Source organism: Barbatula barbatula, assembly GCF_947034865.1.
Source record: "Barbatula barbatula genome assembly, chromosome: 13".
Classification (NCBI taxonomy): Eukaryota; Metazoa; Chordata; class Actinopteri; order Cypriniformes; family Nemacheilidae; genus Barbatula; species Barbatula barbatula.
Window position 1 is genome coordinate 8403628 of NC_136776.1, and position 72089 is coordinate 8475716.

General features: G+C 40.0%; 1 protein-coding gene across 1 annotated transcript; it reads right to left on the reverse strand.

Annotated features, from left to right (window-relative positions):
* Window positions 1-16924: 16924 nt before the first annotated feature.
* Window positions 16925-60532, reverse strand: LOC306902955 (polyunsaturated fatty acid 5-lipoxygenase-like; the record flags this gene model as incomplete). Its single annotated transcript, XM_079471875.1, has 12 exons — window positions 16925-17140; window positions 38405-38575; window positions 38694-38794; window positions 38936-39057; window positions 39166-39335; window positions 43151-43237; window positions 45462-45665; window positions 45783-45929; window positions 46064-46236; window positions 50117-50300; window positions 58970-59106; window positions 60493-60532. The coding sequence occupies 12 exons, from the start codon at window positions 60530-60532 to the stop codon at window positions 16925-16927; spliced, it is 1752 nt and encodes a 583-aa protein (XP_079328001.1).
* Between the last annotated feature and the right edge of the window lie 11557 nt (window positions 60533-72089).

Below are 72089 nucleotides of genomic sequence, written 5' to 3' on the forward strand. Positions count from 1 at the left end.
CTACAGTTTAACATATGTAGAGAAATATATAAAAAAAAACGCTGTGCCAACCAAGATAAAAGTTTAAACCACACAGTCAAATATAAGTATTAGTACAGAAGCACAAACACATTAGAAGAAAGTACAATTAACTATCTTCCCGTATGCAAGGAGTGTATGTTTCCATATATGCAAGGAGAGAACCCCACCTTTTGTAAAAGTTCTTGAGAGAGCCCTTCAGTGAGTATCTGATTTTCTCCAGTTTAATACATTGAAAGATGTCTTTGATCCACAAAGAGTGAGTAGGCGGGACAGATGATTTCCAATGCAGTAAAATCTGACGTCTGGCCAGGAGGGTCACAAAGGCCACAAAATCTGCTTTGTACCGTGGACAGTGAACTGGCAAAGAAAGTGTACCAAACAGTGCTGTTATAGCCACAGGTTCAATTATTGTCTCAACTACCTCCGAAATTGTCTTGAATATATCAGTCCAATATCCATGTAGAGTTGGGCAGAACCAAAAAATATGTGCCAGGGTTGCAGGAGCCTGACGACAACGGTCACATATAGGGTCAATGTCAGAATAAATTTTAGAGAGTTTAACTTACTCCAGTGAGTGCGATGGAGTATTTTGCATTGGATCCATCCGTATTTGACACACACAGAAGAGGAATGCACCCTGTATAAAATACTCTCCCATAGTTCGTCTGAAATTTCCTCTAATAAGTCTCCCTCCCACTGAGTTTTTAAAGATAGCAGTGAGCTTCTATGAGGGGAACATATTTTGTCATAAAAAAAAAGAAATCATCTTCTTCCCAATAGGCAGTGGCTCAAGGAATAAATCTATGGGAGTGGATGTGGGGAGCCTAGGAAATTGAGGGTACATACTACAGATAAAACTGCGAGCCTGCAAGTATCGGAAAATTTTTTTTCTGGGCAGTGAAAACTTATTCACGAGTTGTTGAAAGGATGCAAAAACATCATCTATATATAAATCTTTAAACATTGAAAGGCCGTATGTTGCCCACTGGGAAAAAGTATTGTCCATCATTGATGGTGAAAAAGCAAGGTTCGACGCTATAGGGGCAGACATAGAAAATGTTTGCAATCCATAATACCGCCTAAACTGTCTCCAGATTCGCATTGAAGTTTTTACCATATAATTTTTTGTGTAAGGAGACAATGAACTGTTGATAGGGGAATATAACAGGGCAGATAATGTAGTAGGAACACATGAAGTTACTTCCATGGCAAGCCACATGGGTGAGCACTGTGATTGGACCTGGTTTAACCAGCACTGAAAGATCCTGAAATTAGCTGCCCAGTTATAGTGTCTAAAGTTGGGTAAGCCCATACCCCCAAGAGACGTAGGTCGTTGGAGAAGTGCTTTGCTAATTCTAGCAGTCTTTTTATTCCAAATAAACTCCGAAATTAATCGGTCTACTCTCTGAAAAATGATTGAGGGAGAAAAATGGGAATACACTGAAACAAATACATAAACTTTGGGAGGGTATTCATTTTTACAGAATTCATTCTACCAGCTAAGGATATAGGAAGTACCGACCAACGTTCAAAGTCTTTCTGAACCTGAAGCAGTAGATTATCAAAATTAAATTTAAAAAGATCTTGATATCTGTTGGTTATACAGACCCCGAGATATTTAAAATTGTACTGTGCAATTTTAAATGGTAAAGTATGCAAAGGTATTTATTGGCCACTGCATTCAATGGGAGAAATTCACTTTTGTCTAAATTTAGCTTGTAACCAGAAATAAAACCAAATAATTTAAAATTGTTAAGAACCGCAGGTACTGAAATAGAAAAATCAGAGATATAAAGAAGAAGATCATCTGCATACAATGAGACCTTCTGTTCAATACCTAATCTTGTTATTCCTTTTATTAATGGGTCGGACTTTAAAGCAACGGAAAGAGGCTCAATGGCAATAGCAAAAAGAAGGGGGCTTAAAGGGCATCCTTGGCGGGTGGAACGGTAAAGATTAAAGTATTCTGAACGAATATTATTAGTCCTAACTGAGGCCTGAGGAGCAGGATACAGCAGCTTCACCCATGAAATAAAATTTTCACCGAAACCAAATTTTTTTAATGTATAGAAAAGATACTCCCATTCTACCCGGTCAAATGCTTTCTCAGCATCCAATGACAGGGCAGCTTCTGGGATAGAAGGGGGTGAGGAATTATAAACAACATTACATAATTGCCTAATATTAAAAAAGGAGTGTCTACCCTTAATAAAACAAATCTGGTCTGATGATAAGATTGAAGGCAAAAAAGATTCTAAACGGACCGCCAATAATTTTGATAAAAGTTTAAAATCAACATTAAGCAAACTAATAGGACGATATGAAGAGCAATCCAAAGGATCTTTATCTCTTTTTAGGATCACGGAGATTGAGGCCTGATTAAGTGTTTAAGGGGGTTGAATGATTCATTGTACATATCCAATAATATGGGGGCCAATTTGTTCAGAAATGTCTTATAAAATTCTACTGGATACCCATCCGGTCCAGGGCACTTGCCACTTTGCATAGAGGAAGCAGCTTTAGCAAGTTCATCTATAGTAATAGGTATTTCTAGCTGATCAACAAAATTAGAATCCACTGTAGGGATGCTGAAGGTACTAAAAAAATTATCAAAGTCAGAGAGGTTGGCAGTTTGCGTAGATGTATAAAGGGAAGTATAGTAATCTTTAAACTGATTGTTAATTAATATGGGATCTGTTGTTGTCCCTGAAGGTGTTTTAATTTGGTGAATAATGTGGGAAGTTGCTTCCTGCCGCAGTTGGAGAGCTAGCCGCCGACCTGCTTTGTCTCCCTCTTCATAATACCTAGACCTAGTTTTAAGCAGTAAATTCTCTACATGACTTGTTGAGAGCATATCGAACTCTGCTTGTAATACCTGGTGTTAGCGTATATTACCTTATAAATGTCTGGAGATGGGGTGACAGCATACATATTATCTAATTTAGTTATTTTCTGCGTTATCTCAGAACGCCTCTTTTTGTTCAACCTTATTTCCCCTCTAAGAAATGCCTTCAGGGTTTCCCAAAAAAGAGATGCAGATATCTCCGGACTGCTATTTGTGGATATGAAAAAATCTATTGGCTGAGAGACAAATTCCACAAAACTGTTTTCTGTTAGCATGCGGGTGTTGAGACGCCACAGTGGGCGAGTACCATTGAGCCCCTCAACGTAAATATTCATGATAACTGGTGCATGGTCCGATATTACAATTGCATTGTAATCGCACGATAACACTGATTGGATAAGTCTATTATCTATTAAAAAATAATCAATACGTGTAAATGTTTGATGAACATGGGAAAAGAAAGAGAATGCTTTACCACATGGATTAAAGAAACGCCATGGGTCGCAAATGGCAAATGGGTAGCCAATAAACTTGGCCTACCCATCTTCTTTTTAGTAGCTGATGGTCTTTTGTTTTGAGATGAGTCTCTTGGAGATAAACAATATGCGCCCCCAGATGATGTAGTACCTTACTCCGTTTCACGGGTTCGTTTACCCCTTTGCAGTTCCAACTAACAAACTTTAAGTTGTTGCCTCCTGCTTGGTACCCTGTCTTAGACTGTGACATGTTTAGAGTAAAAGTATTGAATCAAGTGTACAAGTAATAATGAAAAAATCATAATAATAATAATCTGGCAAAACACTGTAGGTGGCACAACAACGAAAAATAAAAATAATAATAAAAAATAAAAATAAAAAAAAAGCATCTCCTGTCATGACTCCGCTATCATGTCATGTTTATTCTTGGTCTTGCAGCGGAGTCATGGCATAGCCTTAGGTTTTGTGTGAGAAAGGCATGGCCTTGTTATGAAATTTAGACTTGCCATGTTCTTTCTCGTGTCTCGTCAGTGTTTCCCGCCCTTTTGTCTCGTTAGCCTTCCCATTAGTGTTTCAGTACCCACACCTGACCCTTGTTAATTATCCTTTGTCTGTCTCCCTATAAAACATCCTCGTGTTCATTGGCCTGTGCTCGTTCGTTGTACATGTTACCTTGTCAATGAGCCTAGTCGTGAGAAATACTTTCAAGTATATTCTAGTCTGTGTTAGTTTCAGTGTTAGTGTTTTATAGTTGAGTTCTTGTTCAGTGTTTAGTTGTCAGTTATTGTGTGCCCTGCTTTTTCCCCTCGGGGGTTTTTGGTTTGTTTCCTGTTTTATTATTTATTAAAGCCTTGTTAACCCCTTCATCATCCGTTTTGCTGCCTGCACTTGGGTTCTCTGTCACAATTCATAACAATCTCCCCAAACAAGATACAGATGTAACCCTCCTTAACATTAACACTCTGCAACAACACTAGCGCTAACTAACACAACTCACGTGATGTTGCGTCGAAAAAGGTGACAGTATTTTAAGTATGAAAATATCACTGAACAGAACAGCAGTCATTAGAGTTCTAACCAGTCCCCTATATCAGCAAAAAAAATAAAAAACAAAGATAGTAGAGGGAACATGATGATTACAATCATGAGCTTTCAATAAATCCTTAACGTCCCACGTGATTTATTCGTTTTCTCACGCCTAGAGGGACGACGACCGCGGTCAATAAAAAACTTAACCCGCCCCACAACACCATCACTGACTTGTTTGGACCGAAGTTCCTCAAGAGTGAAAACAGGAATTGGGTTCTGCCTCACCGCGACAAGAGATTCTAAGTACTGCACATGTGAAATAGCTCTTATAATACTTGCATCTTCCCAATGCTTATGTGTGCGCAGAACAGCAGAAACCTCATTGCTGCACACATGTACACTCCCTGCAGTACACACAGTTTTCACAGTAGCGTCTCCAGTGTCAATCTGCGCATTCACACCTCTCATCTCAGGAAGCTCCGCTGAGAGCCGAAACATATTCTGCACCTCATGTGTTCTGAAATTGTCCGCCTGCTTAAGAAGGGTGGAATACGGAGCTCTAGTTAATCTGTGCAAGATTTTCGACTGCACAAAAGGCTGTCTGCTGAGTGCATCAGCCACCACATTTTTAGGACCTGTAATATACTGGATGTCGAAGTCAAATGGTGCCAACTGTGCCACCCAGCGCTGCTCGCAGGCATCCAACCTGGGCTTGGTCAGTATATACTTTAAGGGATTGTTGTCGGTCCACACAGTGAACCTGTGACCACGTAACCAATGGCTAAATTTATGACAAATTGCCCATTTCATTGCGAAAAATTCAAGGCGATGCGCCGGATATTTCGCCTGAGCATGATTTAGAGACTTACTGGCAAAAGCTATTGGTTGTGCTCTATCACTGTTGTGATGAATTTGCGACAATACTGCACCAAGTCCAGATGTAGATGCATCAACGGACAAAATGAACGGCTAACTAAAGTCAGGATGAGCCAAAAGTACTTCCTCAACGAGTACTGCCTTAAGATTCAGAAATGCCTCTTTGCACTCCTGAGTCCAATCATCTGGGACAGGTTTGCGGGGCAGCAACGGCCTTTTTCTACTTTTTGAATGCCGAGGCCTTTTCTGGCCACCAGTCAGAGCAAATAAAGGTTTGGCCAGTCCCGAACAGTTTTCAATAAAATGCTGGTAGTAGACAACCATCCCTAAAAAGGAACGTATTTTGGAAGGCGATGGAGTGACACCATCTGACTCCATCAAATCCGCCTCTTCCACTTTGACTATTGCCGATACTTTATCCGGCTCTCTCGAAATTCCATGTTGGGAAATTACATGACCTAGGAATTTAACTGAGCGCCTCAAAAACTGACATTTTGAAGTTGAAAGTTTCAAATTATGCTCCTTCAGATGTTGGAAAACCATTTCTAGACGGGCTAAGCTCTCGTCCTCAGATTTTGCAAACACCAACAAATCATCAAGGTAACACAGAAGACTTAAAAAGTTCTGGTCACCAAATATGGTAAGCATCATCCGCATAAATGTGGCTGGGCTATTACACAGCCCTTGTGGGAGACGATTGTATTCGTGCAATCCCAACGGTGAAGAAAATGCTGTATACTTCCTGTCAAGCTCATGGAGGGGTATGTTGTAAAAGCCAGCTGTTAAGTCCATGGTACTAAAGAACATGTTTCCCCCCAATGCAGCCAGGACATCACTCAGATGTGGAAGCGGATGGGCATCTTTGACAGTTCTGGCATTAAGCCATCTGAAATCTGTGCAGATTCGTAGATCGCCGTTCTTTTTCCACACGAGGACCAAGGGAGAGGCAAATTCACTACAGGACTTACGAATTATGTCTTTCTCCTCCATCTCATTCAACGTCTCTCTCAATTTGTGATACTGAGCAGGCGATATCCTTCGATATGGTAACCTGAATGGTCGGTCATCTGTCAGTCTAATGCGATGGCAAAAATCCTGAGCCTCACCACAATCTAGATGACTTCTCGAGAAAACAGATTCATAGGTCCCAATCAAATCAACAAGTCTCTCTTTACACTGTGCAGAAGCTTCACAGCCGCCAATTGGAATGGAGCTAAGCCGTAGCTTTTCCAGCTTATCATTCACATCACCAATGTTACTACACACGCTTCTTGCAGTGAGACTACCACAAGAACTATCACTTCGCACTTCCGCAACATTTTGGTGAACAGGCAATGTGTCAGACAACTGATCAAAATCCTCTAACGCAACACAGGGGAAGACATCAGCAATTTTAGAGTTCCTGCGTTGCGTTATTTCTGCATTAGTGGGGTTGATAATCTTCATAGGTATCCACCCATCTTCCCACATTGGAGAAACTATTCGTCCAATCATTATCCGTTTATTCATACATGGTGATGTACATGGCTCCACGAGTACTGTACTACCAGCTGATAACACGGTACCTGTGGGTAAACGACCCCACACCAAGTGTTCAGTCAAGGGCTGAAGAGTCACAGCACCTTTCAACTTCAGAGTTCCGACCTTATCTGGAATGGACTCCCCTCGCCACCTCTCTAGATTAGACAGTGACCAGTTTCTTCGTCTTCTGTCACTCTGACCCGGTACATCAGGTTTTCTCATAACATGCCAAAATCCATCATCTGACTTAACATGTCGTATAAGCACTTTAGTACCCAAAACAATGGGATCCACCTGTCCTTCTACAAACAGGACTGGGACTAAAAACTTGTACCCATAAACCTCAAGTTTCAAATAGCAAAGTCCTAACGGGCTGGTTTGCTTACCTCCACAACCCACTAAAACAACATCCGCAGGAGCCAGCAAGTCTTCTGTCATCACACCTGCTCGTTTTAACATGGGTATTATCTCAGCACTGATGGTAGTCGCCATTGACCCAGTATCCAGCATTCCTTTCAGCTCAACCTTATCCTGCACTAAAATATTAGTATAAAACAAGCTTTCATTTTGAGTTGTTCTCATGGTGTTTTGCACGATTACTTTGCTAGCCTCCGGTACCTTTTCACGAAAGAAAGCATATACAGACTCAATGTCATCACTTTCAAAGGAGCTTGCACTCAAAAGCCTACTATCGTCGTCCTCCCGATGCAGGCTTAGCAGTTTCCCTGAGGAGGCCTTTGACTGTGCCCATCGACAGCAGCAATCGAGCTGCTTGGTCTATCCTGTGAAGTAGACATCTCACACATGTCACGTGTATGTCCAGGAAGGTAGCAAGTGAAGCATAATTTGTGCAATCTACAGTGAGCAACCGTACTGTGATCAAGACTCTGGCAGACCCTACACACCTGTGGTCTCCTAACATTCTGTTTGCGATGTACGACTGCTTTGGCGGACTGTGCGTTACATGTCAATGCTTTCTCCAGCATATTTAGTATCCTACTCATTGCGACACTTTCACATGTTTCATTATCAGGCTCACTTGCAGCCCCTAAAGTCCCAACCACTTGGGTTCTACCAGGTGGAGTACCACCCATATCAGAAACGACAGGACTAGCTGTTTGTTGAGAGAGCTGACATTCGTAAACTCTGCGATCTCTTACAAATTCATCCAAACGATCCTGTACCTCTGCAGCAGTCCACTCACGCTGTGGCTTGCTTAAGAACATCATGGAAAGACTTTTATCGGGACAATTACGTATGAACATAACTGCAAGCTCCATGTCCCGATTTTGCAATGTTCTGCCCTCACTTTTAAGATGCTGTTCAGCTAGGTCAGCAGCTTTGTTTAATCTGATCCAATAATCAAAAGGGCCTTCATTATGATATGGCTCTGTAGCATAGAAGTCAGCCATAGGAAGACCTGTGGATATCACTCCCCCAAAATGTTGTTTGAGGATGCGGAACACTACCTCCACATCACCTGACCTAGAGACTGAAGCGTTATTCCGCAGCCATATCTGAATGACATCCCTTGCGAGGCCCATTAATCTGTTTAAAATTTCATGAATGCACTCTAGATCAGCATACTTCCCTTTTTCATGGTGAGTTCTCATTAATTCTTCCCATTCAGAGACTAAACAGTTATCTGAACTGTCACCATGGAATTATAGTGGCTCTCTACCACTTTTCAGTACGAGATTAATCTTTGAAACATCAATGACGGTAGTACCACACTGATTGACTTGTGAGCACCTCTGACAGTCACCCAATGTAGTTGATGTATGTAACTGACTGTTAGGAAACAAGCTGGCTTTAATTGACTGACTAATATCAGAGCTTAGTCCTAAAACATGCTTTCAAGTATTTGGTAAAATCCACCTTTGCCATATTTTATTAAAAAGATGTAACAATATGTATAGTGATTTATCTGAAAGGTCCTTAACCATTTCATAACAAACTTCATCCTTCCCTGGAGAAGTTTGTTTAACTCCAGAAATAGCCCTTTTTAGCTCATATAAAGAAAACTCATTATCTAATGTAGTTTCTGACGACCCCCTATGAGAAAGTAACTCTCTTAAACAACTCTCTCTACACCTTCTCATAATTCCTGAGATATTATCATTGCTATGTACTTTAGCTAACACTTCAGCTTTTTCAATGTCCAAAACAGCTGGTTTATTTTCATTTATGATAACTGGAATGCTATTATTTCTTTGTATCCCATTCATCTTCTTGATCATTACCCACAACTAATTTCGATCTCTTCCATTAAAATCATTTTTTCCACTCCCCCATTGCTGCTATGCCCATTACAATCTCCACACCAAACCAGACTATGATCCCCAAATATCCTCCAGGATGACTCACTTAACTTTTCACATGGGTTATATTCATTAATAATTCTTAAATTCTGTTCCCCAACCCACACCTATACTTCTACTACTTTGTACTTTAAAATCCAAATAAGGCTTAAGCCAAGTTTCCTGCATACAAATTACATGTGTATTGTAATTTTGTTCATCAATAAACTTTTTTCATTATTACCGTTCGCAATTGAGCTTCTTGCATTCCACTGCAAAATCAATATCACCATAAGGATCCACCACATGGTTCCTGCGAACTTGCCATTTGCATCTTTAATTTATCATTTATCTGTTCTACTGTTCCCCCCTCAACATCTAGATACTTTTCTGCTGCACTAATAATAATTTTAATTCTTTATGTTCTACTCACTGTCTCAGCCAAAAACTGAAAGAAATGCAATCTTGTCGACTGCCATTAGTTTTTCATTCACATTTACTCTTCTATGCAACTCTGCCTCGTTAACTGGAAGACTCATTTCAATTCTATTATCTCTCTTAGGTTTTGACATCTGAACCTTTTTGAGAAGCCTCAACATAAGTCAGACCTTCTGTCGTTCTCACATTCTAAACTTTCACAGCTTCTTACCTGTACTGGCAGCCCCCATAACCTGCACTGTGCTCCCCCCCCCACAATTACAACACTTTGGCTTCACATCTTGTTAAAACCCCGTACCCGCTGTCTGCAACTGGGTCCTCTGTCCATGTCTCACCACTCGCGATCATGACAGAATCAGCTTCCTGAAAAATATGAGAAAAATCAGAGCAGTATTAAATAAGGATGATGAAAATGATGAAGGGAAATTTGAGAAAATAATCCTGCCACCTCCCCAGAAAATAATCCTGCCACCTCCCCAGATGCTCACACATCTGGACAATATGGACACTTATGCACGTATGCTGTTTGTAGACTTCAGCTCTGCTTTCAATACCGTCATCCCTTCCAAGCTAATCGTCAAACTTGGAAACCTAGGCATCAACAACCCTACCTGCAATTGGATTATGGACTTCCTGACAAACAGGCCTCAGCTTGTTAGGTTAGGCCCCATCTGCTCCACCACCCTCAACACTGGTGTACCACAGGGCTGCGTACTGAGCCACTTTCTCTACTCCCTTTTCACACTCGACTGCAGGCCTGTGAACGGATCTAACTCCTTCATCAAGTTTGCAGACGATACAACAGTGATTGGTCTCATCAGCAACAACGATGAGACTGCATACAGGGAGGAGGTCCGGCACCTGGCCATATGGTGCTCAGACAACAACCTGCTCCTTAACACCTCCAAGACAAAGGAGATCATCGTGGACTTCAGGAAGGCGAAAGGAGACACACACGACCCCATCCACATTAATGGAATGGCTGTTGAACGTGTTTCCAGTTTTAAGTTCCTGGGGACTCACATTTCGGAGGACCTGTCCTGGACCACCAACACCTCATGCCTGGTCAAGAAGGCTCACCAGCGTCTCTTCTTTCTGAGGACACTGAAGAAGAACCAACTGTCTTCAACTATCCTGGTGAACTTATATCGCTGCACGATAGAGAGCATCCTGACCAACTGTGTCACAGTCTGGTACGGGAACTGTTCTGTTGCTGAGCGCAAGGCACTGCAGCGGGTGGTGAAAACAGCCCAGCGCATCACAGGGACTACACTTTCTCCCATTGAGGACATCCAGAAGAAACGCTGTCTGCGTCGAGCTCGCAGCATTCTCAAGGACTCCTCTCACCCCGCTCATAGACTGTTTACTCTCCTGCCTTCTGGTAGGCGCTTCCGGTGTCTCCGGAGAAGAACCAGCAGACTAAGAAACAGCTTTTTTCCCAGAGCTGTTTCATTATTGAACTCTCCCACCACTGATTCCACTACCTCTCATACCCTTAACTCCAATGCTGCTACAACATTGTTTACATTGCACTACAGGGCTGCATGCATGACTGAACTGTACACACCAGTACTTCATGTTATCTGCTCTACTGGACTGTTTACACACGCACAGCATCATTTGCACTCTATACTGCTCACTTGCACACCAGGAATATTTAACTGAATGCTCATTTGCACTAATGGACCACTTCCATAACTGCATTAACCTATCTACTGCACTGTAATTCTATTAACTGCATCTAGTCATCTACTGCACTGTAACTTCAATAACTGCATTAACTAACCAACTGCACGGTAACTCTATTAACTGCATCTACTCATCAATTGCACTATAACTTCAATAACTGCATTAACTAATCAACTGCACTGTAACTCTATTAACTGCATCTACTCATCAATTGCACTGTAACTTCAGTAACTGCATTAACTAATCTACTGCTCTGTAACCTTATTAACTGCATTAACTCATCTTCTGGACTGCAACCTATTAACTGCACTAACTCATATACTGCACCGTAACTTTAATAACTGCAATAACTTATATACTGCACCGTAACTTTAATAACTGCATCAACTTCAACAACTGCATTAACTCACCTATTGCACTGCAACTTTAATAGCCAATGTCAATAATTTATGCATACCTAAGTCACTTGCACTATTTTAGTCTAAATTATTATCTGTTCATATCCACCTGTACATTAATGTTCATAGTATATAGTCATCTGTATATATTGTTCATAGTATATACCTACTGTCATATTTTTATAGAACACACCTACTGCAAAATATTCTTATAGTCCATGCCCACTGTATTACATTCTCACTATTGTATTCTGTATTTATTCTAACTGTATATCCTGCACTTGCTAACTGCACTTCTGGTTAGACCTAAACTACATTTCGTTACACTGTACTTGTATATGTGTAATGACAATAAAGTTGAATCTAATCTAATCTAATCTATGAACCCGATAGAGGCCAAAAGATAGAAAAGATGCAAACACTAACACAGATGCCATTGGTAGCATTGTCAGGAGAAGTTTCAATAGAAGGAATGGTAGATATAGATTCAGATACAGATGGTTTTCTTAAGAGAAAAATCCTATCGAACACAGTAAAAAAGAATGGCGGAACCAGCCAAAAATCCCCAGTGTGTAGGGAGGACCAGTTCGAAAATGAAGACTGAATGATGCAAAGACTTGGTCCTTATGAGGGCCTGAACGAAGCATTTAAAGAATTAACAAAAAAAAACTTAGAGAACCATATGATACTACAGCAGAAATGATAAGGAGAATACATGTAAACTCTGCTAATGCTCTGGAAGATCTGCCAGACAATAACACCGAAAGATGGAGCGAAGACCGCAACCCTGAAATTGAAGATGAAGAAAGCCAAGATAAGACCCAACATCCTCCATCTAGCAGCAAAATAACATCAGGAGCAACCTCAAGACGCCTCCCGAGCGGAGAGCTAAAGTTCGTAACAGGCAGACTCTACCTCCAGGACTCGGAGATCAGGATGAGCACGAACTCTGGACTCGGAGGCCTGGGAGAAGACTTAAAAAAACTACAATGTGTCACCTCCCCAGAGAAGAACAACAGGAAGTCCATACAACTGAGGAAGGTAAACAGTTACTTATTTTGATAAAAGGGACACGAGCGCAATATGTGCCATGGGCTACTCAAGATCTTGAGGGACTAGTTGCTCGTCTACCTGATCTACACGAAGGAGCAGGCAAATGGGTCAGAATGGTGGAGGATGAGACAACAGGAACACTATTGGCACTGGGAGACATCAAAGCACTTCTAGCCAAATGTGTGGGAAGTTCCAAGCTGAACGAAAACTTAAGAGAAGCGGACCTCCAACGTGTAGCGGACTCACCATACCTAGACGGAGACCCATTCAATAACCATAGGAGGGAAGTATGGGTATAATTAAGAAGAGAGTTTCCCAACCGCATTGATCCCAAACTCTCAAAGGGGAACAGATGGGAGAAGAAGAAAACCCTGCTACATATGTACAAAATCAGTTAAGAAAGTGGAAGCAAGAACTGGAAAGAGACCCATACGGCGATATGGTAATTGAAGCACTATTCAAAAATGCTATCGTCGATGCCATGTCACCACTGGTGAAGGCCAAGCTGGAAGATGTAGTGGGCCTGAACTCCAAGTCACATAAAGAATTCTGTGGCTACGTGACCCATGGCGTGGAGCAATACAGAAAAAATTTGCCAAAGCTGAGGAATCAAGAGAAAAATCTTCAAATAAGGCTGGTACAGCTGCAACTTGAAGAACTGGGCAGAAAGAAAAAGACGCAAGCTGTTGTTAAAGATAAATACCAAGAAGAAGATCATATAGCAATGATGGCTCCAGCAAATGTCCCAGCACCTATGGTACAGCAAACAGGCACAGCAAACACCAGGAGGTGGACCACAGCAGCTTGCACCTATTGTCATCTATGTAAAGCCTGAACAGCAAAACAGATTTGGGCCAAGACCTATACAAGAAGAGCAAGGAAGACTGAATTGAGGAAGAAACCCATGCTGGGGATGCGGCCAAATGGGACACAACAGAAGAGAATGTCCAACCAACCCCTGGAACGCAAACCAGCAACAACGACCCCAATGGCAAGATCAAAGACAACAGGGACCTTGTTGGCAAAACCAGCAAGATCAACCATGGCAAAATCAACAACAACAAGGACAGCAGCAAGGACCAGTCATCCCGTAGCGAGGTCCAGATGTTGGTTACTAGGGCGGCCAAGAAGATCCTACCGGAAGGGTTCAGCGCCCAATGATAACTGAAGATGCTGACACTAAACCTATGCTGCAGGTCAATATTGAAGGCAAGAAAACACCAATGATGATAGACACTGGAGAAACTCATACATGTGTAAATTAAAATTATGCCTTACACCTCCCAATGTAGGAAAATTCACAAAGACAGTAGGATTTTCTGGAAAAATGCTCCTGATTCCAATGACATCTCCAGTTCATCTGAGGACAAAGGACAACGAAGTTACTCTACCCATTTTAGTATCAGAACAAACCCCTGTTAATCTATTAGGGAGGGATGCCCTATGTAAACTAAAGTTGCAGATATCTTGTTCCCCCGAGGGTATTTACCAATGTAAACCATCCTTGAAAAAGATATAAAACAAACAGAGCTCCTTAAAGTAATGGCGCAATTGGTACCAGGGACCCGTTTCAGAAAGCAGTGTAAGTGCAAACTCAGTGTAATTTAACCCCAGAAAACGGGATACTCTGGGTTTTCAGTTTCAGAACGCGCGGTATATCAAACCCGCGACCGCGGGGTAAGACAAGCCCTTTTCAGAAATCGAGGTATCTTATACTCAGAGTGAGTAACCATAGTAACCTACTCTGTGAACCTAACCTGGTCGGGAGCAAACCGAGGTTTGTTACAATCTCCACCCCTTTGAGAAACGCGAGCGGTGTTGAAATTACATACGCCGTTTGTTTTTTTTATTTGTTTTCCTTAATCACGCACAAGTTCGTAACACAGACATTTAGATGACATGTCCATTTATTCAGGAACCCGTAGATGAGGAAGTTGCATTATTTCGGAGAGAGTTAAATTTAAGTCGGGAGAGAATATATGGTGAAGCCCCGTTTGGATGTTTTATTTTATTTTAGCGGTACCATTTTTCTTTACAGTCCATTAAAAATATACACATTCTGCTTCATCCTTACATCACAAACCTTACTCATCGTTGCTGCGCTCTTACATCTGAGCAGATTCTCTGTATGGCTTTACGTTTATTTGCTAATGGTAGCTTTCTTTATAACACCGGGGATGCAGAACACGTTAGCAAGGCAGTATGCAGAGCAGTAAGAAAAGTGTGCATCACTCTCAAGCACTTTTTATAAATTTTTGTTAAGTTTCCTGGCCACAAACCTGTGAGAGCCATCAAAGAGGAGTTTCATAGGATTGCAGGTGAATGGTGTACGTCTTTCTGAATTAGGCTGATCAAATAAATGTGGTCTTGCTGCCACCTCTGGAAGTAAGCTAATAATTCAATTACCCTTTAGGATTTCCCAATGTGATTGGGTGCATAGCTATCTTACAAAAAGGATTTAGAAAAAACAGCCATGATTTTCTTGGGGGAGCAGATGCAAGCATGGCCAGTTTTATGTCTTCTATAGCCACAGTGCTCGGTTCTCATATGGTCATAACTTTCAAGGCCAGTTTATTAAATACATCAAACATTTCCCAGTCAGGCATCCTACTAGCAAGAGCATTTCAACTAACCGGACTGAATTATGTTTTTATATTTCATTTTCAGCTGCTGCCATGTTCTTTTTATTGCAGAAGGATTGCACCTACATGACAAAAATCGTAGGTATATATATATAGAGAGAGAGAGAGAGAGAGATACACATTTTCACGGTATCAACAAAATTTCTATAAAAATGTATAACTTAGACATTGACACGTAAAGCAATTTTCTCCCACGCCGATTCTCTCTCTTTTGCTGCTGCGGCTCCAATTCGACTGGCGAAAAATAAACGGAACGCTGTTGTCACGTGGCGTTGCCATGGTGAATCGTGCTATCTTCGCTCAATTGATGATGGCTTTTTAAAGCCGCGGTGAACGTGCATAACCTAGAGTGAACTTACTCAGAGAGAATTGAACTTATTGAAACCAGCTGTTCTGAAACAGAAAACTTAGAGTAGCGATTATCTGAGTAAATCAACTCAGAGTTCATGTTTTAACTCAGTGTTGCTTGAACCTCCTTATTGAAACACGTCACAGAACAGCTGTGGTCAAAACATGACACAGATTTTGGGCTGATAAAATCTGCCAGCCCTAAAGTCATTAATTACCTAACAAGTACCAATATCCACTAAAACCTGAAGCTATAAATGGTATCAGAGGAACCATAGGAGGACTAACCGAAGCAGGAGTGCTTTTTAAAACATCTAGTCCTTGCAACACTCCTATTTTGCCCATGTTGTGGAATTTTCTTATTCCTTAAACTAGGTTGAGTCAACCTTTTCAAACGCGACACACAGAGAGGTGAGGTACTTTGCAAAGTATTTTATTGGCGTTTAATCTGTATCATAAGCAATGGGATGGTGCAGAGAAAAGGTGCTCTTTCCTGATGTAACAATAAAACATTGTGCTACCGTAAATCCAGCAAATTACATACCCTTGGAGAATGAAGGCACACCGCATGATTGCATTGCTGAATCATCAGCTTATACCTGTCTGAGACCAGACTTAAGAGTCCACGACTCTGAATGCAACAGCTGATTATTTTGTAGATGGCTCTTGTTTTAGAGATTATTTGGGTAATCATGCGGGTTGTGCTGTGGTTAAACGAGAGGGAAGTGAATTTACTCCTGTAATTTCTCAACATTGTGAGCAGCCTTGCTCAGCACAGCTGGCTGAATTGAAAGCTTTAACAGATGGCAAAGGGACAAATTTTCAATATTTATACAGTCTCAGCTTATGCCCATGTAGTTTGTCATCTATTTGGAGCAGTCTGGAAACAAAGAGGATTTTAAAAAAGTGATGGTGCCCCAATTCAACATGCTGAGCAAATTGTACAGTTGATTTCAGCTATGATGCAACCTAAACTGTTGGGTATCATTAAGTGCCAAACCCACAAAAAGGACAATGACTTTGTAATACAAGGGAACAACGCTGCAGACGAAGAGGGCAGAAAAGCATCAGGGTGCCAAACGGCTGTAATGGCTCCCATGATACTGATACAACCCGAGCCCCGTATTACAGACCTTGCTCGCATACAGGAGCAGGCAAGTGCTGTCGAACAGTCAGTGTGAGAGCAAAGGGGGGCCACTAGAGACGCAAATGGTTTATGCAAAACGAAAGTCAGAGCCAAGGAGATAGTCGGGGAGACCCCGAGACGATTCCAGAGCCCACTCTAGAGTCACTCAGGGCAGCTGCGACCCAGTAGGAGCAGCTCCCACAGTACACGCCAGAGCGGAGAGTACAACAAGAAGGCCAGACCATGAGTCAGAGCCAGCACATCATCAGACAGAGCATGAGTCGGAGCAAAGGCCACGAGAGGAGCAAACAGAGCAGGAGCCAGACAACCCAGTACAGAGAACCAAACAGACACAACTGGCGGAGCATGCTGACAGGACTACATACGATCCTTACGTACATAGAGAACATATTACAGCTCGAGTCAGCCACCGTAGGCAAAGACCAGATACCACCACAACCAGACACACAACAGTGACCTGCAACCAGGTCCAAGCCAGGAGGGAGATGCATGACATCGTGATCATGAGTTGCTGCTTATGAACCTGACCACAGGCCCAGTGGAATCCCCTGCAAGATTATCCCTCAAACAACTACTGGAACACCGCTTCCCAACCATCAACGTGTCAGACCTCGAGTGGTCACCCTTAGATTTCAACATGTAGTAAATTGCCCCAGCATGAGAGACTTTGGGATATTGCTATTTACAATGAATGGTACAGGTGGGCACATTTCACAGTGTTTAGGGTTATTCTATAACATTAGAATAGTTAGGTATTAGTGATATCAGTATACATATTCAATGCTTATTGTGGTGAAGAAGGCGGGACGAGAGCCGTGACGCGGGGCCGGTGGCGTGAGTGATAAGTGCAATCAGCTGTGCACGCACCGGTCCCGTATCTCTCACGGAGGAGCTTAAAAGGAGGAATGGCAGGACTGTTGATGGGAGAGGACCGGGCCCGGACATATGTTTAGTTTGTGTGTATGTTTTATGGTCGGCAGTCTACTGTGAGGTGGCTGCCGGTTACTTACGTGTTTATTGTTTATTAAATTTTTGAACATAATACAGCAATGTCTGTGAGACTTAGAGGCCTGAGACTGGTGACCCGTCGACGTGGTTTGTAGACAAAGAGAAGTTTTGGCGCCACATTTCGGCGGACCCTGTGGGGGAGGAAAAGATATCGAGATGATTCAGATTTAACACAAAAGGCCGGCTAAAATACATAAGGTAAGCAGAAAACCTGTTATTTCGAATTCTGCTATTGGATATACTAAATTTCTGTGTTAAATTTGATGAACATCTCGATGAATAGACGAGTAAAATTGAAATAAGGAAAATCAGATTTAAAAGATTCTTTTAAAACAGTTAAAGTCTGTTTTACGGGTTAGAGTCCCTTGGCAAAGCAAGCCATAAATTTTATACAGATTAAAGTTCTGTTTAATAAGGGTTAGAGTCCCTGGAATTAAAACAAGTTGGAATTTTGTCTAATAAGGGTTAGAGTCCCTGAAATTAAAACAGTTAAAGTCTGTTGGGAAAGAAATCCCGTGATCGGCGTATCACAAATTCATTTAGGTTAAAGTCCTTCGGAGAAGAGATCCGTAAATTATTTACTAGTTTGATTTTATTTGTATGAATGGTATTGGGGATGAAAGTATTTAGACGTGGTGTTTAGTTGAATGCATAAGTGAACGGAAAATTTGCACGTGGTGTGTGTGGGCTTTGTGTATGTGTATAATTTAAGTTGGGGTAAGGAGACGATCGTAAAGAAACTAGTAGGAAAGTTATATTGAATACATATATATATGTATACAAGTAAATAAATATAATAAGAATGGCAGAGTTTCAAAAGGAGTGTGATGAACACGAATGTCCGACCGTATTAGCGCAATGGCAGAGTATCGCTGAGATGATGATAGCACAGGCTGAACCAAAATCCAGGAAAGCGAGACAAAGAGAAGTTGAGGAATGTTGGATAGAATTGTGTGATAATTATGCATGGACGAAAGAGGCAGAGACATTTAAAGTGCCCCTGGCCCCGAAAATAAGAAATATGGAGAAAAAGGCTCATTGTAGGTTAGTCAGACATAAAGGTGATGAAAAAACGATTAAATGGTATAATGCAAGTAGATATAAAAGTAAAGGGTGTGACTTAGAAAAACATTTAAGAAAATGGAGTCGTCTTGCCCTCGTGGCGACAGCTTTATCACCTATTAGACATAGGAAAGAAGGGAAAGCTACAGACGATGATGTTAGACTGAAAGTGAAGGATGGAAACAGAGAGACCCAGTCACTAGCACCGCCCCCTGAACAGTACCGCCCATTGTATCCGCCTCTTGCTCCGCCTCTTGCTCAGCCCCCACCCTACATCTCACCAAATACGACTCACAGCAAACAACAGGTCATGCTTGAGGTACGAGAGGGAGTTTTAGACTGTAATTTAAAAGAATTAGAAGAACTTCGACAGGAGGTACAACATCTGGGCAAGGTAGTGACAGAACAGGTACATGCGGCACGAGCTCAGGTGAATGAGACAATGCGCCACATGGCAGAAAATATGGAACTTCCAGAGGGAAGTGATGATAGTGAGAACGGAGTAGGAAGTGAAGATGAAAGGGGAAGTTGTAGAGCAGCTGGCCCTATAGAAACAACAGGTCAGGCCCAGGGCACGATGCATACAGTATGTATTAAGGGAACGATGGTAATGGATGAGGAGCCAATAGCAAAACGAACTAGGGGAAGGGAAAAAGAACAGCAGCTGTCTAATTTTTCAATTGATCATTGCCCCCCTAACGTACCAGAGCAGAGAGAGCAGGCAATGAGTCATCATACTAATCAATTATATCCAGGCGTACAAGCCCCATTGTTAGCAAAGAGCACTGGGGTGCAGTACCAGCCCTGGTCACACAGTGACATGACTGCTATTTCCAGTAAACTTCCTCCAATTACATCAGGGGGCTCTAAGTGGTTGAGTAAATTAACGGCCTTGAGTCATGGTACCGTTTTGGCTTTGGGTGACATAAGGTGTCTGTTGGGTCAGATTTTGACAGCCTCTCAGATGGGGAGTTTTGAACTCGAAGCCCAAACATTACAATATCCAAATGATCTTGATTTTTCAAAAGTAATCACAATGGTGGGCAGGGCACTCGGTCGATTGTACCCATTGCCACCCACCGTATACCAAAACATAAAGTTTCGCATAAAACCAGGTGAGACAGGTGCAGCATATTATTTCAGGTGCGCTGCTGAGTGGGAACAGATGGTGGAAGAAAATAGTTTAACCAACCCAATTACACGAGACATATTCAGAGCAGCAGTCATGGCAGGTGCCCCTAGTGGTGTTAAACAAATAATGGAAAATAACCCTGACATTCCAATTGCTAGTAACGAAATATGGGAAAGGCATTTAGTCCACCACACAGATAGGGCTGTAGAGAAAACAGGAAAAGAGGAAGAACAATTAGAAAAGATAAAAATAGAGTTGTTAAAACTACAGTTAGAACAAGCAAAAAATGAGGGAGGGACAAAAAAGAGTAAGCAGATGCCACAACAATCCTATCAGCCACCCCCTTACCAATATAACGGCCCACCCTATGGTACAGACGCCCATGCAGCAGGTGGGAGGGGAAATAGACAAAGGAGCAATTGGAGGGGTAGTAATAGAGGGAGGGGGTCTTATGGAGGGAGGCAGCAGGGCGAGGGAAATTGTTACATGTGTGGTGAGGCAGGCCACTGGATGAGAGAGTGTCCACAGCTTTCAGGTCAGTTTAACGGACCACCTGCGGAGGGATGGGGTCCTCGAAGAGGTGGTGCCGGTGGTCGCGGCAGGGAACCACAAACCCCATACAACCCGGGGCAATACCCTCCACCACCCTCCAACCTACAGGTGCCGATGTTCCCGCCATCGGGCCCCGAGGGTGGCGCGAGCGTTTATTGAAGGGGCCCCCAGAGAACTGAAATGAGGGCTAGGGCCGAACCTCTCATTTCGTTAATGGTAAACAACAAACCATTAAAAGCTCTGGTGGACACCGGAGCCACCTATTCGACTGTCACAGGCGGCATAAAACAATCTGATCTGAGTGACAAAACTGTGACAATAATCGGGTTCTCTGGGGGAAGTGAAAGCTTGAAAATGACACAACCATTCAAAGTAGAAGTGGCAAATCAATGTTTATCACACTCGTTCCTTTTCTCCAGCAATGCTCCCATTCCTCTTTTGGGTAGAGATTTATTAATAAAATTAGGGGCTAGCATTTTGTGCTCAGCAGAAGGGGTAATAGTTACATTTCCAGATGGTACAACCATTAACTGTTCCCTATCAGGTAATACGACAGACAGCCAGTGGATGCTGACCTCGTGTGGGGAGGAGGAGGCAGCTGATCTTTACTGGGTAAAATTAGATGATGACGCACAGTGGGGCACCACAATGGAACTGTATAACAAATACCGTTCATGGATTTCAAATTTAGATATCTATTTACCCCCCATAGACCCATTGCATTGTACATTGTTTTATGACAGAAATGACATAACCACTTATGAAGACATGTTTCAGGAAGTGGAGGGAGACAGATGGGTGTTGGAGGGAGCTGGAATTTTTGTGAGTAAAGAAGGAGTGATGGCTCCAGTGAAGCTGACAGAAGAGCAGTTGAAGTGGTATGAGATGGCAGACACAGCAGCACCTCACATATCGTTAGCCTTACACCCAAGCCATGAAGCCAGGGAGCTAGGTAAGATTACAAAAACACTGTTGGCCACCCAGGATTGGGAGCCCACGGAAAAAACAGATGTTAAATATTCACCTAAACACAAAGCCTATTGGATAGAAGGTGCCACACGAGACACTGGAGCTCTAGAGCATGTGCAGGTTTCTAGATTCCATGGCAGGGAGCTGTCAGATAGTGTAGGAGCACCAGACATCATAAAAATTTTTATATGTAACATGTCTCCAATTTACTTTCAGTTAAGCACACCTGACCCCATCTGGATTCCACAATACCGCAACAAACCTGAGGCGGACGAGGGTGTGGCCGCAACAGTAAAAGGTCTCCTAGAGAGGGGTGTTATTACACCATACAAATCTAGGTGGAACACACCTATTTTTCCGGTGCCGAAACCAGGCACGAATAAGTACAGGTTGGTACATGATTTGAGAGCAATCAATGCTGTTGTGGCTACACCATCGTTAACAGTGCCTAATCCGTATACTGCACTCTCTGTGATAACACCTGAGCACAAGTGGTTTACATGTATTGATTTGGCTAACGCATTTTTCTGTATCCCTTTAGCAGAGGAATGCAAGGCGTGTGTGGCTTTTACATACAAAGGTTGTCAATATTCTTACAACAGATTACCCCAGGGGTTTGTTTTATCACCAGGAATTTTTAACCATGCATTAAAACAACAATTACAGGACTGTAGTTTGCCTGGAGACTGTGTGTTGATCATGTATGTTGATGACCTCCTTTTAGCAGCCAAAACAGAGCAAGGATGCCTGGAGGGGAGCGAAGCTGTGTTAAGACAATTACACAAAAGTGGCTTCAAGGTAAGCAAGGAAAAGCTGCAATTTTGCAGACCTTGTGTTACATTTCTAGGTCGCATGATCACCCCAGAGGGCTCCACGCTAACTGTAGCCCATAGACGAGGAATTTTGAGTCATCCAAAACCAACCACGGTTAAAGAGATGTTGTCATTTCTAGGCCTAACAGGGTATAGTAGACACTATATTCCAATGTATGTTTCATTAACAGCCCCTTTGAGAGATCTTGTAAAACAACAGGGTATGAAGAATTTGAGAGCAGACATTGAGTGGACACAGGAAGCTGAACGGACGTTCATTAACCTGAAACAACAGATGGCACATGCAGCTAATCTCAGCAGTGCCGATTACAGATCACCATTTCACTTAGACGTCTCTGAGACAGGGTCAAGTGCACATGGGGTACTTTATCAAAAAGACCAGGGGGGCAGAAAAGTGTTGATGTATGTTAGCATGTTGTTGGACAGTGTAGAACAAAGACAGCCACCATGCAGCAGGTTTGTCGCAGGATTGGCAAAGATAGTGAAGAAAACGTCTCACATCGTTATGGGCCATCACCTAATTGTTTTAACAACGCATTCAATCGCATCTTTTGTTAATTCTGAATCATTCACATTTTCCCCTTTACGACAGCGACGCATTGCAGCAATTTTGCTCGCCGACCATATCATATACACGCATGAGGGCATTAACATGGCAGATTTGGTGGAGGAGGGAGAACCACACGACTGTGCACCGATCACAGAGAGGGCATCAGTGGTCAGACCAGGTTTGTTTGCAAAACCATTGACTGGCCCCGAGCCAGTCATGATTTTGTTCACTGACGGGTGCTGTTTCAGGGCGGAGGACGGAAGTTTGAAAGCGGCTTATGCAGTGGTAGAGCAGGTAGGACATGAGATGATTACGAGGGATGCAGCAAGGTTAGATGGGAAGCAGTCAGCACAGAGGGCAGAAATGATAGCAGTGATCAAAGCCTTGCGACATACTGGTGGACACCGTGTAAACATCTATACTGACTCTGCTTATGTTGTTACAGCTGTACACGTAGAAATGCCGTTGTGGAAACGTTGTGGCTTTATCACTTCGTCAGGTCGACCAATAACACATGCATGTGAAGCCAGAGACCTTTTAGAGGCTCTGATGATCCCCTCAGAGGTGGCAGTGATTAAATGCGCTGGTCACTCTAAGGTGGATAGCTCTTTGAGCAGAGGCAATGACGCAGCAGACTTGGCGGCAAAAGCTGCTGCTGGTTATGTGTCCTCGCAGATGATGTGCACATCAGAGAGAACATCTAATGATTTATTGCCGAGATTCACAAGGGAATACCTTTGTAAAGAGCATCAGCGCTGTACCCCTGAAGAAGTCTCTGTGTGGGCACAACATGGAGCTGTTCGTGCCTCTGACGGACTGTGGCAAGCTCCGGATGGACGTCCGGCGCTCCCAGCGAGTCTGTGTCATTCCATCATGGTAGAGGTTCATGGAGTGAGCCATGTCGGGGACAAACAGATGATGAGAGCGCTTGAATATTGGTGGCATCCTTTTTTAAAAGCTATGGTCTCAGCACATGTGAGCACGTGTGAAGTTTGTCAGGGATATAACGTTAAACCCACGATTAAACCAACAAGGGGTTCGTTTCCTTTGACCGGTGGTCCGGGGGACGAAATCGTGATTGATTTCACAGACATGATCACGAGGATACAGGGTAAGCGTTATCTTCTGGTAATCGTAGACTATTTCACTGGATGGCCTGAAGCTTATCCTGTAGGCAGAGAAGACAGTACGGCGGTGATAAAATGTTTAATAAATCATTATATACCTCGTTATGGCTTCGCCCGGCGTTTACGATCGGATAATGGCAGTCATTTCAAGAATGAACATTTGCGAGTCGTCGAAAAGGCCCTAGGCCTCAAACATGCATTTGGTGCAGTCTGGCATCCTGCCAGCCAAGGTAAGGTTGAACGAATGAATCTCACCCTAAAACTCAAATTGGCTAAAATCTGTGCACAGACAAAACTAAATTGGTTGTCAGCTTTGCCATTGGCCTTAATGTCAGTAAGATCATCTGTTAACCGAATCACAGGATTCACCCCTTTTGAATTGTTTACAGGTCGGCAGTTTCCAGGGCCACGGAATGCACTGTCGGATGCCATTGTGACACCATTATCTCACGTTGTCTATTTTGATAAACTGACTGCTCTCATTAAGACTTTTTCATGCCAGGTCAATCCATCTCCAGCAGCCGACCCCCCTCCAACGACGGTACAGTGGGTGAGGCTGAGGACGTTCAGGAGAAAGTGGAATGAGCCGAGGTGGTCGAAACCCCATAGGGTGACAGCAAGGACATCACACTGTGTTCGATTGCAGGGCAAGGGTGACACTTGGTTTCATTTAACCTCATGTGTAGCTTGTGACCCCCCCTCAAGGGATCTTGCAGAGACACGGGTGGACCTGCGTAGACAGGTCCAAGAGAGGGAAGGAGAATCAGAGGCTGAAGAAGCCACAGGTGAAATCACAACACCACCAGTACAATAACAATTGCAAATCGTTCACAAGACAGGTGTTCCAGGTGAATGTGCTGTGACCAAAGAGAAGGACGGTAGAATCATTTTCCAGTGCAATAAATTTTGAGTGAATACTCACGGAGGTGGAAATACGTATTACCATATATTTTTTATAACCATATTATATATTGTTCTTATTGTGATTCTCATATTTATTATTTTCATATATCTATTGTTTTTCATATTTTTTAATATTTACTATTTTTTATACCTGCTATTGTGATTTTTATATTGTCATTCTTTATCTTCTTTACCATTTTATTTTGTGTGATTTTAACCATATATATTTTTCCTTAATTGCATATTCCCATTAAGTATACTGTGTGTTTAACCATTTTAATTTCCAAGAGTGTGTTTATTATTCCTTTAAAGTCCAAGAGAGGGCAACAAAATTATTATTCCTTTAAAGTCCAAGAGAGGGCAACAAAATGAAGCTGTGGGAAAACTGTAAGCTGTCGGGGATCCTATTAATAATTTCAGGAGTTATAGTAGGAATAATTTTTAGCCTAACTAAGGGTCAGGAAAGCAACAACACCATATCAAAATCGAGACACAAAAAAGCCATAGCCGATACGAGGTTACCATGTGAACAACTCGTAATTAACTATGTTTGGGGTAAGACTACATCATTTACTTTCGACCTATGCGCTGTCATAAATTGTGGGGGAAAAAATAGCTCATGGAGGGGGTACAATATATATATATATGTATGGATGGGAATATGGACAGTGTTTGTAAGGTGTCCCAGTCTAGGCAAACCTATAGGGGTGAATGGTGTCCATCATGGAATAAGGTAATCGCATATACAGGTGCTTGGACTCCGGAACAACCTAGCCTTTGGACCCGTACCTCGGCAAAATTTGATTTAAAAATGCAGAGAGATTACAGTGCAAGTCAAAATCCACTCACCCTTTCAATATCCACCAGAACGGGATCAGCCAATTATACAGGGGAGTTTTTCCTTATAATGGGGGTGCACAGCCCAGGAACAGATAAAAAAGCAGTAATAAAATTTTTTGTGGACAGTTCACATGAGGAGGAAAGAAATGAGACAACAGCTGAGCCATTATCGGTAGGACAAAAGAATGTAGTGGTGGAAATAGATTACACCATGTTAAAACCAGAAGATATGATAGAGAGAGCTACAGGATATGGGGAAAATAATTTGTGGCTGGAATGGATAATTACCACAGCCAGAGAACAGAGGTTAGACGATTGTGTTGGATGTGCTAATGCAAGACCACATTTATATATTGAACCAGCCCCGTTGTACCAAAATGATACGTGGGGCTATGAGTGTATGCTGGCATTGACACGGATGGCCAGTCCAAAAAATTGTACCACATTGGCAGCAATATTCCCACCAATAACTAACCTTTCACGGGCAGGTCCATTTACACCGAAGAAAGCAAATTATACCTGTTTTGATATTAAACGTCTATCACCAACCAGCAACCTGGGGGAGATAAATAAGGAGTGGTGTGATCACATCATAGTGGATAATGGGACTGAAATAGGTACGTGGGCTAGAGCAGGTTTGTATTATTATTGTGGAGATCGAAGATTGTTTACTAGGATACCTGAGAAGGCAAAGGGAGTGTGTGCTTTGGTAAGACTGGGAGCCCCAATAACTCTGATAGGTGACAGAGCAGTCAGAACGGAAACCATAAATTCAGCAACATTGACAAGAAGACGTAGGAGACACATCATAAAACAGAGAGCAATAGGTTCAAGTGTAGATTTATCATTAAATAGCCCGACATACATTGATGCGATAGGCATTCCACGAGGTGTGCCGGATGAATATAAACTAGCAAACCAAGTGGCAGCAGGTTTTGAGAATATACCCATAATAGCTGCCCTTTTTCCAGTCACCCCAAACAAGAATGTAGATAGGATTAATTATGTACATTATAATGTGATGAGGTTAGCGAATATGACAAGGGATGCCGTAGATGGTTTAGCGGAGCAGCTAGCACCAACTTCACTGATGGCTATACAGAACCGTATGGCTCTGGACATGCTGTTGGCAGAGAAGGGAGGAGTATGTGTAATGTTTGGTGATCTATGTTGTACGTACATTCCCAATAATACTGCCCCAGATGGATCAGTGACGAGGGCATTGGAAGGTTTGAAAACTTTGTCTATAGAAATGAAGGAACATTCAGGAGTAAATAATCCTATAGGAGATTGGCTAGACAAAACATTGGGAAGATGGAAAGCAATAGTAATGTCTATTGTGATGTCTATAGGGGTATTCATAGCAATTTTGATTACGTGTGGTTGTTGTTGCATTCCTTGCCTTAGATCACTGTGTAATCGTTTAATAGTTTCAGCTATTGAGAGACCGGAAAGCCCCAAACCATTTAATATGCCGTTGTTATCCAGCTATACTGACGACCCAGAGGACCAAGAATTTTGACCTCTGTCGAGGTCAAGAGAGGGATTATTGGGATTATGATGTTTTATGTATTATAAATTCATGTTTACTGTTGTTTTACTGTTAAATATAATGATATGAGTATGTCCATGCTGTGCTGGGTTCTTTGTCTTGAAAACTAGTTGGCAGAAGTGTGTAACACGAGCTCTGAGGAATGCAGGAGCAGGGTCTCAGAAAACAAGTGTGTGAGTGTATGTGTGTGTGCGTCAATCGCATCTCTCGGCAGGACCGGCTATTTTCAAAATGTTTTGCAGGAGCCAATAGTTGGGGGAGAATGGAGTCAGATTTACATGTCCCGAGGTGATTGGTTCCGGAGGATTCAACGCCCGCCCGATGAAGGGGAGGAGCCCGAAGAGAGAATCGCCGTCACATATTTTATAAATACTTGTAACCCAGAAGTGTGGATTCAGTTGTTTTTCGTCTCATATGTATGTTGAGAAACAACCCCAGCTGGAAGAAGCTTTTACATCTGATAATAAATTCTACTTAAACTTATTGGGAAAACGATCTCTTTGACTTTTCTTCAAATTTTGAACACGCAGGACTCGAGTTTAAAAAGTCCGATAAGACACAGAAAACCTACCTGTGTAACTGAATTGTGTACAATTAGGAGGCAGAGGCAATGTATACAATTGGGAGGCCTGGGAAACCTAGTAGTGCCCACTGACCAATCTATCTAAGTTGAAACATTGTATACTATAAACATCTTTATGGATCTTGGAGGATTTTTATTGTGATTTTTATTATGGTTTAAACGTGCTTTTACATTTAATATGCTTTATGATTTCATCATTGATCACTAACTGTGCATAATATGTTAAAAATATAACAAGTGTGTGAGTTAACCAAAGGACTTATTTGGAGTGAACTTTCTGTACCAAAATAATATGTGTGTGTGTGTAAAGATCAGATTACGCAGAGCTCGTCGAAATTTGGTGAGGTATGGGGTCTCCACAAATAGTCGGGACAAGCAGCGTGAACTGAGGAACAAAGGAGAGGCAGCGGATTGGACGTGTTCCCAGGATTTCACATCCGCGAAAGGACATTAGCTTCTCGAGCTAATAAAAGACACGATAAGAATTATAAATACCATGTAAAATTGTTCTTCGGGGTGAGTCCTTTGTGAGATATCAGTTCTCTTGTAAGACTGAGTCTGAGGCAACTCACCCAGCAGCTGTTGTATTTTTGAATCTTCTGATCAATAAACTTCAAGATTTTACTTTGACTGGCCTCTCTCCAATTCTGAACACGCAGAACATTGAAGAATTGTTCAACAATCTATAAAGAAAAAAGACTTTGCTTTGTAATTGGCCTTGTATGTTGTTACATTAAATTCCCGCATATATTAATACAAACCCACAAAAATGAATTGTGATGTTTTTAAGCTTACTGAATACATTGCTGGCTATATGTGGAGGAGGGGATTCCTCATTCATTTACTTATCAGTAATCCAGGGACCTACTTAATTACTCTGTATTTTGAAGACTGCACTAGACGGAAAGACGTTCTACGGGTTTCAGCAGTGTCACACAGGTAAGATTTTTTATATAACCACACTTTGATAAACTGTTGATGGCAGTTTCAGCATGTTTGTGATGTGTGGAGCTATACAAGGACTTTAATTTTGAAAGTTTTTTTTTGTGAAGAAAGGTTGTACACAGAAGTATAGAGGAGCTGGGGACAGGCGGGAGGAAAGAGAAGGGGAGAAGGGGAAGAGAAAAAGTTTGAATTTTTCTCGTGACTGTTGATTTTAAGTGAACAGCATTTTCACAAGTGTCGAGGTGAGCTGATGAAAAGCTGGACCGAGCTTGTGCTGTTGTGAGATCCAGCCGAACGTGATAGCTGATTCTGAAGAACTGAACTGCGCGTGTGTGTGTTATGAAGAGGGGCATTGCTCGTCGTGCTGGGTGAGATGGTCCGACGGCCCGAGTATTGTCTCCGATTTAAGTTTGGTCATTAGCAGTGTTTTTTCCTTTTTGAATAAACCTTCTGCATACTTTCTGAACTGGTAACAGTTATGTTTTGAGCGAATCTGCGTTAATGTGTGTTTTTTCGTGGAAAAGAGTGCCTCGTCTATTGCAAGCACTCATGTGGATGCTATTTTTTGTGAACTGTTTTTCTTGTTGTCATTAAAAAAGGAAAGAGACTTTCTGTTTTTGAACAGGTTGCCATTTCCTGATTAAATTACCCTGCCATATCTGGAAACTCCAACACCAGCTTAGTTCTATGGTGAGGTAAAACAGAACTCTGGGTTGTGAATCTCATTCCGGTATGTGGACTGATATGAAAAAAATATCTGATGTGGAATGTAACATTTATAATTGTGGGAATTAAGATCAATCGATATAGAAATGGATGAGTAATTTTGTTTTAATCAAATGTATTTTCCCACGTAACATGATTAAAGTTTAATAGATATGTTTTAATCATATAACCTTTGTTTTAACCATAATGTGTGCTATATAACCATTGAAATTTTGTCTAATTACATGGACACAGAAGGCAATTAAACTTGCAAACAAAGGCTGGTTTCAGAAGATTTCCTGCCAGATGCTGTTTTGCAGAGAACGGAACGTGGTCAGCAAGAGTTCAACAGGACCTGATTGGTTGCTAAGGGAATTACGACCTGGAGACGGAGGGGGTAGCAGAAGACATTAACATATTCTGTTTTCTGTATATATGTGTGTGTGAAACTTCCTGAGTTGTTGTTGTTGATTCGTATGGAGACGGCAACAAACCAGCGCTGTGAAGACCTTTTAAATCTGATGAATAAACTCTATTACTTTTAAAACAGTTTGTTCCCCTCATCCTTCCAAATTTTGAACACGCAGGACTAGCAAAGATCTTTAATCCTAAAAATGTAATTTTGAGTGTAGGCCTACTGAGCATTCTATCAGAACCGTTGTTTTCCTATTTCTGTTTGGTTTGAACGTAATTGAAGAAAAGAGACTGAACAAAAGAGTTAATCTGAACAAAGCAATATTTATTTTTTGTAAATTTTGTTGTGGTGAAAACATACGTGAAATGAAACAAGAGCTTATCTCCTGACTATTGTGTTTTTTGTTTATTTTTTACTGAACACTTAGGTAAATAATTCTAAGTCTACTGTCTCCTTGGAATAGGGGCATTCATCCTGTCTCGTAGGCTGGTAGTCAGGAAAAGGAAAATTAATCAAACTCTAAGAAGCTACCGTGTACATTTTGAGTCTTGGAGCCTTCTCCTCACCAGTCATCACTAAAAGAAAAATTTCTGCATTTGCGTGTGACACTCTGTGACGTTCACCGAGGGCCAGGTTTAAGTCCTAGTAGTCGAGAGGCACACAACGCGCAAATTTTATATATATTGACTTTATCACTTAAACTTGATAAGTAACAAATAAAAAAAGAAGAGTTGGATTTAGTTTTTGTCTTTTTTCTTACTTGAAGTTCGGTTTGTTTGGTACTTTTGGTCTGGACCAAAAAATATATGATATAATATTCCTGGTTCGCTTAGCATTCACACTGGCATTTTATCAGTAAACCAAAGATTTTAACAGTGAACCTAAAAGCACAGGGGTAAAGCCACAACCTGATTGGTCTTGGCTTACGTGACGTGTATCATGTGATGGAACTCTGAACATCCATAACAATGATGCGTGCTGTCACAAACACGCTCATTTCTGTCCTCATATTGTGGTATTTTGATCAGCTCCGAGCTCACGATGACCACAAAAAATGTATATCAAATATTGTTCACACATCTGTCTAAATCTATGTTAGTGAGCACTTCTCCTTTGCCGAGATAATCCATCCACCTCACAGGTGTGGCATATCTGGAGGCTGATTAGACTGCATGATTATTGCACAGGTGTGCCTTAGGCTGGCCACTCCTGGATCTGATCAGGCCACAAATGGGCATTGACACGAAGAAATGCCCTCAACAGTGATCGGAGTATCTTTCAACCCTCAAACCTATGTGACGATCTGCTCTACTGCTGTGGAAATGTGTAAGCGGTGCGAAATAAGGACTTAGATGCAGGAGATGAAATCAAAAAAAGAGTTTATTGATCCAACTTGTCAGAAATCCAGTACTCAGTAAGACGGGGCATTCCCGGCTCGAAAACCTCAAAGGATAACAAAAAACAATAATCCAGAGAAGGCGAGCTAGCGCCAGGTCCGTCTGGTAAAGCAGGGAAACCGAATGGGAGAGATAACGTCCAAACCGGCCTCAACGAAGCTGCTTAGAAAAACGCAGAAACAAAACACAGACCGTAATCCGAAACGAGAAACAAAACACAGACCGTAATCCGAAACGAGAAACAAAACACAGACCGTAATCCGAAACGAGAAACAAAACTCAGACCGTAATCCGAAACGAGAAACAAAACTCAGACCGTAATCCGAAACGAGAAACAAAACTCAGACCGTAATCCACATGGGTCAGTGAGAAAAGATGACAACGCCACAACCAGTGAGAGAAACACTGTGGTATAAATAGAGATCGCTAATGGGGAACAAAATGTGTGCAATGAACAAAATGATAATCGGTTAAACCAGTGACCAGGTGGGAGGAATGTTGGAAGTAAGAAAGGAAACCAACACCTAACAATCTAGAAGTAATAAAACCATAGAAAAAACATAGTACACCAAAACATAACAAAATGAGACCATTGTACCTATCGCACTGAGAAATGATACCAAATATGCAAATGAATATTCTTTGTTCTTATAAGAAAATGGAATTTTATACATGAAAATCCCTCACCTTTCGGCGAAATTCACCGTTTTGAAACCAAAAAAAGTGACCTACATGAATCGTGTAAATTCCATGAAAAAAAATTGGGGGCGTATTCATATTCAGTGAACTGCGAAAAGGGGCAAGTGCCAGAAGGAAGCACGAGATTTAGTGAACTGCGATTGTGAATTGCGAACAGGTGCGCCTGCCAGACGGGAGTGCGAGTGCATGGAAATATTAACGTAAAGGGCCTTGCATCACCAGTGCAGACCACCATCAGAAGCTGAAAGCACACCTGGCCTCGGCGATTTACCTGACTGAATTTGGTGAGTGATGGTTTCAATCATTTTAATATTTTCTGGTATTTCTAAGTTAAGTTACCCAGGAGCTCTGTTGACAGACTTAGCAAACGTTAGCTACAGCTTGATGAATTGAGTCATTGAACACCGCGGGAGAAATCAGAACGTTAGCCAGCTAGCTAAAGCGCCATGGAAAATTATTAGTTAACGCTACCGTTTTTGAGGAGATTTTGAGGTGAGGGGACTGACAAGGCAGAAGGTAAAGTGATCCACCGTTCTATCAATATGCAGACCTGCCAACCCGACCGGATACGCATTTGGACTTCAGAGTACGCTTGTACGATTTGTCACTCTAAACTACACAAAAACCTGGTGATGCCTCTGCTGTTGCTTGATTTGAGGACTGGGCATACACAAAGAGTTCGACCAATCATAGCACTGTTTTCATCATAGATGTTGCCTCTCCATCTTTCACGGACAAAAAGTTGAGTCGTCTTTTAGTTTGATGAATGATGTAATTAACCAAAGGAGTGGCAACATGAATGTACCAACATTTAATGCAATCCAGACGGTCAAGTACACCCTGCAGTCCAGGGATAAGACAGCCATGCAGCTCTTCAGAAGGGACGATGCGAAGTTTGGGGAGGTGGACAGAACACGATGCAAGAACATCAACTCTGCAGCAGCAACATACAAACGCCAGCAGAAGATGAATCAGAAAGAAAAGCAGCAGCAGCAGAGCATGTTACGAAATGGCTTTGGACAGAACCCAGATGCAGGCAGACGAAGGTATAACAAAAAACTTTATTAAATCAAACACCCGCAATGGGGAAAAACAAGAACAAAAACACACTAGCCAACAAACACTAGAAACAAACACCTTCCACGAGGGGAAAAAACAAGGTCTATATAAAAGAGAAATAATAAGTCTACAAACTGGAACAGGAACAACATGTAATCCAAAGACAAGACATCCGTGTTAAGCATGAACATTAGACAATGCACCGACACTGAACAGAGGGAAACTAAGACTATATAAAGGGAGACACTAACGAGGAGTGATTACATGGGGAGAGTGGTGACAGTGATGAACATTAAAACAATGTTCTGCGCGTTCAAAAATTGGAGAGAGGCCAGTTCAGAAAACGTTGAAATTTATTGATCAGAAGTCTCAAACAAACAGCTGTTTCGGTGGATTCTCAGACTCAAAACAGTCTTAACAAAGAATCGACCCCGAAAAACACATTCAGAAGCTTATATATTTTTCGTCGAATCTCTTCTCCATGGCGGGGTCCAATCCGCTTTTCCTTCTTTGTCCTGTCTCAGCAAATCAGCTCACTGCCTTGTTTTTCAAACCACCATTCATCTGTAACAAATTATAGAGGCCCAACATGCTCTGTGCGTAACCTGATCTTAACACACACACATAGTAATGTCCTGTGGAAAACCCCACAGTATCAGCGATTAATTCTTGGTTACACACAACTCACACACTTGGTTATATTTTCAACATATAGGTTATATTTGGTTAACAATAATAAAATCCTAAAGAATATTAAATGTAAAGGCACGTTTAAACCACAATAAGATCCTTCAGTGTACACATTTCTTCCCCAAAAAGAAGTTGTGTGGTTGTTGTTACACACACACACATGAGCAGAACATCCTACCCCCACTCACTGACCACATTCCGATCTCTGGCAACATCTAGCAACTGTAGAACTCTCAGCTTCAAGCAGGAAAATACATCTGATTTAAACAACATCAATCATCCATTTTTATATCGATCCATATATGGATCTAAATTCCCACAACAGCTGATGGGAATAAAACCCTAATTAAAGTGAAACACCAAACAGACGATGGGAATGAAACCCTTAAGAAATTACAGGAGATAGGAGGGTGGGTCTAAGAGACATAACAGGAAGACACGTGGCATCAAGTAACAACATAAAGCCACATGTCTCCACACGTAACACAACAGAAACCCGAAAGACGTGGCAATGTCATGACTCTGCCCAGGGAGCTTGAAAGCTCGAGACAGGAAGGACAGAGTCCTAACAGAGCAAGTATGGTTCCCAAGCATCTGGCAGTGCTCAGCAGGCCAAGAAATAGAATGCTGAAGAAGAGAAAAGGGCGAGGCTGAGACATGTGGCAAAACAGCGAAAGCGGGCCATGGAGACACTGGTGGTTCAGGCAAAGAAGAAAAACTGTGATCTGGTTCTGAGAGTATCACAAACTGTATTGTAAATTGTTATCTTTGCCAATAAAATTTATTAAAATCTAAATTACATAACATTGTATTGGCTATCAGTCATGATAAAAGAGTAGGCAAGTTAAGTTACAGCATGTCCACCATCTCTTGTGGGGGTTATGCATTAAGCCATTTGTGGTGCCCTTACCACATTGTGCCTCATACACTGTAAAATTTAGACCCAGTGCCAGGCTGGCATGAAATGGCTTTCATAATACATAGAAAAGGAGGCCATAATAATTTTTGACTCATGGCTGAAGTTAAGTTTCTCCAGATCTCCCCAGGTTGGCAAAAAAAGCATCTCAAAATGCATCAGATTGATGCTTTAAAATATGATATATTAAAAATGTTCTTACGGGAAGCATGGCCCCCGACACCCCTGGTTCGCTTAGAGGGGTAATATCCTTTTTCACCCCTGACCCGTTTTCATGCCTGGATTTGTAATACAGAGATTATAAGCAAGCTTTAAGGTTCTCTGAGCTTAGTTGGAGAGAAAGTGGAGAGGGGGAGAAGAGAACAGCTGTGAAGGTGTGAGTTTGCAATCATCGTTCATTGGTGTGAAGGTGTGAGTTTGCAATCATCGTTCATCTTTCTGAGATAGAGATGCAAATTCTGTGGAAAGTTCATTGTATTGGGTGAATCTCTGTTTCATATTAGAATGTTCTGCCCTTTTGGCGTGGACACCTTGGCATCGGCCTTACACAACAACAACAAATATTGTGATGTCTTTTTTTATTACGAAAGCTCCCAGGATATAGAACAACAATGTAACAACCATTTGAAGTGCAGTCAGAAATGTTTAAAACACACAATATAAAACCAATTCCTTGGCACCATTCATGAACAAATATTTCAAAACCATAATAGCAAATCTTTATAAGCTAACCTTGACAGAAACACAATAAAACCCCTCCCCCATACTTAATAAACTGTAAACTAAAACTATTATTCCCTACACAATCTACTTTAAGTCACACAACCACTGAAAACGTGTGTACATAAAATAATCTAAATCCATAGTATATCCACAATGTCAATATAACTGTAAGGTAATTCAATAAAACAAAAATGATTATCTAAAACACAAACCATATACCATGAGTAATAAAGACCATATAAATGAATCAAAATACGTATCGATTATTACCATAATATTGGTACCTGATTATGCAAGTCTATATGAATACAGAAAGAATAAAAAGACAATGGATTATAACATGATTTATAAAAGTGATGCCAAATAAACGATTCAGATTTCTTGGCATGAGCTGGACCAACAGTCACCCCTAAGATAGATCCCTAACTTTAAGTTTTCAATAAGCATGAACCAAACATGATTTAAAAAAGACACAATACTCTGTGATTTGCCAAAAAATTACATATTGTGAGCAGAGCTGTCTCTATATCAAGCATTCAGGCCGTAAACGCTACTGTTAGGTCTGGAAAAATTTTCTTAAATTGCAACACTGTTTGGGATTTTGTTTGGGTACAAATAATAGTAACCCATTGTTAATCCATTGTTACGGCTTTTGATGCTGTCGGTCAGCTCATCGAGCTTCTTGCGGAATGTCATAATTGCTTCCTTCACTGGTTGCTCTGTGAAAAGCATATCTGGATATTCGCCTAAAAACCGCTGGGGGAAAAAGAAAAGATCAAAATTTGTCATTATTTTTTTTACAAGGTAAACTGGTACTTTATTTAAGCTCTGGAAAGTTAATTTGCAATAGGACACTTGTTGGGGTATGGTGGTAAAAAATATTTGGGCTTTAGAAAGCCTACATACTTTTAGTTTCACTTTTATTTTTTATTATCATTATTAGGGGCCAAGTCCCAAAGGAGCGGAGACCCCTATTGTATCATTTAGTTTTCTTCTTCTTATAATTGTTTGTTCTTCCACGATGGAAGTCTATGGCACCCTATAGAACCATACGTTGAAAGTTATGAAATTTTGCACAAGATACTGGACAGTCCCAACGTTGTCCAGAGAAAATTTGTCTCAATTTGCGCAGTCCAACATTTCAATTATATTTTTGCCCATAACTTCTGAACTGTGCGCCGTAGAAACAAAATCCTTTTTTCCGCTGAATCCTGATGCACCACATGACTTCATTTTCTGTCATGAAAAGTTACTGCATTTTGAATTATTCGATTTGTACAGAATTTGGTATGTAGCATCTAGAGACAGTGCTGACCAAAGGTTAAAGGACTTTTGATTGGTGAATTCGACAGAGAGCTCGCCGACATGGATTTCAAGCTGTATCTTTCACGTATCAATACAAAAAAATTGTAGTCATGCACGTTCATCGCATTCCATGTTCCACATTAAGACTCTGCGCATTACAGTAGCAGCCATCTCGAAAAGTAAAAGTATTGCATTTCTTGTTTCTAGGCCTAGAAATTGATTTCGATTGTTTTGAAAATTGGCTCAAACGATATTTGGACTGAGCCGCACAGACAGGGTCTCTAAGGTCGAGTTGGGTTTTTTTGACCAGGGGCCTTATAACAGCCACCTCATATGCTTTAGGCACATAGTGTCAGAGATTAGTTAATACTAAGAAGAGCATCTCTTTAAGTAGATTTGTAGATGATCTAATGATTTTAGATAGTTAATCATGAACTAAATAATTTCCATTTCTCCTTAGGGGTGCTGTAGTTAGTTGTTTGTTCAGCAAGTGTCGCTTCTGGTTGCATAGTTAACCTTTGCTCGCATATCTTCAATTTTATTTGTGAAGTAGTTCCTCAATTCATCACTGCTATGCTAATATCCAGAATCAGAAGTTGCAGACGATTTATTTTTGTTAATTTAGCCACTGTGTTAAATAAAAACCTAGGGTTGTGCTGGTTTTCTTCTATTATTGATAAAAGGTAGGCGGATCTAGAAGTTTTTTGGGCTTTCCTGTATTTTCGAATACTTCCATGCTTTACGAAATACCTCTAATTTAGTTTTCCTAAAGTTGCGCCACATTTTTGTGCCACTTTCTTTAGTGCCTGAGTGTGTTCATTATAACATGGTGTTGGGCTGCTACCTTAAATCTTCTGTAAGTGCAGAGGAGCAACTGTGTCTTGCATTTCCGTAAAAATTTTCGGTGGTAATGTCAAGATCTTCAACGTTATTACTAATGCTAGGGAATTGAGAAAATTCAGGAAGATTATCGAGAAACAAACCTTTGGTAGTTGCAGATATTGTTCTACTATATTTGTTACAAGGAGTTTGATTTTGCAGCCATAGGCCAGTAAATTAAGCATGATACCAGATAATGATCCGAAATGTCTTAGCGGTAAGCCAATAGAGGCTTGCTCAGTGGAAACAGCTGACATTGCTTCTTGGATTTTTAAATCCTGACAGATTTTTCATTTTTGGGTGGAGTGTCACTCTAACAATATTGCGATTATTGATACTGGATTGCATTCGTTAATTAAAGTGAGTTGTTTTAAACCTTATAAATGAAAGATATTTGGAAGAATGTTAGAAACTGACAGTTCTGGGGCAACATTGACTAACAAAGCAGGAACATTGACAATGGTAGTCAAATGTGCTTCAGAACGGTTTCTGAAAATTTTAAAAATATACAGTATTTTTTCTACTTTGTTTCTTTAACTGTAACCACTGTCACAACTGTTTGTAGAGTGTAGCAAGCAAACAATATACAGCAATAAGTAGAATTTTTTATGTATTTGAACCAACATACATTTCAAAACAATCTTTGGCCTTTTATCTCGTACCTTGATGCTGTGTTCCCTCAGCTAGTAACAGGTTCATTCTTTATCACGTGATTTAAACAAGGCTACTGCCATGTCCATTACAATTTCAAATTGATAAACAAATCAGATATCAAACCTCATTGTCCTCGAACTGAGTGAGGTCCCAAACTGTCCCTAGAAGTTCTCTGGAACAAGCACGGTCAGGCAAAGTATCCATGATACGTTTCAGATCCACTGTGCCCTTCTCTTGGGGATGCCGTGTGCGCATGGTGGAAGGACTGTTGGGAATCCAGCCATACCACTCATACTAGAAACACATAAGATTCTCTTTTAGACATCACGCAGAAGCAATGCTTAGATATCGTGCAGAATACTGCCCAGCACTTTCTAATGCTCTTGCAAATGATCTTAATGTGTTATCTCACCTGTCCAAAGTTGACTGCGGCATGCTGTGCTGAAGCTGTGAATATTACCACAGTGAGGTACTCGATTAGCTCCTCTCGAGTTTCCAGAGACTGTGGAAACTCTGTAAACAGTGACAATTTGCTTTTATCATTGTGTACAAATTAAGTTGATTTGATGCACACAAAAACATGCATATAGAATATACAAGAAAAGCACAAATGAACGTACACTAACAATTTGTAAAAGCTGAACATGTACTCACTTTTACCCTTGGAGTCCTTCATGCCAAATTTGGAAACATCCTTAACAAATTCTTGAATCTCCAGATCTTTTTTAACCATCTCATTGTTGTCATAGTAGATCTTGATCACTTCGTCAACAAAACTACAGGAAGATCCATAACATGACGCATCAAGAAAGAAGTTCATTGGGCAAATTTTTACTTTCTCACTAGTAGTACAGAATCTGAACTGTTGTTACCCTTCCACCTACCAGTTTATGGCCCCCCAGATCTTCATGCCATCATCTCTGTAGTAGTACTTGGGAGTGTTTTCCATTCCTCGAGTTTTTATGTCCTCAGGGAAACACATGGACTTGTAGGTTAAAGTCTCCATAGCCCTTTTCATCAATTCATCAATCCCATCAGCACTTACACTACTAATCTGGATACAGAAAATTCAGTAAATATTTTGTTTAAATATTTTAATAAATTATCTAGGTCATAAGCACATGCTTTGCATACTGAATAAGACCATCTTGGAGATTAAGGGGTGATGTTTATTCAGGCTGTTATTGTGTTTGCAGATACATTTGTTGTTTCGTTTTTAATGCAATTCCAGCATCTAAGGCTTTGCAGATACTTAGGAAGTGAATACTATCTAACTAAATACAGTGGCTACATTTACAGTGAGGAATGCTGGACAGCAGGGATGGTGTTCTTGGGATGGTACTCATCATTCTTCTTCCTCCAAACACGTTTAGTGGAATTATTTTGGTCTCATCTGACCACATGACTTTCTCCCATGGTTCCTCTGGATCATCCAAATGCTCATTGGCAAACTTAAGACGGGCCTGGACATGTGCTGGTTTAAGCAGGGGAACCCTCCGTGCCATGCATGATTTCAAACCATAACGTCTTAGTGTATTACCAACAATAACCTTGGAAACGGTGGTCCCAGCTTTTTTCAGGTCATTGACCAGCTCCTCCTGTGTAGTTCTGGGCTGATTTCTCACCTTTCTTAGGATCATTGAGACCCCACGAGGTGAGATCTTGCATGGAGCCCCAGTCCGAGGGAGATTGATAGTCATGTTTAGCTTCTTCCATTTTCTAATGATTGCTCCAACAGTGGACCTTTTTTCACCAAGCTGCTTGGCAATTTCCCCGTAGCCCTTTCCAGCCTCGTGGAGGTGTACAATTTTGTCTCTAGTGTCTTTGGACAGCTCTTTGGTCTTGGTCATGTTAGTAGTTGGATTCTTACTGATTGTATGGGGTGGGCAGGTGTCTTTATGCAGCTAACGACCTTAAAAGGTGCATCTTATAGTATTGTATGGCACAGCATTGTTATGTGATGATTAAGGAAAATGTTTCCTGTCTTTATGCAGCTAACGACCTCAAAAGGTGCATCTTATAGTATTGTATGGCACAGCATTGTTATGTGATGATTAAGGAAAATGTTTCCTGTTGTGTTTTAAATCCTCTGCAACTTATTTATTTTGTACTTTGTGACTTGAATCTGGCTTATTTTTCTTCAATCTAGTACAAAGGTTTATTTTGTTCTTAACAAATACTGTAAATTTACAATGTTTGGTTTTTGGTGCATCAATGTTGCACACTTGTTAACCACCTGATGTCACACACATGCGATTTGACTATCAGTCGACTAAAGGCAAGAAGTTACAATTCTGATTCGACTGTGTAAATCCTTAGTCGAGGACACCCCTAATGTTTATTTGTGTAATTTATAATGTGCGATGGTGGAAAATGAATTTTCCCAAACGGTATTAGGAAAATTGTCCAAGTCTGGACTGGAATCCAGACCTCTTATTCGTGTCATCAACAAATGAAATCATTCAAATAATTCCACAGTTTAAAATGAGCAGTGCGTAAGCATTGAATATGTACATGTCAGAAATTCAGAGACATATGGTGAAGATCTTTACACAGCTTTATCATCTTATATTTATCTGAAGCGACCAACCTCTCTCTCATATTTAAGGATCTTGCTGCTTCTCTTCCGCTAAAGATGCACTAAACATCAAATGCAGCCATGTATTATGCCAACTGTACTCTATAAATGAAAATTAATTTAGCCGACGCTTTTACAAAAACAACTAACAAAATGAGGAACAAGGCAATCACCACACCAAAGGAGAAAAATTTATAAATACTATAAAGTACTATACCCCTAAATGTTCAACTACATCAGGTTGGTGATGGGTTATGGTTCTTCATTTTAGATTTATCATTATTAATCAGTATGTGAAGAACTTTTCATCGTAAGACATATAATAATTTTTTGAAATTGCTTTTGTTGTTTGCATGTGTATCTAACATGCTGACACAGTATCTAAATTCATATTCCAGTATTGTTGGGATAAATGTTTATCATAGTAAAAAGAAGCGCTGGATAAGCATTTGACATTCCAGCAGTGTTCTTATCCACAGTATGTCCATATTTTATATAACAAATGCTGAAATTGTCACAGATGTGCCTTTCAAAAACAGAGTACTCAGTTGAGCACAGTCATCCGATATATGAGCCTTGACTGTTAAGCATGAATGTGGTGGAGGTGTAGTCTGGTTTTTTTTGTAACCATACTGGGCCTCATTAATCAATCTAACGTAGAAACAAGCGCTGATCTATAGGCAGAAATCATTTTACGACAGGGTTCACGTGTGATTCATCAAACATTGGCATGCTGCCAATCTCATTGTATGAATGATATTGCCTTAAAAACTGATATCGGTCGTAATTTACATATCACACCCCTATAAATTCAGGGTGAAGACGCCTCGCCTCTAGATTTGGCAACATGGAGAAATGTAATCCGTCCCAAAATGAGGAACTTTACCAATTTAGAAGTTAAAGATTAACCTTAAAAAGTGGAATCAAAGGAAGTAAACAAATCATTTGGAAAGAGATCAATGCTGCGGTCAACAGCGTTGGTGTAGTGAACCAAACTCCAGCTGAGGATTGTATTTTTTATTGGATATTTATGCTTTGTACAAATATTTTATTAAAGTTCACACTGAAAGTATTGTTGGTTTAACTTACTGAATTTCAATTTAAACAAAAATAATTTGACTTTGTTTATGTGTTAACATAAAAACAAATGTTGACATAAATTACTGATCATTTATATAGAATAATGCAATTAAAGAATGTGTCCATGCAAATGTTTTTATAGTTTCTTATTCCGTTAGGTGAATAAAAAAGGGTCTGTGGCGGAGGAGACGGGTGATTTTTCGAAGCAAGATAAAGGTTTAAAATCTAATGCTGCTAATCTTGCATTCCTGGCTGCTTAAATCAAGCACACAGTTTTATGTTTGCTTCCAAAAAAAATTCTCTTTCGGAGAACCAACACAAAGCGAGGCAAACTCGAGCTGTGACCCACTGGACGCCTTCCACCCATCAAAGCACCTTCTAAACTTGTAATTTCAAACAATTAAATGATCATATAATTAGGCTAGAAAAGATACATGCATATTTTGCATCTCTCTCTTGTTTAACTCTCTTGTCGTCTTCACACACAGACAAAACTTATAATGTCTTGTGTGCTTTAATGCCCTTCAAATAGAACATATACTCTCCTTATGAATTGGAATCGTGGCAGAATATCCAGTGATGTTCACTTCGCAGGGCAGTTTCAGTTGTATTGAACAAACCTCAAAATATTTTCTATTTTTCTCTTAGCAGAGAGGGGTATTGCGAGGATTGAGAACCGCTGGGCTAAGGTATACTTTCTTATGTGCCACGTAAATACGTGGTCCATGGTGGTGGTGCTGATGAATTTAGTTATTCTACTCTCTCCGTGTACAAATTATATAATAATTGCAATGTTAATTGTTGTGCATTTGCTTGCAAGTGATTATTTATTGATAAAATGTAGTTTTATTTTATTTAAAATGCTCTTTTGAGTACAGTGTTTGGCGTCTATTATTCACAGACTCTCTGGATACATAAAGAAAACTCGCAAAATCATGTTCTGAATTAAGTGATCACTCTGTATGTAGCGTATGCATGACCCCCGCCCCCCACTCTGTCACAAATTAAAATAAATCTAATTTATGTTTGATCCCAGCAAGGTAAAAAACATGGAAATCCATATTTATATGGAAAAGTCACATCCGTGGTTAACACTGTGCACCCTTAAATGTACAGTACATCAAGGACAGAAATTACGGCTTGCCAGCCAAACACTGTAGATATAATCACAGAATTGCGTTTGGATCCTATCAAATTAGATGCAAACCTACCTTGCTAAAGACCCCGTCTTTACTGATGAGATTTGCACGGGCCTGTGCATTGATTGCAATCGTGTAACGGACATGAGGTGACAGTAACTGTAAGAAGCAAAACATCTATTTAGTCGTGTGCATTTAATCAATACAAAGCATAACCTCCAACAAAAAAGTGGTGGAATGGAAACTTTTGCTGCGTGTCCCTAAGAAAACATTGGGTTTTGGGCCTGGTGGTTGGACTTGTGATCAGAAAGTTGCTGGTTCAAATCTCATTGCCAGCAGGTCATGACTGAAGTGCCATTGAGCAAGACACCTTACCCCTGATTGCTCTGCAGTAATGTGCCACTGTAAAAAACTACTTGTAAGTCGCTTTGGATAAAAGCGTCTGCCAAATGAATAAATGTAAATGTAAATGATTAGAATTTATAAATGAATAAACGTGCCAAGTATGTCATTCACGTCTCTGTGCATGGATCACGTATATAATGGAGCACACAAATTTAACTCCCAAGGGAACTGAATTGCCGAACTGCAATGATCTTCATATATTAAATAGTTAGCTCTGTCTGGGTAGATTGGCTTCAACACTTTAACTATTCAATTTAATGAGTGCACATTAAAGCCCTACACATTAGATGTGTACCAATCAGGGGGCTGTGTCCTTCAAAGGCTGCATTTCAAGACTGATTGCGTCACAGGAGTGAGACTGAAGACTGGTAAGGCTGTCCCAATTTAAAGGCTTGTCAAACGCAGCCTCAAAATCCGACCTTCTTTTCCCAGGCTGAGAAGCAGGCCGTGCATAGACATTTTTAGGGGCAGTGGTGAAACAATCTAAAAAGGGCAGTAAGGTTTGGGGCAGGAGAAGACAGCACACGCTCTTAGAAATGCCTTTTTTCTTATCACACTGTGGCACTCAGTGATTGTGTTAATCTTTATTTTGTGTTGTACTATGCTAGGTAAAACTATTTGAAAACATTTATAGTAGCCAAAGCCATTATTGCATTTTCATAATAATGGTGATTTGTTGAAATTACAATTTTTTTTCAACATTATTGGCTGGCCAAAAGTGATATTGATGTATTAACATTGACAAGAAAACTGTTTTAACATTGATTCAATAGGTTTCACGTACTCCCTTGCATTCTGGGCTACTTAATATGTTAATATGGTCTTAATATAATATTATGTTATAGAGTACTGGTTTTAACTAAGAATATAGATTATAGTGGGAAATGTACTGTTCTTAAGTTACAGTGTGCAAAATGGATGCCCCCCCAAACGTACATGGCCCTGCTGAGAAGGATAGTACGAATGGATCCCTCACAGATGCTGCTATCCCGAGATTCATTAGGGGCCTGTAATGGCTGTATATTTTCAAATATAAGATCAAAAAGTTTATTAAATTAAATTAAAGTATGTAATCTGCAGAAAACCGTCTCTGTCAATGTCACGATTCTGCCGCATCATGTCATGTTTCTCTTGGTTTAGTGGCAGGATCATGACAGAGTCTCATGTTTTGTGTGGAGAGAGGCGATTATGGTTTATTTGCTTTGCCATAGGCTCTCTCCAGTCTTGTCTCTGTTCCCATCCTCTCGTTTCCTCGTTATTGATTGTTAATTAGTTCATGCCCCGCACCTGTTCCCCATCTTGATTATTCCCTTATTTAATGCCCTTGTGTCTTCTGTCTTGTGCTGATCTATTGTGGTTTGTGTGGTGAATTCATGTGTCTAGTCTAGTCTAGTCTAGTCTAGTCTAGTCTAGTCTAGTCTGGTCCTCTGTCCTTGTCTCACCACCCGTGACCATGACAGAATGAACCAGCCAAAATCGGACCCAGCAGACAGAGGGATCAATGTGACAGAATCATGACTGTCAATGCTTTAATGTGTCATAGGCAACAGTAGGTGAAGTAACTTGGATATTCTCGGTACGGTTAAACAGTCTTATTTCAGTTAGCCTCACAGCCTTAAAGACAGAGACCTTGTTTTTATATGCAGCCTTCGAATTGGGACACAGCTACTCTGTATGGCGCCCTCATCTAACACACCTGATTGAATTCATCAGCAGAGACTGGAAGATTTGAATGGGGTGCGTCCAATTAGGAAATCATACAAAATGTGCATAGCTGAGGGTCCTCCAGGACCAGTTAAAAAACCCTGCATAACCTTTCGTAAGGTAACATCTCAGGTTATGCAGTTAAACAATGGTTCCCTGAGGACCTGACGCTGCATCTCTTTGCAATGGTTTATGCATTACTGTCCACGTCACCTCGTATGAGTGACACAATCTTCACCAATATTTACTTGACTGTGTATGGAAAGACTCTTACCTTGTATACAGGGTGGACGGAAGAAAGCTGTCTGTACATGGCTACTTCAAAAACCTCTGATATCAGATGTGTCTTGAGAAGGTGTGTGACCATCTGGTGTACATTCAAGTCTGAAGATTTTACCCACATCTTGGCAAGCATCCAATCGTATTCATTGTCATTTGGGAGAAAGATCGGGCTCCTTTCCCCTGGTTTTTGACTGAGCTGTTTCAGCCAAGCAGACATTTTGGTCAAACAACACATACGTCTGAGCAAATTCCCTCACTCAAACTTGGGTAATTCATTTTTTTTGTTCACACTGATTCTTTATGGGACACATACCTGAATGGCAATTGGCACAATTTGGTTGTGTTTGTTGTTGTACAGTAGGCAGATGGGTGCAGTCAAATAGTACTGGGTGTTTTGACTTGTCCTATTGGCTTCCAATCCATCCAAGATTTTATAATCCGCTATGTAGATGTTTCCTTCCTGTGAGATATTTTATTTAGTGTAAACAATTGTATCGTTTGAAACAAGAAGTCTGTAAGCTAAAACCACATCACAACCAGCAAGTCTTGGAATTGATAACTGACAGCTGTTCTAGTTATTGACAAGTTTCTGACCTCTATTTCCTCTTGTAAAGTGAGACCTCTCTTCAGAGAGCCCTCCACCATCTCATGTGTGACTGGAAATGTCTCTGGAAGATTCACACACTTCTTGATCATGACAGGATTGCAGCCATTTAAAAACTGATAGCCAAACAAGTAATCCGTATTCCAGTCTTCCGCCACTTTCGCTGTCCAGTTATCAAAAAAGAAATTTCAGTCAACTTTCAAAGGTTTTACACTTATATATCCCCCAAATTGTTAGTTTTCCACAATCATTCTTGATAAAGAAACTATTCAAACCTAGAAGAGGAATTTCATTGATGTCCCTAACAAATATCTTTTTAAAATCTGCCATTTCATGCCAGGACTGAAGATAACTTCTAATCCAGTCAATTACTTTTGCCACCTGCCTGAAATAGAATATATAATTTTAGGCATTTATAGACAACTCTGTAAAATTGAGAAAAAAACAAGTACTATGACACATTTGCTAAAACGTACGCTTTAATGATATTCCGCCAAAAGTCTGTAAATTTTTCTTCATCAAAACGAATGTCTAAAGGCAGTTCATCCACTGTGGCATTTAGGCTACGAGGAAAGCCTTCGCGGGTCTGTGTCCAACTTGAACAAGAAAAATGACATAATTTAGTTGTACAATTACACCAAGAATTACCACAAGGTAAAGCATTATTATTTCTTTATTTGGTTCTTTTGATGTAAACGGCAGTTTAATTTATAAATGAGTAAATTAGACGTTTGTTGGTCGCCTTTTTTAGCGGAAATTATATCTGAGAATTGGCATGAACAAAGGCAACTTCCATTTGGAATTAAAAGAATCCTTGGCCAAAAGGCTTGTCCAAATTTATACTATGAAAGGGGAAATATTTTGAGGGAAATTGAGGAAAGTACTACTGCAAATACGTGCAAACTTGAGAGAAGATCTTTCTTGACATGCATGTTCAGTCAGTTCTACAATAGTCCTACTACTTATGTAGTTCCAAACACCGTTCTGAAGATTTCAGCAAATTATTGCACATCGTAGTCTTAATGTCCTGATTTTAGTTGAGATTGAATATTCAAGTTGGTTATTCATTTTTGGTCTCCATTTAATGAATTACAACAAAGTATGATGAAAGCAAACATAAAAATATAAAAAGTGGTACTCTGTTGAATAATGACGCAATGGAAAATTCTTCTACATGATTACATATAAAGAACGTTACTTGTTCAAATCTGATTGGCGCAACGCACTCTGTATGAGGCACCGTGTTGTCTCAGAGTGTGAAGATCGCATATAGATCTAGTGGAGATAGCTGTGACTCTTCTCTAAACTGCACAATCACAATCATGTCAGGGTCTTTCTTTCCCACTGAGGTGTCAAGGTCATGCAAAAAGACATTCTCCTTAAGTATCTATGCTTGGGGGTTGAGGCACCCCTTTTAACAGAAGCCAAAAATGGACAAGACAGACCTACAATGCAAAAAATGTCTTTCTTACTTAATATTTTTGTCAGGTTTCCCAGTACACATCAGGAAAATGCATCTTGATTCAAGAATTTTTAGACATGATTTAAATGACCTTAGAAAATAGCCTTGTTTTAAGAGAAAAAATATGAAAATTCTGTGAATTTGTGCTTAAAACAAGCAAGAAAAATCTGCCAATTGGGTTAATAACCAGATGGTTTGGACTTAAGTGGACTTGGGACTGATTACGCTTGACGGGAAGCTGCATTGCGTGCTTAGGTACTGTGGTGTTGACAAACCCACACAATAAGATCCTTAAGGCATCGGCTTGGACGTGGGGATTTTATTAGGATGAAGTCTTCTCTGCTTTGTATGTCACATTTGTTTAATGCACTTAGCCCTGTCTTCTCTGCTGCTTTGTGTTTTGGACATTACATTTGTCTAAATATGACCCTGTGTTATTCATAGTTGGATTTGCACAAACTAAACTGTTCACTCCCTCTCCCCGCGGATACATACAGTATATAATCACTGTGCCTCCTTAGAAATTCTGCACCGTCCACTGTATGTTCATCGTGGAAACCTCGACGCAGTTTGCCTCTCTGGCCACCGATTACACCACAGTCATTTCATCACGCTGATCTTTGTTGAAGTCAATTCAGTTGCAGTCTGTTAACCCTTTAAATCTTTGTACAGTTAAGCTTTCATCTCCAAATGTTGCAAGTGCTGAGCCACTGACAGTGAGGATTGCATTGATGAATGTTAGATCTCTATCAAACAAATCATTCATTTTAAATGACTTTTTTATCAAGAATTCACTTGATTTGCTATTTATGACTAAAACCTGGTTGAAGCTGGATGAATTATCACCTGCCTTTTTTAGCACTCGTAGGCTATCTGCCAAGGGTGGGGGTGTTGCGACCGTTTTTAAAAACAGTCTGAAAAACTAAAAATGTAATACTCATGTGTACTCCAGCTTTGAGGTACAGCTAATGAGAATTGATATAGGGGCCCTGTTTTAATGTGCACTTGTTTATGGGCATCCAAAATTTAACACGGACTTTATTTAACAATTCTCTGAGTTCCTCTCTAACATTGTGTCTCATTTTGACTTGACTGTTGATTCTTGGTGATTTTAACATTCATCTTTGTTATCCATCCGAACCTCTGGTCAAAGAGTTTGTATGCCTTATCGAATCTCGAAGTCTGTTGCAATTTTTATTTGTTCCTACTTACAATTTGGGGCATACGTTGGATTTGGTGTTATCATATGGTTTTCCAATAACGAATTTGAAAGTGATAGAGCTGCTCTTTTAGACCATCTGCCAATTATTTTTGAGCGTCTCCTTCTCCCACATGCTCTCAGCCTGTACATTTTTCTCTTCTTGTTAAAGCTTCGATCGCCATCTTTTTCCAATGCATTTTCAGGCAAAGCAGAAGCTTGAAAAGTACGGGTCCTGATCTTTCACCTATAGAAATCATTTGGCGCATCATTAAAATTAAAAATACATCATTGACGTATCAAAAACAAACTCTTCAGCAGCTGGACACTTATATCAGTCAAGAAAGGGACCAAATTCCAGCACCAAAACTCCAGATCTCTTTAACCTTGATGCCCATTGCCTGTCTGCCTGATGCAAATGCCTTTAAAACACATTCATGTTTTAGAGAAAGTACTTAATATTTGCATAATTAATAACTGATTTTATCCACCAGCGACCCACCCATAGTTAATCCGCAGTTTTTAATTACCTTACCCACCCAATCGCTGATCATCCGCAGCACCTGCTGATTTAACCCTAATCCACACATCACTATGGGACAGGGTCTGAGAAGGGAATGTGATGCTGCAATCCTTTACATTATACAACGTTATTGTGTTCTGCCCATCACTATACTTCCAGCGTCAGCCGTCACAAATAACGTGGTGACGTAGCGCCAATTTGAATACGATAAGTTTCACACGTTCTTTAGTTGCATACTTTCCTATTTGCTTCATTCAACCTCACTGAAATGTTTCTTAAAACATAGATTTTTACTCACTCTAAAAAATGACTTTCTTAGTATCTTTGTATTGTAAAAAAATGCAGACTCTTTTAGTTTTTTTAAATCTTCACTGAAAACAGACTTTTTTTCCGGCTACCATATCAGTTAATTTGTGGTTTTTAAATTGGTTTTGAGAAATGACTGCATTGGCATTATTGTGTGGTTAATTTTTGTTGCATTTTTGTGTAAAGCGCCTAAGGACTCTAGAAAATAAAATTGTATTATTATTATGATCATTAACAATATACACTCTAACGCTCCTAATAATAAAACATTAATAATAAAACATTGATTTATAAATCAGTATATTAGAATGAACTGTGTCTATAGACAGTAACAAAGAAAAACTACAGCAAACAAATATCGTTTCATCAAACCAGAATGTTCTCTTCCTAGATTCAAGTTCTTCTTGTCTTTGCTTTTTAAAAATGGCGGTGTCATCCTGAGGCAATCGAGCTAAGTGAACAACAAAAAATACATAAAACAAACACAAAACGACAATAACAACAATGATGCTTTATTAACAACTAGATAATGAACAAAGTGAGTCTGTACATACCACTGCCCTCTCTGATCTTCACTTCCTTTTTGTCTAACCAGGAATAACATGGGAACTCTAAGGACTTTCCAGAGGGAGTTTTCACTTCGATTTTCAAACAATACCAGGGAGTGTCGTCCTTATCAATGTTCACCTGCACAATGTCTCCAAGGTACTTCTCTACATCGATGTAAATGGGGATATCCTGGGGAACAAAATATAATTTATTAGACATACAGTATCATGTACGGGAAATAAACAAACATCTCTCACACAGGCATTGATAAAGAGGGATTAACCAATGTTGCTCAGTGTGACTGTGTGTTACCACAACCACAGCTTCTGCCGATCTTTCCATTAAAATATGGATCATATACTCTGTGTGACACTATGCAGCTGGATGAATAAAAAATGTGCCAACATCTGTTTAACTCTTATGAAATGGTGTTCATTGAGGAAAGGTTAAGTAACCATGTTTTTTTAAGACAAAATTATTAGCTTTTTTGGCTCCTAGTAATGAAACAATATTACATTTATGGATACTACACGTCATCACTAAGCTAATGATACTGCTGTAAAAACATTGGCTGATATCTCCTTTGAATACTATGGTAAATTAAGGGTATTTTCCTGCAGAGTGTGCTAATAACAAATGAGTGAACTTCTGACTTGCGTGGACTTTATCTCAATTGATTAGAATGTAACATTAAGTCCAAACACCATTTCTAGCTGTTAGATTTATGTTTCCCATAGATTCCACATGAATGAATAACTAAGTGTAACCTATGTGGGGTTTTCTTGCTCACAGCGGACAGCTGCCTAAATGTGGAGGAAGGGAATTTATTCTTAACTATAAACATTCTTTGTCTGACATGCTGTTTTCTATACCTTGTTGGGTTGTAGCAGGTGTCTTAGTGTGCACTATATAAAGATGTTTCTTCCCTGAAATAAATGAGTTCAAAAGCTTGATTCCTCGATGTGTCTTGTTTTTGTGCTCCCAGATCTGCAGAAGAATTCTCTTACAACATCCAACGTATTTATGATTTCAGATTTTAATGGTGATTCAAAACACAGAAAGTGTAAATGAGATTTAGTGTTCGAAAGGAACCTGAAATTTTACACCAGCCAAAAGTCTGATTGCAAATATTACAACTAAACACGTTGACTTGTGACTTCAGTTCACTAGTTTTTTCTCATATAATTATTCTTAAAAATGAACATTATTGTGTGGTTAAAACACTGCTTATAAGTTTATTTACAATTTATTCTCTGAGAAATCTAATTCAAACATCTGTGACTGCTGATTTTGTATTATTCTTAAGATTCCTTTCGTGTGCTTTTGGTACACAAAATGCCACATGTGCACCAATCTTAGGTACCAGTCTCAAGTATCCAGACATTGAGACTAGATGGGTGTTGCTTTATCGGATGGCTGCTTATCTCAGGCTACATATCTCATCCTATGACAACGTTTGATAACATGGGAGCTATCTTAATCTGAAGGATCCTTGGAAGATAGGGCAATTGAAGGACAGAAACAAAGGCTGTTTTGAAGGATGCATAAATTGTATCTTTCCTGTCTTCCAATCTGTCATGAACTGCTCTGAGACTTGAGGGTGAGATCCAGATGCAGCTTTATTAGAAGGGTAATCCAAAGGCGTAATCCAGATAACGGGCAAGGGTCATACACATGCAGGCAGTCCAAACAAAGAAACAAAGAAAACAACAAACAAACAAAACAGGCAGGGACCAGAGGCAAAAGCGTAAACGGGAAGCACGGGAAGCAAGGGAAACACGGGAAGCACGGGAAGGCAAGGCAGGCAAGGCAGGCAAGCAGGCAAGGCAAGGCAAGGCAAGGCAAGGCAAGGCAAGGCAAGGCAAGGCAAGGCAAGGCAAGGCAAGGCAAGGCAAGGCAAGGCAAGCAATCCAAAAAACAGGTAAACGCTCAGAAATGCAGTATAAAACAAAACAAGACTTCGCAGTGAGTGAATAAGTGCACATGGTATATATAGAGTGAATGTGAATGATATGCAGGTGTGTGTGAAATCAGTGCTGATGAGTCCGGGTAGTGAGTTATGGGAAATGTAGTTTGTGAGTGAATGATAAGTTTGATGTGGAGTGCCCTCTGGTGGTTTTCAAGGGCACTCCAGCTGGTGACCGTTACACAATCATACACAATCCTTAGCACATATTTCAAAAACACTGTAAGAAATGAACTGTGCTCGCCTAATTTTGATATGAAACGCAAAACAAGAAATGTATTCAGAGATGAAGCCATTCAGGGTTTTTTTTAATCTGGGGTGTCCAACCCTTGGAACCATAGCTGCTGTGAATGGCCAATGACCACCCAAGACCCCATGTGCATAAAGCAATGTCTCGTTTTGTGCCGCATCACATTTATGAGCATGGAAATGTCCCCACAGTAACAGGTCGGTGAATTTCTGGGTAAAACACAGGTTTAAAACGACTGCCAAACGAAGTGATACATCAGACTTTAATGTAAAGTGTCATTTGCTTTTGTGACAAACTGCATGTCACGGTTTATGATATTCATGAAACAATAAAACAGAAATATTACTTATCGGACCAAAGACACGTAAACCAAATTTTTCGGATTATAACCTGCAAATTGAAGGCTGTACTGTTACTCAAACAAATACATTAAAAGATCTAGGTGTTATATTAGACAGCAACCTGTCATTTCTAAATCACATCTCTAATGTCACAAAAAAACAGCCTTTCACCTTAGAAATGTTGCCGAATTAGGAAATATTCTACGTGTTGCTGACGCAGAGAAGCTTTTTCATGCATTTGTGACGTCAAGACTTGACTACTGTAATGCACTTCTTAGTGGTTGTCCTGCATCATCAATAAACAAACTACAGTTAGTTCATCCCAATGTTATTAACCCTTCACTGGCTACCCATTAACTATTGTATTGACTTTAAAGTTCCTTTAGCCCCTACCTACATACCAGAGCTTCTATCACACTACAACCCATCACGCTCACTAAGATCTTAAAACTAAGGACTTTTGATAACACCTAGAATAACTAAATCCACCAAAGGGGGTCGAGCTTTCTCAAACTCTGGAATAGCCTTCCTGACACTATTGGGCAGACACACTCTCCCACTTTAAATCTAGATTAAAGACACATCTATTCAGCAAAGCATTCACTTAATGCAAAATATGCTAAATAAACCACCGGGAGACTGCTGACATTAGATATTATTTACTAGAATAATATACCTTGTTTTATAAACACCATTTACTGTGCTTTTCAGTTTTTCTTAACCTCTCCTGTAAAGCTCCTTTGGAACAATGTACATTGTGAAAAGCACTATATCACTAAAAATTTATTAAATTGAACTGTTAACTATTTATCACAGCGGGATTAGTTGTAACATGGATTCTGTCTCCTGACCTTGCTTTTGATTAACTTGTGAGGGAGAGAGACAGTTCACAAACCGACGTGTTCAACTTCATTAAGTGCTGCGCAGAATGATCAGAATATGACATCAATGTTCTGTAAGTTTTAAAATTATATGAGGCAGTCTGTCCCGCAGGGCTTTAATCCTGATTGGTCTGTGCAACACCCAATAAAGTCAAACACACACTTTAGTTTGGAGAAGGAGGGAGTTCACAAGCTCTCTGCTCGCTCTTTCCTGCACTTATCACAAGGGCGTCATTTAGCACTCATAAATCACATTAAATGTTCAAATAAATCTTTGCGACCTTGTGAAATTTTACCTTGCACAAAATATTTAAGCATTTGCGACCATTTTGGAAGAGATAGGAGGAGAGCTAGAAATCGCTGATAATTGAAGTTCGGAAGATAAACAGCAGTCTGAATTTAAAGGTAGACCAACTATTAAGTTTGATTATGTTTCCTATTATCTATCTACTTGTATATGCTGTGTGTACCAGTAGTACTAGTAGTAGTATTAGTAGTAGAATGCCTATTTAGGAAGCTGTTGATAAAATTTTAAAACCGCAAAGTATAAGTTTATAAATTAAAGAATGCCCTTGCAAAATGTAAACACACACACACACACACAGAGTTGTCTTCACAGCGCCCAGCACTCCTTCTGACTACCTCGAGCAAGATTCTGCCCCTAGCACAACAGAATCTTTGCTCCAGCAAGAGATCCACGACCATCAACATTGCCTGATCCACCACCTAACCCTGTGTAACTGGCACAAAGACTATTCTAGTGGAGGTAGAGGTCGTCTCTGGCTGCAAAAGAAATCAGTGAAGATGTTATGCATTCTTTTGTAAAAGCAGGCCGTTTTATTAAGTGTCATTCTTTTTTTTCCACTTCTTTGTGTGTTGCAGAACACACCACTATTTTTTTAAATCTGAGCTTCATTGTCTTTCTCTTGGATCAGGCTGTTACACAGTTCTGCAGAGCATCATTTTAGACTAAGGAGAGCAACATGCAACGGGTCCACGCTATTTTTGGGGTAACTTGTTTGATATGTACCAAGAAGTACACTGTGCGCATTATATTGACAAAACTATCATACACGTTTAAAATCAGAGTTTACATTGGTGTCATTTGCATGTCACATTAGCACTCTACAGCTTTAACAAATTTGAACAGAAGTTCAGAAATACATGAGAATCCACTTTATTTGCACTCAACTCTTTTGACTTCTGTCTACTAAGTTATCAGAAGGGAGAACGCAGGGCGAGTCACACATTGCATTTACATGCAGTATATTGTCATACTTCTGAAATATAAGAATGTGAAAGAACGTGTTTCTTAATGTGACAACTAAAAACCAACAGACTGATGATTTTGTCAAAATGTGACATGCTGGACAAGGGGTGAAAATGCTGTGCGGTACAACGCAAAGCTGGGCGGGTGGTCACCCTAGGTTTCCGATGCACTGACCTGTTTTGGGACATTTTATCCTCTAACTAAGGCGTCTTCAACTAATTTTCTTTGAGGGCCAGAATAAGTATAAATCGAAGAAATTAGGATTTGGTCAATAAAAACTGTCCCGCATCCAGTTATTTTGTATTTTTGTAAATAATTGCATTTTGTTCCTTGTATACGGTATGTAATTTGTTACTTACATGTCATATATTAAAACATGCACACAAATATTGCATTCAGTATTTTTGCCTTTTCATGATATTTAAAAAGGGATATTGTCTTTTTATTTTATATTCTATATTACTTGACGCATTCTTGACGCCAGAATATCCAAAATGTGGGTGGCATTGTTTTCAAGACGATATTTAGTTGATTTAATTAAAATTCATATAAATTAAATGTAAAAAACGCTAATAGATTCAAAGATAGCTAATAGAAAAAAACCCTGCCCCTTGTGACTGGCGTGATATATAAATGTGATTTATTTGATTTGAACTCAACGCTCAACTTCAAGTGAAATCAATAGCATTCATGTGCCTTACGCACTCTGTATCCTTTGTAGGTGCAAGTTCTGGAGGGAGATGAACAGCTGTTTTTCATAAATATAGCCGTTTGAATCATACATAATGAACGCAGTATTAAAAACAACACAGTTTTTCCGTAATCTAAGACAACCGTTCACGTAGTGTACCAGTCCTGCAGTTTCAAGGGCACAAGACACGTTTTGAAAAGCAACCTACCGCATGCGCAAACCGATTGCCTGTCGATTGCCATTTATAACATTGTAAATAAGATTATGTTTCTTGGACAGACCGATCAAATTGCTTTATTGGACGTCCATGAATCATTGTGAGCTGCGGGAATAACTTTTGTATTGAATATAGTGTGTGGATAGTGCTCCAGACATATGGCACAACTGTGCCCTGGGAGACCAGAGTTCCAGTCCCGGCTTGGCGTCCTTTCCCAATCCTACACCCCTCTCTCCTCTCAAACACCTCCTGTCTCTCTCCACTATCCTCTAAATTAATAATAAGGCAAAAAGCCTCAAAATACAACTTAATTTTTTTTTTACAAAATTATAAAAATGCTAAAGTCTCTTTACTTATGTGAAATGTAAAGGTGGGCCAGGTAAAGATGATTTGCGGGCTGCCAGTTGACTAGCCCTGCTCTTACTCATCGTGGCCATCTGAGATTCTTCGGAACAAGAAACACAGCAGAAATCTTGCTGGAATTAGCAACAGATTGAAAGATTGTCTCAATAACCTAGCATGAGTAATAACGTTGAAGATCTTGACTTTACCACTGAAAATTTTTACTCAAGCTCAGAAACGTAAGACACAGTTCCTCCTCTTGACTTAATGAAGATTCAAGATAGCATCCCAACACCTTGGTAAAATGAACAAACTCTGAAGAAAGCAGCCCCAAAAATGTAGTGCAGCATTAAGAAAACCAAATTAGAGGTATTTCAAACAGCATGGAATTCGAAAATACAGGAAGGCCCTAAAACGTCTAGATCCGCCTACATTTCATCACCAATAGAAGATAAGCAGCACAACCCTAGGTTTTTATTTAAAGGGGACTAGATACGTGTTTTTCTGTGTCTTTGGTGTCTGATGAGTTGCCCATGCATGTATTAGACACGTAAAATTGCTAATATTTAAGTGCCAGAACAAAAGATGCATTCTATCTAAAGGCGAATGCTCACCCAGAACTGCCTGAACTACTACTGTAAACACACCCCCACAAATCTACGTCAGTTTGTGGTATGATCTGACTAATAGAGTGTTCACACCAAACGCGGTTAATCGTGCTATTCGCGTATAGTTGGAGGCTTGAACATTTTGAGTTTACTTGCATCATTCTTGCGTGAAATTGGCATCATTACAGACGCAAATTCACATCATGGGAGGGGCTTCTGCCAGACTGACATGGATTTTGTTGAGGGGGTATCTGCGCATTTTGTGCTATGGAAGGCTGAATAACGACATAGACTTGTTCGGCGCTGTGTCTGGGTTCATCAGATCCTTTAAAGGCGTAGTCCTTCATTGTTGTTTCAGATTTCTGTCTCCGCTCGCTATGTCATACTCATGTTCCTACTAGAGCAAGCTCCTGTCATTCGCACTAATCACACCGCAAGTAGGTCTATCGCGTATTTACATTGACTTAACATGTAAATCACTCGCGCTTGACGCTTCATTCGCGTTTGGTGTGAACCGTTGACCACAGCATGCTCCTACATAGACTCGAAATGTATGTCGGCATTAAAGGAATAGCTTGGAAATGGTTTAAATCTTACTTATCCGACTGTTTTGAATTTGTAGCAATAAACAATGAGGTGGCAAGCAAATCACAAGTCCAGTACAAGCAGAGAAGTTAATTCATGCATTTATGACATCGAGACTAGATAACTGTAATGTACTATTAGGTGGTTGCCCTGCAAGGCTTATTACAAAAACTCCAACTGGTCCAAAATGCGGCAGCTCGAGTTCTTACACAAAAAACTATGAGCATATTAGCCCGATTCTGTCAACCTTGCACTGGTTATCTATTAAGCATCGCATTAACTTAAAAATCTTGCTCATTACCTATAAAGCCCTACATGGTTTAGCTCCTCAGTACCTAAGTGTGAACTTTTTTCTGTATTACAGTCCTTCACGTGCACTACGCTCTCAGGCGTCCGGTCAGTTGGTAATACCTAGAATTTTAAAATCAAGTGCAGGTGGAAGATTATTTTCCTATCTAGTGCCTAAACTTTGGAACGGTCTACCTCGCTTGGTTTGGCACTGTCCGGGAGGCAGACACACTGTCGGTTTAAATCTAGACTAAAGACACATCTCGTTAATAGATTACCATAATACATTTAATAATAACATTTCCAATAACAACTGATGTACTTGTTGCATCAAAGAGTGCAGAACAGTACTCTACTCTCAGTTGTATTGTCTCATTGTTCCGAGGTTACCACAGATGGCAGCATGCAGTTTATGCCCAGACCTGATGGTAGAGCGGAGAGTGGGAAGCGGTGACCTGACAAGAGCTGAGAGGATAGAGCTGGATAAAGATGGAAGCTGCGACTTGACACGTCTTCACTACAAAATATCAACTGCTATTAGAGCCATCATCTTCTTCTGCTTATCCGCTGCTGGGTCGCGAGGGCAGAAGTCTAAACAGACAGGCCCAGACATCCCTGACTCTAGTCACTTCCTCTAGCTCTTCCGGGGGGGACACAGAGGCGTTCCCAGGCCAGCCGGGAGAGCGTGTCCTAGGTCTTCCTCGGGGTCTCCTCCCGGTCAGACGGGCCCGGAACACCTTTCGAGGAAGGCGTTCAGGAGGCATGCCCACGCCACCTCAGTCCCCCCCAATCCCCCCCAGATGTAGAGGAGCAGGAGCTCTACTCTGAGCTCCTCCCGGGTGACCGAGCTTCTCACCCTATCTCTAAAGGATCGCCCACCCACCCTGTGGAGGAAGCTCATTTCGGTCGCCTGTATCCGGGATCTTGTCCTTTCGGTCAGGACCCAAAGCTCATGACCATAGGTGAGAGTAGGAACGTAGATTGACCGGTAAATCGAGAGCTTTGCCTTGCGGCTCAGCTCCTTCACCACGACAGACCGGTACATTGAGGGACCACCACCCCGGTCTGCCATCCTCCACTGTAATGGGAGCTTCAGGTTACCTTTCTGTCTTGGTACTCCCTCATAACCCTACTTGGTCTCTTAGGTCTGGGGATCTTGGATTACTTTCTGTGTGCAGAATTAATCTAAAACAAAGAGGGGACAGAGCCTTTACTAGGGTAGGCCCTTAACTACGGGTTTGAGTGACATGTGGCCCAGAGAGGAGCGTGTTTAGGGTGGGGTTTTAGACATTCGACTGGCCTCTCTGTTGAGATGCAATTTTCTGCTCTTTTTTTACTGTATACAGTATAGGTGCACAAACAAAACAAGATCATACAAAACCATATTTATATATTGCATTTAAAAAATCTAATTCTTACCTTTTCAAATCCATACCAATAGGGTTTTTTCACAAAGGTTCTCTTACTGGGCTGATTGTTTGAGTCTACCAGTGTCAGGTAAAAATTGCCCACATTCTTACCATCCGTAGACACCAACACCGTGTAATTATTTGGGGCTGAAAGAAAACAATACAATATGATTACTCTTATAGGCACATTAAAAGAACTACACAAAGTGTATAAATGAACACAGTAATAAAGACATGTAACATATCATGATCACAAGCAGAAAAATAGAATTTATCAAAAACATTTCACAGCCTGCATAAAGACACACAGTTGAGGATTCAAATGCAACTTTATGGAAAGACGTAATGCAAAATCATAATCCAGATAGCAATAATCCAAACACATAGGTGGTCAGTCCAAAGAATTGTAATGTGACACAAGCAAGCCTTTGTAAAGACTTCTTTCTTTTTCTTTTCTTTTGTTCAATGGCGGTTGGCAAACCAGCTTTTGGTGCATATCCACCACCTACTGGGATGGAGTGTGAGGAAGTGGAAAATACTGTATTAATGTAAATAAAATATAATAAAAATAAAAAATTAATTGATTTCCTTATAAACCTCTATACATATGTACAACCTTACATTCTGTGTAGCAAACGTGACTCTCTCGGAAACCTTAATACAATAGGGTATATTTTAGATTCTTTCTGTGCACTCTGAAATACTTATTTAATTGTTAGTTGGACTTTCAATTCTTTACGATCTTCAACAAGTTGAGCTCTCTCACTACTAGATGCCTCACAATGTAGTAACACATGCTCCACTGTTTCTGTCACCCCACAGTGCTCACACCCACTTGTCTCACTTTTCCCTATCAGGTGCAAATGTTGGTTTAGTCTAGTGTGCCCAATACGTATTCTAGATATAATAGTGTCATCTTTTCTGGTTCCATATTTACTCCTTTCACTCACTACCTTGTCTTGGATACTAAAAGGGTGTCTTTCTTTTAACTGCTTGTTCCACTTCTCTTGCCATATTCTTAAAACAGCTTTCTTTATTATACACTTCGCTTCAGCTTTGCTTAAAAGTAACTTCATTCTTCTTCAATACCTCGCTTGCCATTTTATCCACCGTCTCTTTCCATTCCACTCCTACGTGAGCTGGTAATGTAATATATGTATTTAGCGGATTATTTTGATATTTGATTCTTCCACCCACATCATTGCCATTAATATTGCCACTAGTTCTGTTGTAAATACTGAAACATCATTAGAAAGCCTTTTAAAAATGATATGACCCATGTGAGGTACATATATTTATATATATATATATAGCTGCTGCTGTATTTCCTGATTCTGGATTTTTGGACCCAATCTGTGTTTATCTGGACACAAACATTATACTTCTGGTTCAAATAATTGTTCACTGCTACTTCCAAAGGTAAACACCTTTTTTATCGTTCTTTATGGAGTTCAATTGGAGATCCACAAAAGGCATTATGTATTATTGAGGTGACTACCGTATTTCGCATGACAATACAATCTTTTTTATCACCAGTTCTAGTTCTGCGGATTTCTAAAGGCATTTCTGCCATTTCAACCTGCAAGGTTCTAAATCAGCCTGAGATTGTGCTCCATTCACTTTCTTTAGTAGGTATGGGACTGCTGAGCTGTACACTATGCCATCATAGTCTATAATTGGCCTTATATTTGCACAGTACATTCTCTTCAGAGAGTAATGAGTTGCACCCCAGTCTACTCCTGCAAGACACCTGAGAACATGAAGTCCTTTATTACATTTCTCTACTAGTTTCTTGATGTGAGATGCAAACGTTAGTCTTGAATCCAACCAGACCCCTAGAAACCTAATTTCTGAGACCTGCTCTAATACCTTGTCATATAGTTTGAGTTTAATACTTGGTAATACATTTTTCTTAGAAAAACACAATATTTTAGTTTTCTCTTTAGACAACATAAAGCTCCAGTTGTTAGCCCACTTCTTTGATATCTTTCTTCATACAGCTTACCACATGTGCCATATTTCTTCATCTTTTCCACAAAGCATCATCATCTGCATACAGAGATTTACCAATATCGTGTCTGTAATAAAGTTCCATAGAAGGGAAGGAAAAAGGCGGGAACCGGCGAACATCCTCACCACAGTGTCCAATTCTTGAAAATATATCATTAATCATGATATTAAATAATACTGGGCTACACACATTACCTTGTGGTGTTTCATTATCAATAGTATAAGTCCTGGAATAACTTGTCCCAACCCTCACTTGAATAGTCCTATTGAGTAAAAAACCCATTATCTAATTATACATTTCCCCCCTAATGCCCATTAATTAGAAGCCCCTCTCTCCATAGCATGTCCATAGCAAGCCTTCTCCACATCAAAGAACACTCCAATTAGTACCTCTTTACTGCATCCACCCTTGTAGCAGTACCATCATTAATACACACAAAATCATTCTCATCTAATATTTCTTCAACCATGTTCCCATTAAAGTAATTTTTTCACTTCCCCATAAAGTGCTATGTGCATTAAAGTCTCCCCACCAAACAATCTTACACCTACCTTCTCCCCTACCTAACAAATCTTTACTTAACCTTTTACAGGATTAAAATAATTAATAATCCTAATATTGTAATTCTCTACAACCACTGACTCGAGTTCTTCATTCTTCATATGATATCACATTAGTTCGGTTTGCCTCTTTCCATATTCTCTTTCCTGATCCTTGGAATATCTACTCTCTTTTCTGTTACCTTATCTGTCTCTTGAACTTGCTTTATTGCCTCTGCATATGATATTCCTTCTGATATCTTCATATTTTGCACCATAGTAGCATTTTTGCTCACCTGACATCCTCCATAACCCAGCACTATGCTCTCCCCGCAATTGCAACATTTAGGTTTTACACCTTCCTCGAATTCTCCATATTTATGTTCCCCTCCACATCTGGCACAGCACTGTTTTCCTCGGCACACTGCTGCCACATGCCCATATTTTTGACATTTATAACATCTCAACGGAGGAGGAATATACGGTCTAACTAAATAACTCATTGCTCCTATAAATACTCCCTCTGGCATTCTCTCCTCATCAAAGCTTAATAGTACCGATAGGATATCTAATCTTTCACTGATTACTTCATCAGCGATGTCAACAGGAATACCTGTAAATGCCCCTCTCAACCATTTCCTTCTCGCCACAATACTACACGTCGCATTTTGTCCAAGTAAAGTTTTAATTCCTAAAGCAACCTTCTGTTCCTGATGTTTGACTCCAACATTTCCTTCTTTTCCTCTTTTCTACTAAAGTCACTTTACTATTCTTATTTACTACATTTCCCCCACCATCATACAGATCCTCTATGTCTAGATGACTTCTAGACATTCCACTTCCTGCCATCCACGTTTTTCCAACACCACCTGCCTCAAAAATCAACCAAACGGTTCGCGTTTCAGTGACATACCTCTCTGACAAACTCTTTGAGACCCTCATTCTTTGCAAAGACTGAAAGACTGACCAGGTTTTAAACACACAGAAACAACTGTTAACAAGTCAGGGGTGAATGTAATCATGATAATGAGCCAAGACAATGGTCTATGGGAAATGTAATGAAAACAACAAAAAATTTACAAATATTCCAGAGGGCTGTTTCATAAAAGTCGCTTAGGAGTCCAAAACTTAAGACTTAAATGCCCAAGACTTAAATGAAAAGAAATTATCAGTCGCGCTAAAATGGGATTAATAAAGTAGAACTGGTTACTCTGTCATGGGGTTTAGGGCTTAGCATGGTAGTGTACTTGGCATATAAATGTATTTGGTTTTGGCGGAATAGATCTGCTACGTTGCTGCGGCAGAGCAAGTACAGAGACTTGCTACAGCCAATACATCCACAACATGCTGCTGTGAGCATGTAAGGAATGCTGTTGTTGTCAAATGTCAAAACAATTCAATCTTTACATGGAACATTTAATTACACCAATTAAATTAGTAAAACCAGTTAGATTTTTGTAGACTTAATATAATATAGATTTTATCGACTAAAACTAAAATGATGGGCAAAGCTGCAGTAAAGAAGGTAAAATTAAACTTTTGAATATTAAAATCTTTATGAAGTTGTATGTGCAAGTTACTGAAATTGTAAAAATTATTTTAAATAAATGAAAAAAATTGAATCAGTTTAGGGTTAGGGAGCACAGGGAGTAAGTTACCCTAAAGGTGACCAAACACTGTAGGATTTTAGCCAAAATGTGTCCGTCTCAGACGCTGTGTAGTCTGAGATCAGTGATGTAGTATAGGTGATACGGTGTATACCCAATAGAAAAGATCAAGGATTTCGTTATACCCACTTAAAGAAGGGCGAGGATACGCAACAACATCGTTTTGTGTCAGAAAAGTGGACACACTGACTTTTGGACCATTGGTGCAAAAGGGAGATATGAAACAAAAGGAAATCACGAAAGGTAAGCATACACAATTTGATTGTAAGTAAGCCTGCCCATGAAGCTACTGCTGCTTCAGGTGAAGCTGCAGGTGGAGTAAGTGTCACAGAAAAAGAGCCCGACGAGGCGCGTGCTAAACCAGGGGGTGTAGCAATTGCGCTTCTCTGTTTTTCTCTGTACTCTCTGCTGATAACTCACCCCACTTTTAAAACCACTGCGTATTCTTTAATAAAATGAGCATAATTGTTCATTACCTTACCGGAAGCTGATTATTGGCATATTAATTCAAATGTTTCTAACAGTAAACAAAAACATTTTCCCCCGTTTTGTGTCCCCCCCACTACTCAAACCAAAGTTACACCCTTGCCTATAGGTCTGTACTTTCTCACATCACCAAGTGTGGACTCAAAATTAAGCTGTGTTAAATTGACACCTACTGCTTTGCAGTCCATTAAGGCCTCACATGCATTTATTTGACCTCATATCCGTCAAAGATCCACATGATCACGAAGATTAAATCTGCATAGTAATTTGTGCTTGTATTGAGGCAAAAACTCTACACTAAGTTTATCTGATAATTTACACGTTTTCAGATGTTTTGTTGTTTGCAAAAATAACAATCATCAGCGGACCATTTTGCTGTCTCATTTAAAAAAGCAAGAATTGTATATTACTCCTCGTAAGTTTTAAAATAATAATAGTAACCTTTCTAAGTTTGCAACGTAATAGTACCGGAAAGGGTGGAATCTGCTCTGACCCAGATCGTATGTTTGCTGGCAACCGAGCTGTCAATAGTGCGTAAATCGTCAGTGGGTGGGGTCACATGGACCAAAATTAAAACAAAATTAAAACAGACATTCCAGGGCGGAACTCACATTTCATCGTGTAATAACTGTCTATAGCTTTGCTTTTTGGACAAACCATCATATGAACTTAGCCAAGTGTCTACGAACATATTGAGGTATTGTTTTGATTTAATTCAATAAAATTTATCAAAAATCATTTTAGTTTATTTTTCTACTGAGACTCAACAAAATATTACTGCTTATCAAGGGTGCACTTTTATTATTCAGATTTAGCAATACTGGACATACCTCTTTTGTGGGCCCAAAAGGACATCAATTTACTACATTGGACTGTTTCAATTCGTATCACCGAGGGTTCAGGATCAGCACACATGCGATCTTCCTCTGGTTGTTCTTCATAGGTTTTAGCTTGCTTTGCAGTCGGTTGACCTTTTAAAAAAATAACAAATATCCATATTTTAAAAGCTCTTTAGCATAGGCTGCAGTCCGTTCAACTTGCTAGGAAATGCCTAAATACAGATTCATCACATGAAAACGTCACAAGGACTCCAAATCATGGGAGTGGTTAGTACAGCTCCAACCAGCTCCGACACAACTCATTTGATGTTTCTATTCATCCTGAAAACATTGATTATCTGGGACAGTATAAATGAATCTTCTCAGAAATGCTCTTAAGAGTAGTCTTGGAGTCTAGGTTGTTGGGGCAGTTTATATCCCATAGCTTACCTTAAGCAACAAGCACAAATTATGTTTAATTTAATAAATATTAAGAATGATTAGAAGTATAAGATTTATAAAATAAAATTTGAGCTATCCAAATGTAATAGATAATCTTTTGGAGTAATCTAAAGTAAAAATAGAAATACTGCAAAATATTATTACAAATAAAAAGAAGTGTATTCTATTTAAATATATTTTTATAATTCCAGTCCCTTGATGACTTTCAGGATCATTGCTTCACAATATGCCGTGTCACATACACAAGGTTTTTGACAAGTAAATGTGGGACATGTATGTTTTGTCCGTCCTTACAACAATGATTTCGGAGTCAGTAAATGCCTCAAATTATGTGTGCACTAAAGACCTTGTACCCAACAAATACAGTACGTTATGACAACGTCGCCAGTTTGTCTTCATCTGGTCACGTGACATTTTGTAACAAAGTTCTGAGGACGTCTTGGCAACATTCCATTTCTTAAAATGTTATCTCAAATAACGTAGTGAATTAATCCCATGGAGAATGTAATAGCGACGTGATGTAATTGGGTCTCATTTATAAAGGTTGCGTACGCACAAAACGGGGATGGAAACGGCGTACGCCACTTTCCACGCAAAACAAACTTGAGAGAATGTGCGCACCTGTAAGCAAACTCGAACCTGTGTGTACGCACATTCTGGAGACAAGGGGCGACACAAATGATGAGTTAGTGAATTTAAGTTAGATTGAAAATAGTAAAATAAAACTATTCCAAGCATTAAGGCCTCACATGCATTTATTTGACCTCATATCTGTCAAAGATCCACATGATCATGAAGATTAAATCTGCATAGTAATTTGTGCTTGTATTGAGTGATAATTGTTTCATGCACCTTCTTGTTAATCCAACTGTCACACCATGTTGCTGGTGCCTTGGTTCACCACCTGAGGGCGCCATGCTATTCTGTGTTCTTGGTATTTGTAAGGACTCCAGTTCCCATCATGCCTTGTCTCGTTATCTTGTATTGGTTTCACTTTTTGACTCATTATCGGTTAGTCCCTTCGTCTGTGTATATATAGCCCTTACTTTCAGTTGTCTGCTGTGTATCGTTCCTGTAGGCTTTCTTGTATGTCGTCACTGCTCTTGTAATTTAACCCAGATGTGTCTCTGCTTGTGTTGGTCTCCCTTGTGTGTCTATGTACCTGGATTTACCCGTATCTGTGTCTTTTGGACAATTAAAACATAATTTTACTGCATTTGGATCCGCTCCTTGTTTTCCCTCTGCTATTCATGACACAAACTCTCTTAGATAATAATTCAATCTAAATTTTGAATCAGCGCTGTTTTACCATCACACCATGGACGCATGAGGAACATGATATCAAATACTATAACTGCAGAACACAGTGTCAAATATATTTTCCTTAAATACTGAGCATAATCATCAAAGATCAAAGTCTGGCAATACAGCCCTTAAGCTGTCACATAATCATTTCTCTTAATGTTCTTGTTATCAGTCCTAACTATGTTCATAACTAAACCGGAATTAAGCAACATTTGTCTTTTACAATTATGTCTTCAAATGTTAACTCAGGTGAAGTACACAAGTAATGAATGATGTGATTTTGATCAGTCTAAAAGCTGTAAACATATAAAAGCAATATAGACCTTCTTTGGCTTTAATATAATTCTAATAATAATAGTTGTTAATAATTATAACAATTATTAAAGTGTAAATCTCATTGAATCTCATGTGTGTCCATTTGTGATTTCGTTTCGGAGGTAAAGGATGGGATTCACGGTTTTCGGCAGTTTTACATCATTTTGTGTTATGTTTTTGATGGTGTCTGATAATGGCTTATCAATATGTGAATCAGCATTCATGAGATGCTTTGCATTGATTATTTATGGTAAAAATGTGCGTGTACAGGGCGGGATATGAGGCTGATTCACATACACAAACTTGCAGGTCATCTGTTAATTATAAAGCGAATATTGCTTACACTTGTGCACAGTTACATAAATGAGAACCCTGGTCTTCAGATGACCTGGATATTGGTCATTTAATTTATGAATCTGGTCATTTCTACTTGTTATGTTATTATATGGAAAATGTGTGATCAGAGTAAAATCAGTTTTATCGTCACGACGAATGACAGCTAATAAACCGGAGTTGAATTCGATACCACAAATAAAATTATATTTTGATTTATTTGGTGTGCGCGTCTGATATACTGTGTGAAGTTTTGTGACACATTTGGGCTGGCTTTGTGTGGCCATGATGAGAGCGAGGGCTCAGATAATCCCAGGATATTCCGTGGCCTGGGCGATTTTGTTGCTTTCCTTGTTGGAGTTCAGGAGAGTTTTCTCAGCTGACAATACTAAAAGAGCATCTTGCTATCATCCTTCCGGTTTATATGATTGTTTGCTTTGGTGTACACTTATTGTGAAAATGGATTGTGGCGAGCAGGGTGAGACGAGAGCCATGAGGGAAAGGCGCCATTGATGCGAGTTCAGCGGTCTCACAACTCTCATGGAGTAGCTCGGGAAGCATTAAAGAGGGGCGACAACAGGGAAGGGCAAGAGAAGACCAGGCCTGGATTTTAGTGTGTTTGTATGGCCGGCATTCGACCATGAGGGAACTATATCTTATTTTAATAAATTCTGAAGACCTAACCAAGAATTATACGGCAATTTTTCTATTTTGATTTATTTTTCAAAACTAACATCCAGATTTGTGTATGATAGTGAAGGGCAACGAGGAACATTGTTCTTTAATTAACAATCATTTTGGGATTATAAAACAGATGATTGTTGAAAAAGAGTAAGAACTTGATAAATCATCTGCTGACATTGATACTGTAATCATGGGATTCAAATGGAGATTTATTTGACTTCAGTTACATCAGTTTGTGTCCTGATTCTGGGTGTGATTCTGAACGTCGCGGGTTTACACGGCAGTAACCCTGTTCCCTGAAAAAGTGGGAACGAGATGCTGCGTTTCAAATGCTATGGGAGAACGTCTTTGTTCGACCGGTTGTGAAGCACGTGTGTCAAACACGCCAAAAAATATTTTGGCTTCAAATAACCTTGGCAGGTAATTTGGCTAATTACACCATCACCTGCAGGTTATAAATATGCGTGGCGCGAGCGTGTCTTCATGTTCCAATTTTGTCTGAAAGGATGTCCGGCACGCCTACAGTGCAGCATTGAGGCGCAGCATCTCGTTCCCGCTTTTTCTGGGAACAGGGTTACAGCCAAGTAACCCGAGACGTTCCTTATCAAAAGCTACTCTCGATGCTGTGTTTCAAACGCTATGGGAACCAGAATACCAACGCCGCTGCACTGGAGGTAAACCACTGCGTATTCTTTAATAAAATTAGCATATTTGTTCATTCACATAACTGTAAGCTGATTATTGGCATATTAATTAAATTGTTTCTAACATTAAACAAAAACATTTTCCCCCGTTTTGTGTCCCCCCCACTACTCAAACCAAAGTTACACCCTTGCCTATAGGTATGCACTTTCTGACATCACAAAGTGTGGACTCAAAATTAAGCTGTTTTAAATTGACACCTAGTGGTTGAGCTTAGTAACACAGTCTAAATTCAAAATATTGGAGAGGACAAACTCTTACACTGTAAGTTTATCTGATCATTTACACGTTTTCAGATGTTTTGTTGTTTGCAAAAATAACAATCATCAGCTTGTTTCAGAGGTTGCGTCCTCCGGAGGTCGCATTTATGGACCATTTTGCTGTCTCATTTAAAAAAACAAGAATTGTATATAACTCCTCGTAAGTTTTAAAATAATAATAGTAACCTTTCTAAGTTTGCAACGTAATAGTACCGGAAAGGGTGGAATCTGCTCTGACCCAGATCGTGTGTTTGCTGGCAACCGAGCTGTCGAAATACAATAGTGCGTAAATCGTCAGTGGGTGGGGTCACATGGACCAAAACTAAAACAGACATTCCAGGGCGGAACGCACATTTCATCGTGTAATAACTGGCTATAGCTTTGCTTTTTGGAGAAACCAACATATGAACTTAGCCATGTGTCTATGAACATATTGAGGTATTGTTTTGATTTAATACAGTAAAATTATTACATACTGTTCCTTTAATTGTGGGTGTAAAAGTGATTATGATTCAATATAGGTGAGATATTGCAACTTTTTTGTTTGGAAATGTTACTATTGTTAAAGTTTTTGAAAAAAGGTTTCTTTTCCTTATCTGATACAAAATACTACAGTACTATTACAAAGTATTATTTCAGTTTAATATAACAGGTCCCCTTATAACACACACACATCTGGGAGACGTCTATTTGATGTCTGCATTTACATCTGCAAGACATTTCTTTCATTGTTTGCTCATCTGCAATTCGTCTCTGAGACATCTGCTGTCATTTGTGATATAGACATCTATAAGAATGGGTGTAAAACTGCTCTTTGTTTTACAGATCTTCAGCAGACATCTTACAGACGTACCTGTGTTATCTGGGCTGTTGGACAAACCAACATATGAACTTAGCCAAGTGTCTACGAACATATTGAGGTATTGTTTTGATTTAATTCAATAAGATTATTACATACTGCTCCTTTAATTGTGGGTGTAAAAGTGATTATGATTCAATATAGGTGAGATATTGCAGCTTTTTCTTGTTTGGAAATGTTACTATTGTTAAAGTTTTTGAAAAAAGGTTATAATGTTAAATAATACAAAATCTATAATGAAAACTGGATTAAAAATGCAAATTTATTTTAATAAGTAAACTTTTATATTTTTCATTTTAGTTTATTTTTCTACTGAGACTCAACAAAATATTACTGCTTATCAAGGGTGCACTTTTATTATTCAGATTTAGCAATATAGGACATACCTGTTTTGTGGGCCCAAAAGGACATCAATTTACTACATTGGACTGTTTCAATTCGTATCACCGAGGGTTCAGGATCAGCACACATGCGATCTTCCTCTGGTTGTTCTTCATAGGATTCAGCTTGCTGTGCAGTCGGTTGACCTTTTAAAAAATAAAAATATCCATATTTTAAAAGCTCTTTAGCATAGGCTGCAGTCCGTTCAACTTGCTAGGAAATGCCTAAATACAGATTCAACACATGAAAACGTCACAAGGACTCCAAATCATGGGAGTGGTTAGTACAGCTCAAACCAGCTCCGACACAACTCATTTGATGTTTCTATTCATCCTGAAAACATTGATTATCTGGGACAGTATAAATGAATCTTCTCAGAAATGCTCTTAAGAGTAGTCTTGGAGTCTTGGTTGTTGGGGCAGTTTATATCCCATAGCTTACCTTAAGCAACAAGCACAAATGATGTTTAATTTAATAAATATTAAGAATGATTAGAAGTATAAGTTTTATTCAAAAATAATTTGAGCTAATAGATAATCTTTTGGAGTAATCTACGGTAAAAATAGAAATACTGCAAAATATTATTACACAATCTCATTTGGCTCTCAACGGAGGCAGTCGCCCATCCTCCTCTTTTTTCCCTGCTTGCTCTCCTGTCTCGTCTCGTCTCATTTATTGAGAGACTCTCTCTGCACTGCTCTGCAACTGAAAATTATGGAACTGATCAACTGGTCTCTCAACGCTATTGACACCATCTTCTCGACGAGAAGTTTGGGTTCGGGGGAACCTGACTGCCCTGACTGCCCTGACGGAACGTTCGCTGCTGGCTACACGATGGACGCGTGGGAGAGATGGCGGATCATGTGTCTGGCACCTCTTTCCGTGGAGGATATTTGAAGATATCTACCTATTCGGAACCATGATAACATGTATTATGCTAATTGGATTAGGCTGTGTCCTGGGTTATCGAGAAATCCGAAGAACGGAAACAGCTGTCCAAAGTCTCACAAGGCTGCCCGTCATGATGGAAGCAGTGGGAGAGCGGTCAGCTCTGAAACTGAGACTATTACCCGCAATATGGATTCAATCACGGAGAAGCTCACGGCTTTGCAAAGAAAAATTGATGTTGTTGGAGACCAAAATGGACAAAGAGAGTAGCCGTGGAAATGGAATGCGGTGGCTCGCCCCAAGACTAAACCATCATTCTTATCTTTTTCGACTCCCCTGTATCAGCCTTGGCCAAAGCTGATGCTGGAATTCAACCCTGAGTAGAGCAGTGCGGTGAGACGCTCTTGCGTCCCTCCCCCATTCTACTGACATTAATTACAGACTATCACACCCACAGACTATCACACCCACACAGACACACACACATATGCCGCACTCGAGAGGCGGTCTCCCATCCCCAGATCCATCGCCTCCATCGCTTTGACCCGCCAGCCTGACAAGCAGGTCTGTGACCAGCGCTGTAATGGTGCAGGACCGGATGGCTGCTTGCCGGAACTGGATTACTTCCCCTGTTGCAAGTCTTGTCTATGGTGTATTATGTACATGTTTTTCTCCTCAGCTTCCCCATGTTATGCTGTATTTTCTTCTTACTACATTTCATTACACTGTACTTGTATGTGTGTAATGACAATAAATTGAATACACAATCCAATCCAAATTAAAAGAAGTGTATTCTATTTAAATACATTTTCATAATGCCAGTTCCTTGATGACTTTCTGGATCATTGCTTCACAATATGCCGCGTCACATACACAAGGTTTTTGACAAGTATATGTTTTGTCAGTCCTTACAACAATCACATCTGAGTCAGTAAATGCCTCAAATCATTATAAAAACGCTTAATGTGTGCATCAATGATATCTAAAGACCTAGTACCCAACAAACACAGTACATTCTGACAATGTCGCCAGTTTGTCTTCGTGAACTTAAGTTAGATTGAAAATAGTTAGATAAAACTATTCCAAGCATCAAGGCCTCACATGCATTTATTTGACCTCATATCCGTCAAAGATCCACATGATCACGAAGATTAAATCTGCATAGTAATTTGTGCTTGTATTGAGTGATAATTGTTTCATGCACCATCTTGTCAAATCCAACTGTCACGCCATGTTGCTGGTGCCTCGGTTCAACACCTGAGGGCGCTATGCTATTCTGTGTTCTGTCCCATCATGCCTTGTCATTACATTTGCTGTTTGCATGTTGTCAGTAATAAATTTAAAAAATCAGACTTCTTTTAAGAGAGCGACCCTAAAAACACATACATATATCAAGATATGAAATAAATGGCCTGATAAA